We start from the raw sequence: 69883 nt of genomic DNA, 5'->3' as shown, positions 1-69883 counted from the left end.
GCCTTTCCTGTGGAGAGCGCCTCCTCTTGAGATGCGACGGGAACGCCGGGAATTCTTTCCCTACGAAACAGGGAAAGGATCCCTCATCTCGAGGTAGGAGGCGGAAACGGGGCTCCCCTGGATGTGTGTGGGACCCCACGTGCTTCCTCTCGAGTGGAGACGGGTATGTTGGGGAACTTCTTGAGTTGCAGCAATGGTGTGAAGGACCCTTTGGAAGTTCCAGTGGTTAGATGTGATTGGCCTCGAGAAGCCTCAGCGGAAATGGGCCTCATCTCGCCTGGAGGGCAAAACCTCCTGGATTTTCTCGAGTTGCGGCACGTGCTCTCGACTTACGATGGGGACCTCAGGGACCCGCTCTGGTGGCCTCAGGAAAGGCCAGTCCCCATGCGAGTTCCTCGGGGGCCTCTCGGGATTCCTCTCCCGTCGATGCCGGGGCCTAAGACCTTGTGTGGAGTCGGGGCCGGAACCTGAGGATTCCTCTCCAGTGCTGACATGGATCTTGGGGTACTTCTGGAGTCTCCCCAGGGGAGTCAGTCCTCGTCTCGAATGCGGGCATGCACTTGCGCTTTCCTCCAGAGCGGTAGCAGCAGTGTCACGCAGTCCGCCGCGTGGATCAAAGGAACTATGGTTTTCCCTCGAGGCTTTCCCACGAGGCTTTCCCACAGGGCTGTCCCACGTGCACACGTGGTGGGAGTCGATCCTCGGCTTGAACGTCAAGGCAGTGCAGGGAAAACAGGTTCCTCTGGAATGGACTGGCACATCTGGGGGACTCTTGGAATGGTGTCACGACCCTGGAGTTCCTCTCGCCTTTCCTGTGGAGAGCGCCTCCTCTTGAGATGCGACAGGGCGCCGGGAATTCTTTCCCTACGAAACAGGGAAAGAATCCCTCATCTCGAGCTAGGAGGCGGAAACGGGGCTCCCCTGGATGTGTGCGGGACCCCACGTGCTTCCTCTCGAGTGGAGACGGGTATGTCGGGGAACTTCTTGAGTTGCAGAAATGGTGTGAAGGACCCTTTGGAAGTTCCAGTGGTTAGATGTGATTGGCCTCGAGAAGCCTCAGCGGAAATGGGCCTCATCTCGCCTGGAGGGCAAAACCTCCTGGATTTTCTCGAGTTGCGGCAGGTGCTCTTGACTTACGACGGGAACCTCAGGGACCCGCTCTGGAGGCCTCAGGAAAGGCCAGTCCCCATGCGAGTTCCTCGGGGGCCTCTCGGGATTCCTCTCCCATCGATGCCGGGGCCTAAGACCTTGTGTGGAGTCGGGGCCGGAACCTGAGGATTCCTCTCCAGTGCTGACATGGATCTTGGGGTACTTCTGGAGTCTCCCCAGGGGAGTCAGGCCTCGTCTCGAATGCGGGCATGCACTTGCGCTTTCCCCCAGAGCGGTGGCAGCAGTGTCAGGCATTCCGCCGCGTGGATCAAAGGATCTATGGTTTTCCCTCGAGTCTTTCCCACGAGGCTTTCCCACGAGGCTTTCCCACTGGGCTGTCCCACGTGCACACGTGGTGGGACTCGATCCTCGGCTTGAACGTCAAGGCAGTGCAGGGAAAACAGGTTCCTCTGGAATGGACTGACACATCTGGGGGACTCTTGGAATGGTGGCACTACCCTGGACTTCCTCTCGCCTTTGCTGTGGAGAGCTCCTCCTCTTGAGATGCGACGGGAACGCCGGGAATTCTTTCCCTACGAAACAGGGAAAGGATCCCTCATCTCGAGCTAGGAGGCGGAATCGGGGCTCCCCTGTATGTGTGCGGGACTCCACGTGCTTCCTCTCGAGTGGAGACGGGTATGTCGGGGAACTTCTTGAGTTGCAGCAATGGTGTGAAGGACCCTTTGGAAGTTGCAGTGGTTAGCTATGATTGGCCTCGAGAAGCCTCAGAGGAAATGGGCCTCATCTCTCCTGGAGGGCAAAACCTCCTGGATTTTCTCGAGTTGCGGCAGGTGCTCTCGACTTACGACGGGGACCTCAGGGAACCGCTCTGGTGGCCTCAGGAAAGGCCAGTCCCCATGCGAGTTCCTCGGGGGCCTCTCGGGATTCCTCTCCCGTCGATGCCGGGGCCTAAGACCTTGTGTGGAGTCTGGGCCGGAACCTGAGGATTCCTCTCCAGTGCTGACATGGATCTTGGGGTACTTCTGGAGTCTCCCCAGGGGAGTCAGTCCTCGTCTCGAATGCGGGCATGCACTTGCGCTTTCCTCCAGAGCGGTAGCAGCAGTGTCACGCAGTCTGCCACGTGGATCAAAGGATCTATGGTTTTCCCTCGAGTCTTTCCCACGAGGCTTTCCCACGAGGCTTTCCCACAGGGCTGTCCCACGTGCACACGTGGTGGGAGTCGATCCTCGGCTTGAACGTCAAGGCAGTGCAGGGAAAACAGGTTCCTCTGGAATGGACTGACACATCTGGGGGACTCTTGGAATGGTGGCACGACCCTGGAGTTCCTCTCGCCTTTCCTCTGGAGAGCGCCTCCTCTTGAGAAGCGAAGGGAACGCCAGGAATTCTTTCCCTACGAAACAGGGAAAGGATCCCTCATCTCGAGCTAGGAGGCGGAAACAGGGCTCCCCTGGATGTGTGCGGGACCCCACGTGCTTCCTCTCGAGTGGAGACGGGTATGTCGGGGAACTTCTTGAGTTGCAGCAAGGGTGTGAAGGACCCTTTGGAAGTTCCAGTAGTTAGATGTGATTGGCCTCGAGAAGCCTCAGCGGAAATGGGCCTCATCTCGCCTGGAGGGCAAAACCTCCTGGATTTTCTCGAGTTGCGGCAGGTGCTCTCGACTTACGACGGGGACCACAGGGACCGCTCTGGTGGCCTCAGGAAAGGCCAGTCCCCATGCGAGTTCCTCGGGGGCGTCTCGGGATTCCTCTCCCGTCGATGCCGGGGCCTAAGACCTTGTGTGGAGTCGGGGCCGGAACCTGAGTATTCCTCTCCAGTGCTGACATGGATCTTGGGGTACTTCTGGAGTCTCCCCAGTGGAGTCAGTCCTCGTCTCGAATGCGGGCAGGCACTTGCGCTTTCCTCCAGAGCAGTAGCAGCAGTGTCACGCAGTCCGCCGCGTGGATCAAAGGATCTATGTTTTTCCCTCGAGTCTTTCCCACGAGTCTTTCCCACGAGGCTTTCCCACAGGGCTGTCCCACGTGCACACGTGGTGGGAGTCGATCCTCGGCTTGAACGTCATGGCAGTGCAGGGAAAACAGGTTCCTCTGGAATGGACTGACACATCTGGGGGACTCTTGGAATGGTGGCACGACCCTGGAGTTCCTCTCGCCTTTCCTGTGGAGACCGCCTCCTCTTGAGATGCGACGGGAACGCCGGGAAATCTTTCCCTACGAAACAGGGAAAGGATCCCTCATCTCGAGCTAGGAGGCGGAAACGGGGCTCCCCTGGATGTGTGCGGGACCCCACGTGCTTCCTCTCGAGTGGAGACGGGTATATCGGGGAACTTCTTGAGTTGCAGAAATGGTGTGAAGGACCCTTTGGAAGTTCCAGTGGTTAGATGTGATTGGCCTCGAGAAGCCTCAGCGGAAATGGGCCTCATCTCGCCTGGAGGGCAAAACCTCCTGGATTTTCTCGAGTTGCGGCAGGTGCTCTCGACTTACGACGGGGACCTGAGGGACCCTCTCTGGTGGCCTCAGGAAAGGCCAATCCCCATGCGAGTTCTTCGGGGGCCTCTCGGGATTCCTCTCCCGTCGATGCCGGGGCCTAAGACCTTGTGTGGAGTCGGGGCCGGAACCTGAGGATTCCTCTCCAGTGCTGACATGGATCTTGCGGTATTCTGGAGTCTCCCCAAGAGAGTCAGTCCTCGCCTCGAATGCGGGCATGCACTTGCGCTTTCCTCCAGAGCGGTAGCAGCAGTGTCACGCAGTCCGCCACGTGGGTCAAAGGATCTATGTTTTTCCCTCGAGTCTTTCCAAGAGGCTTTCCCACGAGGCTTTCCCACAGGGCTGTCCCACGTCCACACGTGGTGGGAGTCGATCCTCGGCTTGAACGTCAAGGCAGTGCAGGAAAACAGGTTCCTCTGGAATGGACTGACACATCTGAGGGACTCTTGGAATGGTGGCCCGACCCTGGAGTGCCTCTCGCCTTTCCTGTAGAGAGCGCTTCCTCTTGAGATGCGACGGGAACGCCGGGAATTCTTTCCCTACGAAACAGGGAAAGGATCCCTCATCTCGAGCTAGGAGGCGGAAACAGGGCTCCCCTGGATGTGTACGGGACACCACGTGCTTCCTCTCGAGTGGAGACGGGTATGTCGGGGAACTTCTTGAGTTGCAGCAAGGGTGTGAAGGACCCTTTGGAAGTTCCAGTTGTTAGATGTGATTGGCCTCGAGAAGCCTCAGCGGAAATGGGCCTCATCTCTCCTGGAGGGCAAAACCTCCTGGATTTTCTCGAGTTGCGGCAGGTGCTCTCGACTTACGACGGGGACCTCAGGGAACCGCTCTGGTGGCCTCAGGAAAGGCCAGTCCCCATGCGAGTTCCTCGGGGGCCTCTCGGGATTCCTCTCCCGTCGATGCCGGGGCCTAAGACCTTGTGTGGAGTCTGGGCCGGAACCTGAGGATTCCTCTCCAGTGCTGACATGGATCTTGGGGTACTTCTGGAGTCTCCCCAGGGGAGTCAGTCCTCGTCTCGAATGCGGGCATGCACTTGCGCTTTCCTCCAGAGCGGTAGCAGCAGTGTCACGCAGTCTGCCAAGTGGATCGAAGGATCTATGGTTTTCCCTCGAGTCTTTCCCACGAGGCTTTCCCACGAGGCTTTCCCACAGGGCTGTCCCACATGCACACGTGGTGGGAGTCGATCCTCGGCTTGAAAGTCAAGGCAGTGCAGGGAAAACAGGTTCCTCTGGAATGGACTGACACATCTGGGGGACTCTTGGAATGGTGGCACGACCCTGGAGTTCCTCTCGCCTTTCCTGTGGAGAGCGCCTCCTCTTGAGAAGCGAAGGGAACGCCAGGAATTCTTTCCCTACGAAACAGGTAAAGGATCCCTCATCTCGAGCTAGGAGGCGGAAACAGGGCTCCCCTGGATGTGTGCATGACACCACGTGCTTCCTCTCGAGTGGAGACGGGTATGTCGGGGAACTTCTTGAGTTGCAGCAAGGGTGTGAAGGACCCTTTGGAAGTTCCAGTAGTTAGATGTGATTGGCCTCGAGAAGCCTCAGCGAAAATGGGCCTCATCTCGCCAGGAGGGCAAAACCTCCTGGATTTTCTCGAGTTGCGGCAGGTGCTCTCGACTTACGACGGGGACCTCAGGGACCGCTCTGGTGGCCTCAGGAAAGGCCAGTCCCCATGCGAGTTCCTCGGGGGCCTCTCGGGATTCCTCTCCCGTCGATGCCGGGGCCTAAGACCTTGTGTGGAGTCGGGGCCGGAACCTGAGTATTCCTCTCCAGTGCTGACATGGATCTTGGGGTACTTCTGGAGTCTCCCCAGTGGAGTCAGTCCTCGTCTCGAATGCGGGCATGCACTTGCGCTTTCCTCCAGAGCAGTAGCAGCAGTGTCACGCAGTCCGCCGCGTGGATCAAAGGATCTATGTTTTTCCCTCGAGTCTTTCCCACGATTCTTTCCCACGAGGCTTTCCCACAGGGCTGTCCCACGTGCACACGTGGTGGGAGTCGATCCTCGGCTTGAACGTCATGGCAGTGCAGGGAAAACAGGTTCCTCTGGAATGGACTGACACATCTGGGGGACTCTTGGAATGCTGGCACGACCCTGGAGTTCCTCTCGCCTTTCCTGTGGAGACCGCCTCCTCTTGAGATGCGACGGGAACGCCGGGAATTCTTTCCCTACGAAACAGGGAAAGGATCCCTCATCTCGAGCTAGGAGGCGGAAACGGGGCTCCCCTGGATGTGTGCGGGACCCCACGTGCTTCCTCTCGAGTGGAGACGGGTATGTCGGGGAACTTCTTGAGTTGCAGAAATGGTGTGAAGGACCCTTTGGAAGTTCCAGTGGTTAGATGTGATTGGCCTCGAGAAGCCTCAGCGGAAATGGGCCTCATCTCGCCTGGAGGGCAAAACCTCCTGGATTTTCTCGAGTTGCGGCAGGTGCTCTCGACTTACGACGGGGACCTCAGGGACCCGCTCTGGTGGCCTCAGGAAAGGCCAGTCCCCATGCGAGTTCCTCGGGGGCCTCTCGGGATTCCTCTCCCGTCGATGCCGGGGTCTAAGACCTTCTGTGGAGGCGGGGCCGGAACCTGAGGATTCCTCTCCAGTGCTGACATGGATCTTGTGGTATTATGGAGTCTCCCCAGGAGAGTCAGTCCTCGCCTCCAATGCGGGCATTCACTTGCGCTTTCCTCCAGAGCGGTAGCAGCAATTTCACGCAGTCTGCCACGTGGGTCAAAGGATCTATGTTTTTCCCTCGAGTCTTTCCAAGAGGCTTTCCCACGAGGCTTTCCCACAGGGCTGTCCCACGTCCACACGTGGTGGGAGTCGATCCTCGGCTTGAACGTCAAGGCAGTGCAGGGAAAAAAGGTTCCTCTGGAATGGACTGACACATCTGAGGTACTCTTGGAATGGTGGCACGACCCTGGAGTGCCTCTCGCCTTTCCTGTGGAGAGCGCTTTCTCTTGAGATGCGACGGGAACGACGGGAATTCTTTCCCTACGAAACAGGGAAAGGATCCCTCATCTCGAGCTAGGAGGCGGAAACGGGGCTCCCCTGGATGTGTGCGGTACCCTCGTGCTTCCTCTCGAGTGGAGACGGGTATGTCGGGGAACTTCTTGAGTTGCAGCAAGGTGTGAAGGACCCTTTGGAAGTTCCAGTGGTTAGATGTGATTAGCCTCGAGAAGCCTCAGCGGAAATGGGCCTCATCTCGCCTGGAGGGCAAAACCTCCTGGATTTTCTCGAGTTGCGGCAGGTGCTCTCGACTTACGACGGGGACCTGAGGGACCCTCTCTGGTGGCCTCAGGAAAGGCCAATCCCCATGCGAGTTCTTCGGGGGCCTCTCGGGATTCCTCTCCCGTCGATGCCGGGGCCTAAGACCTTGTGTGGAGTCGGGGCCGGAACCTGAGGATTCCTCTCCAGTGCTGACATGGATCTTGCGGTATTCTGGAGTCTCCCCAAGAGAGTCAGTCCTCGCCTCGAATGCGGGCATGCACTTGCGCTTTCCTCCAGAGCGGTAGCAGCAGTGTCACGCAGTCTGCCACGTGGGTCAAAGGATCTATGTTTTTCCCTCGAGTCTTTCCCACGAGGCTTTCCCACGAGGCTTTCCCACAGGGCTGTCCCACGTCCACACGTGGTGGGAGTCGATCCTCGGCTTGAACGTCAAGGCAGTGCAGGAAAACAGGTTCCTCTGGAATGGACTGACACATCTGAGGGACTCTTGGAATGGTGGCCCGACCCTGGAGTGCCTCTCGCCTTTCCTGTGGAGAGCGCTTCCTCTCGAGATGCGACGGGAACGCCGGGAATTCTTTCCCTACGAAACAGGGAAAGGATCCCTCATCTCGAGCTAGGAGGCGGAAACGGGGCTCCCCTGGATGTGTGCGGGACCCGCGTGCTTACTCTCGAGTGGAGACGGGTATGTCGGGGAACTTCTTGAGTTGCAGCAGGGGTGTGAAGGACCCTTTGGAAGTTCCAGTGGTTAGATGTGATTAGCCTGGAGAAGCCTCAGCGGAAATGGGCCTCATCTCGCCTGGAGGGCAAAACCTCCTGGATTTTCTCGAGTTGCGGCAGGTGCTCTCGACTTATGACGGGGACCTCAGGGACCCGCTCTGGTGGCCTCAGGAAAGGCCCGTCCCCATGCGAGTTCCCCGGGGGCCACTCGGGATTCCTCTCCCGTCGATGCCGGGGCCTAAGACCTTGTGTGGAGTCGGGGCCGGAACCTGAGGATTCCTCTCCAGTGCTTACACGGATCGTGGGGTACTTCTGGAGTCTCCCCAGGGGAGTCAGTCCTCGTCTCGAATGTGGGCATGCACTTGCGCTTTCCTCCATGGCGGTAGTAGCAGTGTCACGCAGTCCGCCGCGTGGATCAAAGGATCTTCGGTTTTCCTTCGAGTCTTTCCTGCGAGGCTTTCCCAAGAGGCTTTCCCACAGGGCTGTCCCACGTGCACACGTGGTGGGAGTCGATCCTCGGCTTGAACGTCAAGGCAGTGCAGGGAAAACAGGTTCCTCTGGAATGGACTGACACATCTGGGGGACTCTTGGAATGGTGGCCCGACCCTGGAGTGCCTCTCGCCTTTCCTGTGGAGAGCGCTTCCTCTTGAGATGTGACGGGAACGCCGGGAATTCTTTCCCTACGAAACAGGGAAAGGATCCCTCATCTCGAGCTAGGAGGCGGAAACGGGGCTCCCCTGGATGTGTGCGGGACACCACGTGCTTCCTCTCGAGTGGAGACTGGTATGTCGGGGAACTTCTTGAGTTGCAGCAATGGTGTGAAGGACCCTTTGGAAGTTGCAGTGGTTAGATGTGATTGGCCTCGAGAAGCCTCAGCGGAAATGGGCCTCATCTCGCCTGAGAGGGCAAAACCTCCTGGATTTTCTCGAGTTGCTGCAGGTGCTCTCGACTTAAGACGGGGACCTCAGGGACCCGCTCTGGTGGCCTCAGGAAAGCCCAGTCCCCATGCGAGTTCCTCGGGGGCCTCTCGGGATTCCTCTCCCGTCGATGCCGGGGCCTAAGACCTTGTGTGGAGTCGGGGCCGGAACCTGAGGATTCCTCTCCAGTGCTGACATGGATCTTGTGGTATTCTGGAGTCTCCCCAGGAGAGTCAGTCCTCGCCTCGAATGCGGGCATGCACTTGCGCTTTCCTCCAGAGCGGTAGCAGCAATGTCACGCAGTCTGCCACGTGGGTCAAAGGATCTATGTTTTTCCCTCGAGTCTTTCCAAGAGGCTTTCCCACGAGGCTTTCCCACAGGGCTGTCCCACGTCCACACGTGGTGGGAGTCGATCCTCGGCTTGAACGTCAAGGCAGTGCAGGGAAAACAGGTTCCTCTGGAATGGACTGACACATCTGAGGGACTCTTGGAATGGTGGCCCGACCCTGGAGTGCCTCTCGCCTTTCCTGTGGAGAGCGCTTCCTCTTGAGATGCGACGGGAACGCCGGGAATTCTTTCCCTACGAAACAGGGAAAGGATCCCTCATCTCGAGCTAGGAGGCGGAAACGGGGCTCCCCTGGATGTGTGCGGGACCCTCGTGCTTCCTCTCGAGTGGAGACGGGTATGTCGGGGAACGTCTTGAGTTGCAGCAAGGGTGTGAAGGACCCTTTGGAAGTTCCAGTGGTTAGACGTGATTGGCCTCGAGAAGCCTCATTGGAATTGGCCTCATCTCGCCTGGAGGGCAAAACCTCCTGGATTTTCTCGAGTTGCGGCAGGTGCTCTCGACTTACGACGGGGACCTCAGGGACCCGCTCTGGTGGCCTCAGGAAAGGCCAGTCCCCATGCGAGTTCCTCGTGGGCTTCTCGGGATTCCGCTCCCGTCGATGCCGGGGCCTAAGACCTTGTGTGGAGTCGGGGCCGGAACTTGAGGATTCCTCTCCAGTGCTGACATGGATCTTGGGGTACTTCTGAAGTCTCCCCAGGGGAGTCAGTCCTCGTCTCGAATGCGGGCATGCACTTGCGCTTTCCTCCAGAGCGGTAGCAGCAGTGTCACGCAGTCCGCCGCGTGGATCAAAGGATCTATGGATTTCCCTCGAGTCTTTCCCACGAGGCTTTCCCACGAGGCTTTCCCACAGGGCTGTCCCACGTGCACAGGTGGTGGGAGTCGATCCTCGGCTTGAACGTCAAGGCAGTGCAGGGAAAACAGGTTCCTCTGGAATGGACTGACACATCTGGGGGACTCTTGGAATGGTGGCATGACCCTGGAGTTTTTCTCGCCTTTCCTGTGGAGAGCGCCACCTCTTGAGATGCGACGGGAACGCCGGGAATTCTTTCCCTACGAAACAGGGAAAGGATCCCTCATCTCGAGCTAGGAGGCGGAAACGGGGCTCCCCTGGATGTGTGCGGGACACCACGTGCTTCCTCTCGAGTGCAGACGGGTATGTCGGGGAACTTCTTGAGTTGCAGCAAGGGTGTGAAGGACCCATTGGAAGGTCCAGTGGTTAGATGTGATTGGCCTCGAGAAGCCTCAGGGGAAATGGGCCTCATCTCGCCTGGAGGGCAAAACCTCCTGGATTTTCTCGAGTTGCGACAGGTGCTCTCGACTTACGACGGGGACCTCAGGGACCCGCTCTGGTGGCCTCAGGAAAGGCCAGTCCCCATGCGATTTCCTCGGGGGCCTCTCGGGATTCCTCTCCCGTCGATGCCGTGGCCTAAGACCTTGTGTGGATCGGGGCCGGAACCTGAGGATTCCTCTCCAGTGCTGACATGGATCTTGGGGTACTTCTGGAGTCTCCCCAGGGGAGTCAGTCCTCGTCTCGAATGCGGGCATGCACTTGCGCTTTCCTCCAGAGCGGTAGCAGCAGTGTCACGCAGTCCGCCGCGTGGATCAAAGGATCTATGGTTTTCCCTCGAGTCTTTCCCACGAGGCTTTCCCACGAGGCTTTCCCACAGAGCTGTCCCACGTGCACACGTGGTGGGAGTCGATCCTCGGCTTGAACGTCAAGGCAGTGCAGGGAAAACAGGTTCCTCTGGAATGGACTGACACATCTGGGGGACTCTTGGAATGGTGTCACGACCCTGGAGTTCCTCTCGCCTTTCCTGTGGAGAGCGCCTCCTCTTGAGATGCGACGGGAACGCCGGTAATTCTTTCCCTACGAAACAGGGAAAGGATCCCTCATCTCGAGCTAGGAGGCGGAAACGGGGCTTCCCTGGATGTGTGCGGGACACCACGTGCTTCCTCTCGAGTGCAGACGGGTATGTCGGGGAACTTCTTGAGTTGCAGCAAGGGTGTGAAGGACCCTTTGGAAGTTCCAGTGGTTAGATGTGATTGGCCTCGAGAAGCCTCAGCGGAAATGGGCCTCATCTCGCCTGGAGGGCAAAACCTCCTGGATTTTCTCGAGTTGCGGCAGGTGCTCTCGACTTACGACGGGGATCTCAGGGACCCGCTCTGGTGGCCTCAGGAAAGGCCAGTCCCCATGCGAGTTCCTCGGGGGCCTCTCGGGATTCCTCTCCCGTCGATGCCGGGGCCTAAGACCTTGTGTGGAGTCGGGGCCGGAACCTGAGGATTCCTCTCCAGTGCTGACATGGATCTTGGGGTACTTCTGGAGTCTCCCCAGGGGAGTCAGTCCTCGTCTCGAATGCGGGCATGCACTTGCCCTTTCCTCCAGAGCGGTAGCAGCAGTGTCACGCAGTCCGCCGCGTGGATCAAAGGATCTATGGTTTTCCCTCGAGTCTTTCCCACGAGGCTTTCCCACGAGGCTTTCCCACAGGGCTGTCCCACGTGCACACGTGGTGGGAGTCGATCCTCGGCTTGAACTTCAAGGCAGTGCAGGGAAAACAGGTTCCTCTGGAATGGACTGACACATCTGGGGTCTCTTGGAATGGTGGCATGACCCTGGAGTTCCTCTCGCCTTTCCTGTGGAGAGCGCCTCCTCTTGAGATGCGACGGGAACGCCGGGAATTCTTTCCCTACGAAACAGGGAAAGGATCCCTCATCTCGAGCTAGGAGGCGGAAACGGGGCACCCCTGGATGTGTGCGGGACCCCACGTGCTTCCTCTCGAGTGGAGACGGGTATGTCGGGGAACGTCTTGAGTTGCAGCAATGGTGTGAAGGACCCTTTGGAAGTTCCAGTGGTTAGATGTGATTGGCCTCGAGAAGCCTCAGCGGAAATGGGCCTCATCTCGCCTGGAGGGCAAAACCTCCTGGATTTTCTCGAGTTGCGGCAGGTGCTCTCGACTTACGACGGGGACCTCAGGGACCCGCTCTGGTGGCCTCAGGAAAGGCCAGTCCCCATGCGAGTTCCTCGGGGGCCTCTCGGGATTCCTCTCCCGTCGATGCCGTGGCCTAACACCTTGTGTGGAGTCGGGGCCGGAACCTGAGGATTCCTCTCCAGTGCTGACATGGATCTTGGGGTACTTCTGGAGTCTCCCCAGGGGAGTCAGTCCTCGTCTCGAATGGGGGCATGCACTTGCGCTTTCCTCCAGAGCGGTAGCAGCAGTGTCACGCAGTCCGCCGCGTGGATCAAAGGATCTATGGTTTTCCCTCGAGTCTTTCCCACGAGGCTTTCCCACAGGGCTGTCCCACGTGCACACGTGGTGGGAGTCGATCCTCGGCTTGAACGTCAAGGCAGTGCAGGGAAAACAGGGTCCTCTGGAATGGACTGACACATCTGGGGGACTCTTGGAATGGTGGCACGACCCTGGAGTTCCTCTCGCCTTTCCTGTGGAGAGCGCCTCCTCTTGAGATGCGACGGGAACGCCGGGAATTCTTTCGCTACCAAACAGGGAAAGGATCCCTCATCTCGAGCTAGGAGGCGGAAACAGGGCTCCCCTGGATGTGTGCGGGACCCCACGTGCTTCCTCTCGAGTGGAGACGGGTATGTCGGGGAACTTCTTGAGTTGCAGCAAGGGTGTGAAGGACCCTTTGGAAGTTCCAGTGGTTAGACGTGATTGGCCTCGAGAAGCCTCAGCGGAAATGGGCCTCATCTCGCCTGGAGGGCAAAACCTCCTGGATTTTCTCGAGTTGCGGCAGGTGCTCTCGACTTACGACGGGGACCTCAGGGACCCGCTCTGGTGGCCTCAGGAAAGGCCAGTCCCCATGCGAGTTCCTCGGGGGCCTCTCGGGATTCCTCTCCCGTCGATGCCGGGGCCTAAGACCTTGTGTGGAGTCGGGGCCGGAACCTGAGGATTCCTCTCCAGTGCTGACATGGATCTTGGGGTATTTCTGGAGTCTCCCCAGGGGAGTCAGTCCTCGTCTCGAATGCGGGCATGCACTTGCGCTTTCCTCCAGAGCGGTAGAAGCAGTGTCACGCAGTCCGCCGCGTGGATCAAAAGATCTATGGTTTTCCCTCGAGTCTTTCCCAGGAGGCTTTCCCACGAGGCTTTCCCACAGGGCTCTCCCACGTGCACACGTATTGGGAGTCGATCCTCGGCTTGAACGTCAAGGCAGTGCAGGGAAAACAGGTTCCTCTGAAATGGACTGACACATCTGGGGGACTCTTGGAATGGTGGCACGACCCTGGAGTTCCTCTCGCCTTTCCTGTGGAGAGCGGCTCCTCTTGAGATGCGACGGGAACGCCGGGAATTCTTTCCCTACGAAACAGGGAAAGGATCCCTCATCTCGAGCTAGGAGGCGGAAACGGGGCTCCCCTGGATGTGTGCGGGACCCCACGTGCTTCCTCTCGAGTGGAGACGGGTATGTCGGGGAACTTCTTGAGTTGCAGCAATGGTGTGAAGGACCCTTTGGAAGTTCCAGTGGTTAGATGTGATTGGCCTCGAGAAGCCTCAGCGGAAATGGCCTCATCTCGCCTGGAGGGCAAAACCTCCTGGATTTTCTCGAGTTGCGGCAGGTGCTCTCGACTTACGACGGGGACCTCAGGGACCCGCTCTGGTGGCCTCAGGAAAGGCCAGTCCCCATGCGATTTCAGCGGGGGCCTCTCGGGATTCCTCTACCTTCGATGCCGGGGCCTAAGACCTTGTGTGGAGTCGGGGCCGGAACCTGAGGATTCCTCTCCAGTGCTGACATGGATCTTGGGGTACTTCTGGAGTCTCCCCAGGGGAGTCAGTCCTCGTCTCGAATGCGGGCATGCACTTGCGCTTTCCTCCAGAGCGGTAGCAGCAGTGTCACGCAGTCCGCCGCGTGGATCAAAGGATCTATGGTTTTCCCTCGAGTCTTTCCCACGAGGCTTTCCCACGAGGCTTTCCCACAGGGCTGTCCCACGTGCACACGTGGTGGGAGTCGATCCTCGGCTTGAACGTCAAGGCAGTGCAGGGAAAACAGGTTCCTCTGGAATGGACTGACACATCTGGAGGACGCTTGGAATGGTGGCACGACCCTGGAGTTCCTCTCGCCTTTCCTGTGGAGAGCGCCTCCTCTTGAGATGCGACGGGAACGCCGGTAATTCTTTCCCTACGAAACAGGGAAAGGATCCCTCATCTCGAGCTAGGAGGCGGAAACGGGGCTTCCCTGGATGTGTGCGGGACACCACGTGCTTCCTCTCGAGTGCAGACGGGTATGTCGGGGAACTTCTTGAGTTGCAGCAAGGGTGTGAAGGACCCTTTGGAAGTTCCAGTGGTTAGATGTGATTGGCCTCGAGAAGCCTCAGCGGAAATGGGCCTCATCTCGCCTGGAGGGCAAAACCTCCTGGATTTTCTCGAGTTGCGGCAGGTGCTCTCGACTTACGACGGGGACCTCAGGGACCCGCTCTGGTGGCCTCAGGAAAGGCCAGTCCCCATGCGAGTTCCTCGGGGGCCTCTCGGCATTCCTCTCCCGTCGATGCCGGGGCCTAAGACCTTGTGTGGAGTCGGGGCCGGAACCTGAGGATTCCTCTCCAGTGCTGACATGGATCTTGGGGTACTTCTGGAGTCTCCCCAGGGGAGTCAGTCCTCGTCTCGAATGCGGGCATGCACTTGCCCTTTCCTCCAGAGCGGTAGCAGCAGTGTCACGCAGTCCGCCGCGTGGATCAAAGGATCTATGGTTTTCCCTCGAGTCTTTCCCACGAGGCTTTCCCACGAGGCTTTCCCACAGGGCTGTCCCACGTGCACACGTGGTGGGAGTCGATCCTCGGCTTGAACTTCAAGGCCGTGCAGGGAAAACAGGTTCCTCTGGAATGGACTGACACATCTGGGGGACTCTTGGAACGGTGGCATGACCCTGGAGTTCCTCTCGCCTTTCCTGTGGAGAGCGCCTCCTCTTGAGATGCGACGGGAACGCCGGGAATTCTTTCCCTACGAAACAGGGAAAGGATCCCTCATCTCGAGCTAGGAGGCGGAAACGGGGCACCCCTGGATGTGTGCGGGACCCCACGTGCTTCCTCTCGAGTGGAGACGGGTATGTCGGGGAACGTCTTGAGTTGCAGCAATGGTGTGAAGGGCCCTTTGGAAGTTCCAGTGGTTAGATGTGATTGGCCTCGAGAAGCCTCAGCGGAAATGGGCCTCATCTCGCCTGGAGGGCAAAACCTCCTGGATTTTCTCGAGTTGCGGCAGGTGCTCTCGACTTACGACGGGGACCTCAGGGACCCGCTCTGGTGGCCTCAGGAAAGGCCAGTCCCCATGCGATTTCCTCGGGGGCCTCTCGGGATTCCTCTCCCGTCGATGCCGTGGCCTAACACCTTGTGTGGAGTCGGGGCCGGAACCTGAGGATTCCTCTCCAGTGCTGACATGGATCTTGGGGTACTTCTGGAGTCTCCCCAGGGGAGTCAGTCCTCGTCTCGAATGGGGGCATGCACTTGCGCTTTCCTCCAGAGCGGTAGCAGCAGTGTCACGCAGTCCGCCGCGTGGATCAAAGGATCTATGGTTTTCCCTCGAGTCTTTCCCACGAGGCTTTCCCACAGGGCTGTCCCACGTGCACACGTGGTGGGAGTCGATCCTCGGCTTGAACGTCAAGGCAGTGCAGGGAAAACAGGTTCCTCTGGAATGGACTGACACATCTGGGGGACTCTTGGAATGGTGTCACGACCCTGGAGTTCCTCTCGCCTTTCCTGTGGAGAGCGCCTCCTCTTGAGAAGCGTCGGGAACGCCGGGAATTCTTTCCCTACGAAACAGGGAAAGGATCCCTCATCTCGAGCTAGGAGGCGGAAACGGGGCTCCCCTGGATGTGTGCGGACCCACGTGCTTCCTCTCGAGTGGAGACGGGTATGTCGGGGAACTTCTTGAGTTGCAGCAAGGGTGTGAAGGACCCTTTGGAAGTTCCAGTGGTTAGACGTGATTAGCCTCGAGAAGCCTCAGCGGAATGGGCCTCATCTCGCCTGGAGGGCAAAACCTCCTGGATTTTCTCGAGTTGCGGCAGGTGCTCTCGACTTACGACGGGGACCTCAGGGACCCGCTCTGGTGGCCTCAGGAAAGGCCAGTCCCCATGCGAGTTCCTCGGGGGCCTCTCGGGATTCCTCTCCCGTCGATGCCGGGGCCTAAGACCTTGTGTGGAGTCGGGGCCGGAACCTGAGGATTCCTCTCCAGTGCTGACATGGATCTTGGGGTACTTCTGGAGTCTCCCCAGGGGAGTCAGTCCTCTTCTCGAATGCGGGCATGCACTTGCCCTTTCCTCCAGAGCGGTAGCAGCAGTGTCACGCAGTCCGCCGCGTGGATCAAAGGATGTATGGTTTTCCCTCGAGTCTTTCCCACGAGGCTTTCCCACGAGGCTTTCCCACAGGGCTGTTCCACGTGCACACGTGGTGGGAGTCGATCCTCGGCTTGAACGTCAAGGCAGTGCAGGGAAAAAAGGTTCCTCTGGAATGGACTGACACATCTGGGGTCTCTTGGAATGGTGGCACGACCCTGGAGTTCCTCTCGCCTTTCCTGTGGAGAGCGCCTCCTCTTGAGATGCGACGGGAACGCCGGGAATTCTTTCCCTACGAAACAGGGAAAGGATCCCTCATCTCGAGCTAGGAGGCGGAAACGGGGCTCCCCTGGATGTGTGCGGGACACCACGTGCTTCCTCTCGAGTGCAGACGGGTATGTCGGGGAACTTCTTGAGGTGCAGTAAGGGTGTGAAGGACCCTTTGGAAGTTCCAGTGGTTAGATGTGATTGGCCTCGAGAAGCCTCAGGGGAAATGGGCCTCATCTCGCCTGGAGGGCAAAACCTCCTGGATTTTCTCGAGTTGCGGCAGGTGCTCTCGACTTACGACGGGGACCTCAGGGACCCGCTCTGGTGGCCTCAGTAAAGGCCAGTCCCCATGCGAGTTCCTCGGGGGCCTCTTGGGATTCCTCTCCCGTCGATGCCGGGGCCTAAGACCTTGTGTGGAGTCGGGGCCGGAACCTGAGGATTCCTCTCCAGTGCTGACATGGATCTTGGGGTACTTCTGGAGTCTCCCCAGGGGAGTCAGTCCTCGTCTCGAATGCGGGCATGCACTTGCGCTTTCCTCCAGAGCGGTAGCAGCAGTGTCACGCAGTCCGCCGCGTGGATCAAAGGATGTATGGTTTTCCCTCGAGTCTTTCCCACGAGGCTTTCCCATGAGGCTTTCCCACAGGGCTGTCCCACGTGCACACGTGGTGGGAGTCGATCCTCGGTTTGAACGTCAAGGCAGTGCAGGGAAAACAGGTTCCTCTGGAATGGACTGACACATCTGGGGGACTCTTGGAATGGTGACATGACCCTGGAGTTCCTCTCGCCTTTCCTGTGGAGAGCGCCTCCTCTTGAGATGCGACGGGAATGCCGGGAATTCTTTCCCTACGAAACAGGGAAAGGATCCCTCATCTCGAGCTAGGACGCGGAAACGGGGCTCCCCTGGATGTGTGCGGGACACCACGTGCTTCCTCTCGAGTGCAGACGCGTATGTCGGGGAACTTCTTGAGTTGCAGCAAGGGTGTGAAGGACCCTTTGGAAGGTCCAGTGGTTAGATGTGATTGGCCTCGAGAAGCCTCAGCGGAAATGGGCCTCATCTCGCCTGGAGGGCAAAACCTCCTGGATTTTCTCGAGTTGCGGCAGGTGCTCTCGACTTATGATGGGGACATCAGGGACCCGCTCTGGTGGCCTCAGGAAAGGCCAGTCCCCATGCGATTTCATCGGGGGCCTCTCGGGATTCCTCTCCCGTCGATGCCGTGGCCTAAGACCTTGTGTGGAGTCGGGGCCGGAACCTGAGGATTCCTCTCCAGTGCTGACATGGATCTTGGGGTACTTCTGGAGTCTCCCCAGGGGAGTCAGTCCTCGTCTCGAATGCGGGCATGCACTTGCGCTTTCCTCCAGAGCGGTAGCAGCAGTGTCACGCAGTCCGCCGCGTGGATCAAAGGATCTATGGTTTTCCCTCGAGTCTTTCCCACGAGGCTTTCCCACGAGGCTTTCCCACAGGGCTGTCCCACGTGCACACGTATTGGGAGTCGATCCTCGGCTTGAACGTCAAGGCAGTGCAGGGAAAACAGGTTCCTCTGGAATGGACTGACACATCTGGGGGACTCTTGGAATGGTGGCACGACCCTGGAGTACCTCTCGCCTTTCCTGTGGAGAGCGCCTCCTCTTGAGATGCGACGGGAACGCCGGGAATTCTTTCCCTACGAAACAGGAAAAGGATCCCTCATCTCGAGCTAGGAGGCGGAAACGGGGCTCCCCTGGATGTGTGCGGGACGCACGTGCTTCCTCTCGAGTGGAGACGGGTATGTCGGGGAACTTCTTGAGTTGCAGCAAGGGTGTGAAGGACCCTTTGGAAGTTTCAGTGTTTAGACGTGATTAGCCTCGAGAAGCCTCAGCGGAAATGGGCCTCATCTCGCCTGGAGGGCAAAACCTCCTGGATTTTCTCGAGTTGCGTCAGGTGCTCTCGACTTACGACGGGGACCTCAGGGACCCGCTCTGGTGGCCTCAGCAAAGGCCAGTCCCCATGCGAGTTCCTCGTGGGCCTCTCGGGATTCCTCTCCCGTCGATGCCGGGGCCTAAGACCTTGTGTGGAGCGGGGCCGGAACCTGAGGATTCCTCTCCAGTGCTGACATGGATCTTGGGGTACTTCTGGAGTCTCCCCAGGGGAGTCAGTCCTCGTCTCGAATGCGGGCATGCACTTGCGCTTTCCTACAGAGCGGTAGCAGCAGTGTCACGCAGTCCGCCGCGTGGATCAAAGGATCTATGGTTTTCCCTCGAGTCTTTCCCACGAGGCTTTCCCACGAGGCTTTCCCACAGGGCTGTCCCACGTGCACACGTGGTGGGAGTCGATCCTCGGCTTGAACGTCAAGGCAGTGCAGGGAAAACAGGTTCCTCTGGAATGGACTGACACATCTGGGGGACTCTTGGAATGGTGGCATGACCCTGGAGTTCCTCTCGCCTGTCCTGTGGAGAGCGCCTCCTCTTGAGATGCGACGGGAACGCCGGGAATTCTTTCGCTACAAAACAGGGAAAGGATCCCTCATCTCGAGCTAGGAGGTGGAAACAGGACTCCCCTGGATGTGTGCGGGACCCCACGTGCTTCCTCTCGAGTGGAGACGGGTATGTCGGGGAACCTCTTGAGTTGCAGCAAGGGTGTGAAGGACCCTTTGGAAGTTCCAGTGGTTAGACGTGATTGGCCTCGAGAAGCCTCAGCGGAAATGGGCCTCATCTCGCCTGGAGGGCAAAACCTCCTGGATTTTCTCGAGTTGCGGCAGGTGCTCTCGACTTACGACGGGGACCTCAGGGACCCGCTCTGGTGGCCTCAAGAAAGCCCAGTCCCCATGCGAGTTCCTCGGGGGCCTCTCGGGATTCCTCTCCCGTCGATGCCGGGGCCTAAGACCTTGTGTGGAGTCGGGGCCGGAACCTGAGGATTCCTCTCCAGTGCTGACATGGATCTTGGGGTACTTCTGGAGTCTCCCCAGGGGAGTCAGTCCTCGTCTCGAATGCGGGCATGCACTTGCGCTTTCCTCCAGAGCGGTAGCAGCAGTGTCAGGCAGTCCGCCGCGTGGATCAAAGGATCTATGGTTTTCCCTCGAGTCTTTCCCACGAGGCTTTCCCACGAGGCTTTCCCACAGGGCTGTCCCACGTGCACACGTGGTGGGAGTCGATCCTCGGCTTGAACGTCAAGGCAGTGCAGGGAAAACAGGTTCCTCTGGAATGGACTGACACATCTGGGGGACTCTTAGAATGGTGGCACGATCCTGGAGTTACTCTCGCCTTTGCTGTGGAGAGCGCCTCCTCTTGAGATGCGACGGGAACGCCGGGGATTCTTTCCCTACGAAACAGGGAAAGGATCCCTCATCTCGAGCTAGGAGGCGGAAACAGGACTCCCCTGGATGTGTGCGGGACCCCACGTGCTTCCTCTCGAGTGGAGACGGGTATGTCGGGGAACCTCTTGAGTTGCAGCAAGGGTGTGAAGGACCCTTTGGAAGTTCCAGTGGTTAGACGTGATTGGCCTCGAGAAGCCTCAGCGGAAATGGGCCTCATCTCGCCTGGAGGGCAAAACCTCCTGGATTTTCTCGAGTTGCGGCAGGTGCTCTCGACTTACGACGGGGACCTCAGGGACCCGCTCTGGGGGCCTCAAGAAAGGCCAGTCCCCATGCGAGTTCCTCGGGGGCCTCTCGGGATTCCTCTCCCGTCGATGCCGGGGCCTAAGACCTTGTGTGGAGTCGGGGCTGGAACCTGAGGATTCCTCTCCAGTGCTGACATAGATCTTGGGATACTTCTGGAGTCTCCCCAGGGGAGTCAGTCCTCGTCTCGAATGCGGGCGTGCACTTGCGCTTTCCTCCAGAGCGGTAGCAGCAGTGTCACGCAGTCCGCCGTGTGGATCAAAGGATCTATGGTTTTCCCTCGAGTCTTTCCCACGAGGCTTTCCCACGAGGCTTTCCCACAGGGCTATCCCACGTGCACACGTGGTGGGAGTCGATCCTCGGCTTGAACGTCAAGGCAGTGCAGGGAAAACAGGTTCCTCTGGAATGGACTGACACATCTGGGGGACTCTTGGAATGGTGGCATGACCCTGGAGTTCCTCTCGCCTTTCCTGTGGAGAGCGCCTCCTCTTGAGATGCGACGGGAACGCCGGGAATTCTTTTGCTACGAAACAGGGAAAGGATCCCTCATCTCGAGCTAGGAGGTGGAAACGGGGCTCCCCTGGATGTGTGCGGGACCCCACGTGCTTCCTCTCGAGTGGAGACGGGTATGTCGGGGAACTTCTTGAGTTGCAGCAAGGGTGTGAAGGACCCTTTGGAAGTTCCAGTGGTTAGATGTGATTGGCCTCGAGAAGCCTCAGCGGAAATGGGCCTCATCTCGCCTGGAGGGCAAAACCTCCTTGATTTTCTCGAGTTGCGGCAGGTGCTCTCGACTTACGACGGGGACCTCAGGGACCCGCTCTGGTGGCCTCAGGAAAGGCCAGTCCCCATGCGAGTTCCTCGTGGGCCTCTCGGGATTCCTCTCCCGTCGATGCCGGGGCCTAAGACCTGGTGTGGAGTCGGGGCCGGAACCTGAGGATTCCTCTCCAGTGCTGACATGGATGTTGGGGTACTTCTGGACTCTCCCCAGGGGAGTCAGTCCTCGTCTCGAATGCGGGCATGCACTTGCGCTTTCCTCCAGAGCGGTAGCAGCAGTGTCACGCAGTCCGCCGCGTGGATCAAAGGATCTATGGATTTCCCTCGAGTCTTTCCCACGAGGCTTTCCCACGAGGCTTTCCCACAGGGCTGTCCCACGTGCACACGTGGTGGGAGTCGATCCTCGGCTTGAACGTCAAGGCAGTGCAGGGAAAACAGGTTCCTCTGGAATGGACTGACACATCTGGGGGACTCTTGGAATGGTGGCACGACCCTGGAGTTCCTCTCGCCTTTCCTGTGGAGAGCGCCTCCTCTTGAGATGCGACGGGAACGCCGGGAATTCTTTCCCTACGAAACAGGGAAAGGATCCCTCATCTCGAGCAAGGAGGCGGAAACGGGGCTCCCCTGGATGTGTGCGGGACACCACGTGCTTCCTCTCGAGTGCAGACGGGTATGTCGGGGAACTTCTTGAGTTGCAGCAAGGGTGTGAAGGACCCTTTGGAAGGTCCAGTGGTTAGATGTGATTGGCTTGAGAAGCCTCAGCGGAAATGGGCCTCATCTCGCCTGGAGGGCAAAACCTCCTGGATTTTCTCGAGTTGCGACAGGTGCTCTCGACTTACGACGGGGACCTCAGGGACCCGCTCTGGTGGCCTCAGGAAAGGCCAGTCCCCATGCGATTTCCTCGGGGGCCTCTCGGGATTACTCTCCCGTCGATGCCGTGGCCTAAGACCTTGTGTGGAGTCGGGGCCGGAACCTGAGGATTCCTCTCCAGTGCTGACATGGATCTTGGGGTACATCTGGAGTCTCCCCAGGGGAGTCAGTCCTCCTCTCGAATGCGGGCTTGCACTTGCGCTTTCCTCCAGAGCGGTAGCAGCAGTGTCACGCAGTCCGCCGCGTGGATCAAAGGATCTATGGTTTTCCCTCGAGTCTTTCCCACGAGGCTTTCCCACGAGGCTTTCCCACAGGGCTGTCCCACGTGCACACGTGGTGGGAGTCGATCCTCGGCTTGAACGTCAAGGCAGTGCAGGGAAAACAGGTTCCTCTGGAATGGACTGACACATCTGGGGGACTCTTGGAATGGTGGCACGACCCTGGAGTTCCTCTCGCCTTTCCTGTGGAGAGCGCCACCTCTTGTGATGCGACGGGAACACCGGGAATTCTTTCCCTACGAAACAGGGAAAGGATCCCTCATCTCGAGCTAGGAGGCGGAAACGGGACTCCCCTGGATGTGTGCGGGACCCACGTGCTTCCTCTCGAGTGGAGACGGGTATGTCGGGGAACTTCTTGAGTTGCAGCAATGGTGTCAAGGACCCTTTGGAAGTTCCAGTGGTTAGACGAGATTAGCCTCGAGATGCCTCATCGGAAATGGGCCTCATCTCGCCTGGAGGTGAAAACCTCCTGGATTTTCTCGTGTTGCGGCAGGTGCTCTCGACTTACGACGGGGACCTCAGGGACCCGCTCTGGTGGCCTCAGGAAAGGCCAGTCCCCATGCGAGTTCCTCGGGGGCCTCTCGGGATTCCTCTCCCGTCGATGCCGGGGCCTAAGACCTTGTGTGGAGTCGGGGCGGGAACCTGAGGATTCCTCTCCAGTGCTGACATGGATCTTGGGGTACTTCTGAAGTCTCCCCAGGGGAGTCAGTCCTCGTCTCGAATGCGGGCATGCACTTGCGCTTTCCTCCAGAGCGGTAGCAGCAGTGTCACGCAGTCCGCCGCGTGGATCAAAGGATCTATGGATTTCCCTCGAGTCTTTCCCACGAGGCTTTCCCACGAGGCTTTCCCACAGGGCTGTCCCACGTGCACACGTGGTGGGAGTCGATCCTCGGCTTGAACGTCAAGGCAGTGCAGGGAAAACAGGATCCTCTGGAATGGACTGACACATCTGGGGGACTCTTGGAATGGTGTCACGACCCTGGAGTTCCTCTCGCCTTTCCAGTGGAGAGCGCCTCCTCTTGAGATGCGACGGGAACGCCGGGAATTCTTTCCCTACGAAACAGGGAAAGGATCCCTCATCTCGAGCTAGGAGGCGGAAACGGGGCTCCCCTGGATGTGTGCGGGACACCACGTGCTTCCTCTCGAGTCGAGATGGGTATGTCGGGGAACTTCTTGAGTTGCAGCAATGGTGTGAAGGACCCTTTGGAAGTTCCAGTGGTTAGATGTGATTGGCCTCGAGAAGCCTCAGCGGAAATGGGCCTCATCTCGCCTGGAGGGCAAAACCTCCTGGATTTTCTCGAGTTGCGGCAGGTGCTCTCGACTTACAACGGGGACCTCAGGGACCCGCTCTGGTGGCCTCAGGAAAGGCCAGTCCCCATGCGAGTTCCTCGGGGGCCTCTCGGGATTCCTCTCCCGTCGATGCCGGGGCCTAAGACCTTGTGTGGAGTCTGGGCCGGAACCTGAGGATTCCTCTCCAGTGCTGACATGGATCTTGGGGTACTTCTGGAGTCTCCCCAGGGGAGTCAGTCCTCGTCTCGAATGCGGGCATGCACTTGCGCTTTCCTCCAGAGCGGTAGCAGCAGTGTCACGCAGTCCGCAGCGTGGATCAAAGGATGTATGGTTTTCCCTGGAGTCTTTCCCACGAGGCTTTCCCACGAGGCTTTCCCACAGGGCTGTCCCATGTGCACACGTGGTGGGAGTCGATCCTCGGCTTGAACGTCAAGGCAGTGCAGGGAAAACAGGTTCTTCTGGAATGGACTGACACATCTGGGGGACTCTTGGAATGGTGGCATGACCCTGGAGTTCCTCTCGCCTTTCCTGTGGAGAGCGCCTCCTCTTGAGATGCGACGGGAACGCCGGGAATTCTTTCGCTACAAAACAGGGAAAGGATCCCTCATCTCGAGCTAGGAGGTGGAAACGGGGCTCCCCTGGATGTGTGCGGGACCCCACGTGCTTCCTCTCGAGTGGAGACGGGTATGTCGGGGAACTTCTTGAGTTGCAGCAAGGGTGTGAAGGACCCTTTGGAAGTTCCAGTGGTTAGATGTGATTGGCCTCGAGAAGCCTCAGCGGAAATGGGCCTCATCTCGCCTGGAGGGCAAAACCTCCTGGATTTTCTCGAGTTGCAGCAGGTGCTCTCGACTTACGACGAGGACCTCAGGGACCCGCTCTGGTGGCCTCAGGAAAGGCCAATCCCCATGCGAGTTCCTCTGGGGATTCCTCTCCCGTCGATGCCGGGGCCTAAGACCTTGTGTGGAGTCGGGGCCGGAACCTGAGGATTCCTCTCCAGTGCTGACATGGATCTTGGGGTACTTCTGGAGTCTCCCCAGGGGAGTCAGTCCTCGTCTCGAATGCGGGCATGCATTGCGCTTTCCTCCAGAACGGTAGCAGCAGTGTCACGCAGTCCGCCGCGTGGATCAAAGGATCTATGGTTTTCCCTCGAGTCTTTCCCACGAGGCTTTCCCACAAGGCTTTCCCACAGGGCTGTCCCACGTGCACACGTGGTGGGAGTCGATCCTCGGCTTGAAGGTCAAGGCAGTGCAGGGAAAACAGGTTCCTCTGGAATGGACTGACACATCTGGGGGACTCTTGGAATGGTGGCAGGACCCTGGAGTTCCTCTCGCCTTTCCTGTGGAGAGCGCCTCCTCTTGAGATGCGACGGGAACGCCGGGAATGCTTTCCCTACGAAACAGGGTAAGGATCCCTCATCTCGAGCTAGGAGGCGGAAACGGGGCTCCCCTGGATGTGTGCGGTACCCACGTGCTTCCTCTCGACTGGAGACGGGTATGTCGGGGAACTTCTTGAGTTGCAGCAAGGGTGTGAAGGACACTTTGGAAGTTCCAGTGGTTAGACGTGATTAGCCTCGAGAAGCCTCAGCGGAAATGGGCCTCATCTCGCCTGGAGGGCAAAACCTCCTGGATTTTCTCGAGTTGCAGCAGGTGCTCTCGACTTACGACGAGGACCTCAGGGACCCGCTCTGGTGGCCTCAGGAAAGGCCAATCCCCATGCGAGTTCCTCTGGGGATTCCTCTCCCGTCGATGCCGGGGCCTAAGACCTTGTGTGGAGTCGGGGCCGGAACCTGAGGATTCCTCTCCAGTGCTGACATGGATCTTGGGGTACTTCTGGAGTCTCCCCAGGGGAGTCAGTCCACGTCTCGAATGCGGGCATGCACTTGCGCTTTCCTACAGAGCGGTAGCAGCAGTGTCACGCAGTCCGCCTCGTGGATCAAAGGATCTATGGTTTTCCCTCGAGTCTTTCCCACGAGGCTTTCCCACGAGGCTTTCCCACAGGGCTGTCCCACGTGCACACGTGGTGGGAGTCGATCCTCGGCTTGAACGTCAAGGCAGTGCAGGGAAAATAGGTTCCTCTGGAATGGACTGACACATCTGGGGGACTCTTGAAATGGTGGCACGACCCTGGAGTTCCTCTCGCCTTTCCTGTGGAGAGCGCCTCCTCTTGAGATGCGACGGGAACGCCGGGAATTCTTTCCCTACGAAACAGTGAAAGGATCCCACATCTCGAGCTAGGAGGCGGAAACGGGGCTCCCCTGGATGTGTGCGGGACCCCACGTGCTTCCTCTCGAGTGGAGACGGGTATGTCGGGGAACTTCTTGAGTTGCAGCAAGGGTGTGAAGGACCCTTTGGAAGTTCCAGTGGTTAGATGTGATTGGCCTCGAGAAGCCTCAGCGGAAATGGGCCTCATCTCGCCTGGAGGGCAAAACCTCCTGGATTTTCTCGAGTTGCGGCAGGTGCTCTCGACTTACGACGGGGACCTCAGGGAACCGCTCTGGTGGCCTCAGGAAAAGCCAGTCCCCATGCGAGTTCCTCGGCGGCGTCTCGGGATTCCTCTCCCGTCGATGCCGGGGCCTAAGACCTTGTGTGGAGTCGGGGCCGGAACCTGAGGATTCCTCTCCAGTGCTGACATGGATCTTGGGGTACTTCTGGAGTCTCCCCAGGGGAGTCAGTCCTCATCTCGAATGCGGGCATGCACTTGCGCTTTCCTCCAGAGCGGTAGCAGCAGTGTCACGCAGTCCGCCGCGTGGATCAAAGGATCTATGGTTTTCCCTCGAGTCTTTCCCACGAGGCTTTCCCACGAGGCTTTCCCACAGGGCTGTCCCACGTGCACACGTGGTGGGAGTCGATCCTCGGCTTGAACGTCAAGGCAGTGCAGGGAAAACAGGTTCCTCTGGAATGGACTGACACATCTGGGGGACTCTTGGAATGGTGGCACGACCCTGGAGTTCCTCTCGCCTTTCCTGTGGAGAGCGCCACCTCTTGAGATGCGACGGGAACACCGGGAATTCTTTCCCTACGAAACAGGGAAAGGATCCCTCATCTCGAGCTAGGAGGCGGAAACGGGACTCCCCTGGATGTGTGCGGGACCCACGTGCTTCCTCTCGAGTGGAGACGGGTATGTCGGGGAACTTCTTGAGTTGCAGCAATGGTGTCAAGGACCCTTTGGAAGTTCCAGTGGTTAGACGAGATTAGCCTCGAGATGCCTCATCGGAAATGGGCCTCATCTCGCCTGGAGGTGAAAACCTCCTGGATTTTCTCGAGTTGCGGCAGGTGCTCTCGACTTACGACGGGGACCTCAGGGACCCGCTTTGGTGGCCTCAGGAAAGGCCAGTCCCCATGCGAGTTCCTCGGGGGCCTCTCGGGATTCCTCTCCCGTCGATGCCGGGGCCTAAGACTTTGTGTGGAGTCGGGGCGGGAACCTGAGGATTCCTCTCCAGTGCTGACATGGATCTTGGGGTACTTCTGAAGTCTCCCCAGGGGAGTCAGTCCTCGTCTCGAATGCGGGCATGCACTTGCGCTTTCCTCCAGAGCGGTAGCAGCAGTGTCACGCAGTCCGCCGCGTGGATCAAAGGATCTATGGATTTCCCTCGAGTCTTTCCCACGAGGCTTTCCCACGAGGCTTTCCCACAGGGCTGTCCCACGTGCACACGTGGTGGGAGTCGATCCTCGGCTTGAACGTCAAGGCAGTGCAGGGAAAACAGGATCCTCTGGAATGGACTGACACATCTGGGGGACTCTTGGAATGGTGTCACGACCCTGGAGTTCCTCTCGCCTTTCCAGTGGAGAGCGCCTCCTCTTGAGATGCGACGGGAACGCCGGGAATTCTTTCCCTACGAAACAGGGAAAGGATCCCTCATCTCGAGCTAGGAGGCGGAAACGGGGCTCCCCTGGATGTGTGCGGGACACCACGTGCTTCCTCTCGAGTCGAGATGGGTATGTCGGGGAACTTCTTGAGTTGCAGCAATGGTGTGAAGGACCCTTTGGAAGTTCCAGTGGTTAGATGTGATTGGCCTCGAGAAGCCTCAGCGGAAATGGGCCTCATCTCGCCTGGAGGGCAAAACCTCCTGGATTTTCTCGAGTTGCGGCAGGTGCTCTCGACTTACAACGGGGACCTCAGGGACCCGCTCTGGTGGCCTCAGGAAAGGCCAGTCCCCATGCGAGTTCCTCGGGGGCCTCTCGGGATTCCTCTCCCGTCGATGCCGGGGCCTAAGACCTTGTGTGGAGTCTGGGCCGGAACCTGAGGATTCCTCTCCAGTGCTGACATGGATCTTGGGGTACTTCTGGAGTCTCCCCAGGGGAGTCAGTCCTCGTCTCGAATGCGGGCATGCACTTGCGCTTTCCTCCAGAGCGGTAGCAGCAGTGTCACGCAGTCCGCAGCGTGGATCAAAGGATGTATGGTTTTCCCTGGAGTCTTTCCCACGAGGCTTTCCCACGAGGCTTTCCCACAGGGCTGTCCCACGTGCACACGTGGTGGGAGTCGATCCTCGGCTTGAACGTCAAGGCAGTGCAGGGAAAACATGTTCTTCTGGAATGGACTGACACATCTGGGGGACTCTTGGAATGGTGGCATGACCCTGGAGTTCCTCTCGCCTTTCCTGTGGAGAGCGCCTCCTCTTGAGATGCGACGGGAACGCCGGGAATTCTTTCGCTACAAAACAGGGAAAGGATCCCTCATCTCGAGCTAGGAGGTGGAAACGGGGCTCCCCTGGATGTGTGCGGGACCCCACGTGCTTCCTCTCGAGTGGAGACGGGTATGTCGGGGAACTTCTTGAGTTGCAGCAAGGGTGTGAAGGACCCTTTGGAAGTTCCAGTGGTTAGATGTGATTGGCCTCGAGAAGCCTCAGCGGAAATGGGCCTCATCTCGCCTGGAGGGCAAAACCTCCTGGATTTTCTCGAGTTGCGGCAGGTGTTCTCGACTTACGACGGGGACCTCCGGGACCCGCTCTGGTGGCCTCAGGAAAGGCCAGTCCCCATGAGATTTCCTCGGGGGCCTCTCGGGATTCCTCTCCCGTCGATGCCGTGGCCTAAGACCTTGTGTGGAGTTGGGGCCGGAACCCGAGGATTCCTCTCCAGTGCTGACATGGATCTTGGGGTAATTCTGGAGTCTCCCCAGGGGAGTCAGTCCTCGTCTCGAATGGGGGCATGCACTTGCGCTTTCCTCCAGAGCGGTAGCAACAGTGTCACGCAGTCCGCCGCGTGGATCAAAGGATCTATGGTTCTCCCTCGAGTCTTTCCCACGAGGCTTTCCCACAGGTCTGTCCCACGTGCACACGTGGTGGGAGTCGATCCTCGCCTTGAACCTCAAGGCAGTGCAGGGAAAACAGGTTCCTCTGGAATGGACTGACACATCTGGGGGACTCTTGGAATGGTGGCACGATCCTGGAGTTCCTCTCGCCTTTGCTGTGGAGAGCGCCTCCTCTTGAGATTCGACGGTAACGCCGGGAATTCTTTCCCTACGAAACAGGGAAAGGATCCCTCATCTCGAGCTAGGAGGCGGAAACAGGACTCCCCTGGATGTGTGCGGGACCCCACGTGCTTCCTCTCGAGTGGAGACGGGTATGTCGGGGAACCTCTTGAGTTGCAGCAAGGGTGTGAAGGACCCTTTGGAAGTTCCAGTGGTTAGACGTGATTGGCCTCGAGAAGCCTCAGCGGAAATGGGCCTCATCTCGCCTGGAGGGCAAAACCTCCTGGATTTTCTCGAGTTGCGGCAGGTGCTCTCGACTTACGACGGGGACCTCAGGGACCCGCTCTGGTGGCCTCAAGAAAGCCCAGTCCCCATGCGAGTTCCTCGGGGGCCTCTCGGGATTCCTCTCCCGTCGATGCCGGGGCCTAAGACCTTGTGTGGAGTCGGGGCCGGAACCTGAGGATTCCTCTCCAGTGCTGACATGGATCTTGGGGTACTTCTGGAGTCTCCCCAGGGGAGTCAGTCCTCGTCTCGAATGTGGGCATGCACTTGCGCTTTCCTCCAGAGCGGTAGCAGCAGTGTCACGCAGTCCGCCGCGTGGATCAAAGGATCTATGGTTTTCCCTCGAGTCTTTCCCACGAGGCTTTCCCACGAGGCTTTCCCACAGGGCTGTCCCACGTGCACACGTGGTGGGAGTCGATCCTCGGCTTGAACGTCAAGGCAGTGCAGGGAAAACAGGTTCCTCTGGAATGGACTGACACATCTGGGGGACTCTTGGAATGGTGGCACGATCCTGGAGTTCCTCTCGCCTTTGCTGTGGAGAGGGCCTCCTCTTGAGATGCGACGGTAACGCCGGGGATTCTTTCCCTACGAAACAGGGAAAGGATCCCTCATCTCGAGCTAGGAGGCGGAAACAGGACTCCCCTGGATGTGTGCGGGACCCCACGTGCTTCCTCTCGAGTGGAGACGGGTATGTCGGGGAACCTCTTGAGTTGCAGCAAGGGTGTGAAGGACCCTTTGGAAGTTCCAGTGGTTAGACGTGATTGGCCTCGAGAAGCCTCAGCGGAAATGGGCCTCATCTCGCCTGGAGGGCAAAACCTCCTGGATTTTCTCGAGTTGCGGCAGGTGCTCTCGACTTACGACGGGGACCTCAGGGACCCGCTCTGGGGGCCTCAAGAAAGGCCAGTCCCCATGCGAGTTCCTCGGGGGCCTCTCGGGATTCCTCTCCCATCGATGCCGGGGCCTAAGACCTTGTGTGGAGTCGGGGCCGGAACCTGAGGATTCCTCTCCAGTGCTGACATGGATCTTGGGATACTTCTGGAGTCTCCCCAGGGGAGTCAGTCCTCGTCTCGAATGCGGGCGTGCACTTGCGCTTTCCTCCAGAGCGGTAGCAGCAGTGTCACGCAGTCCGCCGCGTGGATCAAAGGATCTATGGTTTTCCCTCGAGTCTTTCCCACGAGGCTTTCCCACGAGGCTTTCCCACAGGGCTGTCCCACGTGCACACGTGGTGGGAGTCGATCCTCGGCTTGAACGTCAAGGCAGTGCAGGGAAAACAGGTTCCTCTGGAATGGACTGACACATCTGGGGGACTCTTGGAATGGTGGCATGACCCTGGAGTTCCTCTCGCCTTTCCTGTGGAGAGCGCCTCCTCTTGAGATGCGACGGGAACGCCGGGAATTCTTTCCCTACGAAACAGGGAAAGGATCCCTCATCTCGAGCTAGGAGGTGGAAACGGGGCTCCCCTGGATGTGTGCGGGACCCCACGTGCTTCCTCTCGAGTGGAGACGGGTATGTCGGGGAACTTCTTGAGTTGCAGCAAGGGTGTGAAGGACCCTTTGGAAGTTCCAGTGGTTAGATGTGATTGGCCTCGAGAAGCCTCAGCGGAAATGGGCCTCATCTCGCCTGGAGGGCAAAACCTCCTGGATTTTCTCGAGTTGTGGCAGGTGCTCTCGACTTACGACGGGGACCTCAGGGACCCACTCTGGTGGCCTCAGGAAAGGCCAGTCCCCATGCGAGTTCCTCGTGGGCCTCTCGGGATTCCTCTCCCGTCGATGCCGGGGCCTAAGACCTGGTGTGGAGTCGGGGCCGGAACCTGAGGATTCCTCTCCAGTGCTGACATGGATCTTGGGGTACTTCTGGACTCTCCCCAGGGGAGTCAGTCCTCGTCTCGAATGCGGGCATGCACTTGCGCTTTCCTCCAGAGCGGTAGCAGCAGTGTCACGCAGTCCGCCGCGTGGATCAAAGGATCTATGGATTTCCCTCGAGTCTTTCCCACGAGGCTTTCCCACGAGGCTTTCCCACAGGGCTGTCCCACGTGCACACGAGGTGGGAGTCGATCCTCGGCTTGAACGTCAAGGCAGTGCAGGGAAAACAGGTTCCTCTGGAATGGACTGACACATCTGGGGGACTCTTGGAATGGTGGCATGACCCTGGAGTTTCTCTCGCCTTTCCTGTGGAGAGCGCCTCCTCTTGAGATGCGACGGGAACGCCGGGAATTCTTTCCCTACGAAACAGGGAAAGGATCCCTCATCTCGAGCTAGGAGGCGGAAACGGGGCTCCCCTGGATGTGTGCGGGACACCACGTGCTTCCTCTCGAGTGCAGACGGGTATGTCGGGGAACTTCTTGAGTTGCAGCAAGGGTGTGAAGGACCCTTTGGAAGGTCCAGTGGTTAGATGTGATTGGCCTCGAGAAGCCTCAGCGGAAATGGGCCTCATCTCGCCTGGAGGGCAAAACCTCCTGGATTTTCTCGAGTTGCGACAGGTGCTCTCGACTTACGACGGGGACCTCAGGGACCCGCTCTGGTGGCCTCAGGAAAGGCCAGTCCCCATGCGATTTCCTCGGGGGCCTCTCGGGATTCCTCTCCCGTCGATGCCGTGGCCTAAGACCTTGTGTGGAGTCGGGGCCGGAACCTGAGGATTCCTCTCCAGTGCTGACATGGATCTTGGGGTACATCTGGAGTCTCCCCAGGGGAGTCAGTCCTCCTCTCGAATGCGGGCTTGCACTTGCGCTTTCCTCCAGAGCGGTAGCAGCAGTGTCACGCAGTCCGCCGCGTGGATCAAAGGATCTATGGTTTTCCCTCGAGTCTTTCCCACGAGGCTTTCCCACGAGGCTTTCCCACAGGGCTGTCCCACGTGCACACGTGGTGGGAGTCGATCCTCGGCTTGAACGTCAAGGCAGTGCAGGGAAAACAGGTTCCTCTGGAATGGACTGACACATCTGGGGGACTCTTGGAATGGTGGCACGACCCTGGAGTTCCTCTCGCCTTTCCTGTGGAGAGCGCCACCTCTTGAGATGCGACGGGAACACCGGGAATTCTTTCCCTACGAAACAGGGAAAGGATCCCTCATCTCGAGCTAGGAGGCGGAAACGGGACTCCCCTGGATGTGTGCGGGACCCACGTGCTTCCTCTCGAGTGGAGACGGGTATGTCGGGGAACTTCTTGAGTTGCAGCAATGGTGTCAAGGACCCTTTGGAAGTTCCAGTGGTTAGACGAGATTAGCCTCGAGATGCCTCATCGGAAATGGGCCTCATCTCGCCTGGAGGGCAAAACCTCCTGGATTTTCTCGCGTTGCGACAGGTGCTCTCGACTTACGACGGGGACCTCAGGGACCCGCTCTGGTGGCCTCAGGAAAGGCCAGTCCCCTTGCGAGTTCCTCGGGGGCCTCTCGGGATTCCTCTCCCGTCGATGCCGGGGCCTAAGACCTTGTGTGGAGTCGGGGCCGGAACCTGAGGATTCCTCTCCAGTGCTGACATGGATCTTGGGGTACTTCTGGAGTCTTCCCTGGGGAGTCAGTCCTCATCTCGAATGCGGGCATGCACTTGCGCTTTCCTCCAGAGCGGTAGCAGCTGTGTCACGCAGTCCACCGCGTGGATCAAAGGATCTATGTTTTTCCCTCGAGTCTTTCCCACGAGGCTTTCCCACGAGGGCTGTCCCACAGGGCTGTCCCACGTGCACACGTGGTGGGAGTCGATCCTCGGCTTGAACGTCAAGGCAGTGCAGGGAAAACAGGTTCCTCTGGAATGGACTGACACATCTGGGGGACTCTTGGAATGGTGGCAGGACCCTGGAGTTCCTCTCGCCTTTCCTGTGGAGAGCGCCTCCTCTTGAGATGCGACGGGAACGCCGGGAATTCTTTCCCTACGAAACAGGGAAAGGATCCCTCATCTCGAGCTAGGAGGCGGAAACGGGGCTCCCCTGGATGTGTGCGGGACCCCACGTGCTTCCTCTCGAGTGGAGACGGGTATGTCGGGGAACTTCTTAAGTTGCAGCAATGGTGTGAAGGACCCTTTGGAAGTTCCAGTGGTTAGATGTGATTGGCCTCGAGAAGCCTCAGCGGAAATGGGCCTCATCTCGCCTGGAGGGCAAAACCTCCTGGATTTTCTCGAGTTGCGGCAGGTGCTCTCGTCTTACGACGGGGACATCAGGGAACCGCTCTGGTGGCCTCAGGAAAGGCCAGACCCCATGCGAGTTCCTCGGGGGCCTCTCGGGATTACTCTCCCGTCGATGCCGGGGCCTAAGACCTTGTGTGGAGTCGGGGCCGGAACCTGAGGATTCCTCTCCAGTACTGACATGGATCTTGGGGTACTTCTGGAGTCTCCCCAGGGGAGTCAGTCCTCGTCTCGAATGCGGGCATGCACTTGCGCTATCCTCCAGAGCGGTAGCAGCAGTGTCACGCAGTCCCCCGCGTGGATCAAAGGATTTATGATTTTCCCTCGAGTCTTTCCCACGAGACTTTCCCACGACTCTTTCCCACAGGGCTGTCCCACGTGCACACGTGGTGGGAGTCGATCCTCGGCTTGAACGTCAAGGCAGTGCAGGGAAAACAGGTTCCTCTGGAATGGACTGACACATCTGGGGGACTCTTTGAATGGTGTCACGACCCTGGAGTTCCTCTCGCCTTTCCTGTGGAGAGCGCCTCCTCTTGAGAAGCGTCGGGAACGCCGGGAATTCTTTCCCTACGAAACAGGGAAAGGATCCCTCATCTCGAGCTAGGAGGCGGAAACGGGGCACCTCTGGATGTGTGCGGGACACCACGTGCTTCCTCTCGAGTGGAGACGGGTATGTCGGGGAACTTCTTGAGTTGCAGCAAGGGTGTGAAGGACCCTTTGGAAGTTCCAGTGGTTAGACGTGATTAGCCTCGAGAAGCCTCAGCGGAAATGGGCCTCATCTCGCCTGGTGGGCAAAACCTCCAGGATTTTCTCGAGTTGCGGCAGGTGCTCTCGACTTACGACGGGGACCTCAGGGACCCGCTCTGGTGGCCTCAGGAAAGGCCAGTCCCCATGCGAGTTCCTCGGGGGCCTCTCGGGATTCCTCTCCCGTCGATGCCGGGGCCTAAGACCTTGTGTGGAGTCGGGGCCGGAACCTGAGGATTCCTCTCAGTGCTGACATGGATCTTGGGGTACTTCTGGAGTCTCCCCAGGGGAGTCAGTCCTCGTCTCGAATGCAGGCATGCACTTGCGCTTTCCTCCAGAGCGGTAGCAGCAGTGTCACGAAGTCCGCCGCGTGGATCAAAGGATCTATGGTTTTCCCTCGAGTCTTTCCCACGAGGCTTTCCCACGAGGCTTTCCCACAGGGCTGTCCCACGTGCACACGTGGTGGGAGTCGATCCTCGGCTTGAACGTCAAGGCAGTGCAGGGAAAACAGGTTCCTCTGGAATGGACTGACACATCTGGGGGACTCTTGGAATGGTGGCATGACCCTGGAGTTCCTCTCGCCTTTCCTGTGGAGAGCGCCTCCTCTTGAGATGCGACGGGAACGACTGGAATTCTTTCCCTACGAAACAGGGAAAGGATCCCTCATCTCGAGCTAGGAGGCGGAAACGGGGCTCCCCTGGATGTGTGCGGGACCCACGTGCTTCCTCTCGAGTGGAGACGTGTATGTCGGGGAACTTCTTGAGTTGCAGCAATTGTGTGAAGGACCCTTTGGATCTTCAAGTGGTTAGATGTGATTGGCCTCGAGAAGCCTCAGCGGAAATGGGCGTCATCTCGCCTGGAGGGCAAAACCTCCTGGATTTTCTCGAGTTGCGGCAGGTGCTCTCGACTTACGACGGGGACATCAGGGACCCGCTCTGGTGGCCTCAGGAAAGGCCAGTCCCCATGCGAGTTCCTCGGGGGCCTCTCGGGATTCCTCTCCCGTCGATGCCGGGGCCTAAGACCTTGTGTGGAGTCGGGGCCGGAACCTGAGGATTCCTCTCCAGTGCTGACATGGATCTTGGGGTACTTCTGGAGTCTCCCCAGGGGAGTCAGTCCTCGTCTCGGATGCGGGCATGCACTTGCGCTTTCCTCCAGAGCGGTAGCAGCAGTGTCACGCAGTCCGCCGCGTGGACCAAAGGATCTATGGTTTTCCCTCGAGTCTTTCCCACGAGGCTTTCCCACGAGGCTTTCCCACAGGGCTGTCCCACGTGCACACGTGGTGGGAATCGATCCTCGGCTTGAACGTCAAGGCAGTGCAGGGAAAACAGGTTCCTCTGGAATGGACTGACACATCTGGGTGACTCTTGGAATGGTGGCATGACCCTGGAGTTCCTCTCGCCTTTCCTGTGGAGAGCGCCTCCTCTTGAGATGCGACGGGAACGCCGGGAATTCTTTCCCTACGAAACAGGGAAAGGATCCCTCATCTCGAGGTAGGAGGCGGAAACGGGGCTCCCCTGGATGTGTGTGGGACCCCACGTGCTTCCTCTCGAGTGGAGACGGGTATGTTGGGGAACTTCTTGAGTTGCAGCAATGGTGTGAAGGACCCTTTGGAAGTTCCAGTGGTTAGATGTGATTGGCCTCGAGAAGCCTCAGCGGAAATGGGCCTCATCTCGCCTGGAGGGCAAAACCTCCTGGATTTTCTCGAGTTGCGGCACGTGCTCTCGACTTACGATGGGGACCTCAGGGACCCGCTCTGGTGGCCTCAGGAAAGGCCAGTCCCCATGCGAGTTCCTCGGGGGCCTCTCGGGATTCCTCTCCCGTCGATGCCGGGGCCTAAGACCTTGTGTGGAGTCGGGGCCGGAACCTGAGGATTCCTCTCCAGTGCTGACATGGATCTTGGGGTACTTCTGGAGTCTCCCCAGGGGAGTCAGTCCTCGTCTCGAATGCGGGCATGCACTTGCGCTTTCCTCCAGAGCGGTAGCAGCAGTGTCACGCAGTCCGCCGCGTGGATCAAAGGAACTATGGTTTTCCCTCGAGGCTTTCCCACGAGGCTTTCCCACGAGGCTTTCCCACAGGGCTGTCCCACGTGCACACGAGGTGGGAGTCGATCCTCGGCTTGAACGTCAAGGCAGTGCAGGGAAAACAGGTTCCTCTGGAATGGACTGACACATCTGGGGGACTCTTGGAATGGTGGCATGACCCTGGAGTTTCTCTCGCCTTTCCTGTGGAGAGCGCCTCCTCTTGAGATGCGACGGGAACGCCGGGAATTCTTTCCCTACGAAACAGGGAAAGGATCCCTCATCTCGAGCTAGGAGGCGGAAACGGGGCTCCCCTGGATGTGTGCGGGACACCACGTGCTTCCTCTCGAGTGCAGACGGGTATGTCGGGGAACTTCTTGAGTTGCAGCAAGGGTGTGAAGGACCCTTTGGAAGGTCCAGTGGTTAGATGTGATTGGCCTCGAGAAGCCTCAGCGGAAATGGGCCTCATCTCGCCTGGAGGGCAAAACCTCCTGGATTTTCTCGAGTTGCGACAGGTGCTCTCGACTTACGACGGGGACCTCAGGGACCCGCTCTGGTGGCCTCAGGAAAGGCCAGTCCCCATGCGATTTCCTCGGGGGCCTCTCGGGATTCCTCTCCCGTCGATGCCGTGGCCTAAGACCTTGTGTGGAGTCGGGGCCGGAACCTGAGGATTCCTCTCCAGTGCTGACATGGATCTTGGGGTACATCTGGAGTCTCCCCAGGGGAGTCAGTCCTCCTCTCGAATGCGGGCTTGCACTTGCGCTTTCCTCCAGAGCGGTAGCAGCAGTGTCACGCAGTCCGCCGCGTGGATCAAAGGATCTATGGTTTTCCCTCGAGTCTTTCCCACGAGGCTTTCCCACGAGGCTTTCCCACAGGGCTGTCCCACGTGCACACGTGGTGGGAGTCGATCCTCGGCTTGAACGTCAAGGCAGTGCAGGGAAAACAGGTTCCTCTGGAATGGACTGACACATCTGGGTGACTCTTGGAATGGTGGCACGACCCTGGAGTTCCTCTCGCCTTTCCTGTGGAGAGCGCCACCTCTTGAGATGCGACGGGAACACCGGGAATTCTTTCCCTACGAAACAGGGAAAGGATCCCTCATCTCGAGCTAGGAGGCGGAAACGGGACTCCCCTGGATGTGTGCGGGACCCACGTGCTTCCTCTCGAGTGGAGACGGGTATGTCGGGGAACTTCTTGAGTTGCAGCAATGGTGTCAAAGACCCTTTGGAAGTTCCAGTGGTTAGACGAGATTAGCCTCGAGATGCCTCATCGGAAATGGGCCTCATCTCGCCTGGAGGGCAAAACCTCCTGGATTTTCTCGCGTTGCGACAGGTGCTCTCGACTTACGACGGGGACCTCAGGGACCCGCTCTGGTGGCCTCAGGAAAGGCCAGTCCCCTTGCGAGTTCCTCGGGGGCCTCTCGGGATTCCTCTCCCGTCGATGCCGGGGCCTAAGACCTTGTGTGGAGTCGGGGCCGGAACCTGAGGATTCCTCTCCAGTGCTGACATGGATCTTGGGGTACTTCTGGAGTCTTCCCTGGGGAGTCAGTCCTCATCTCGAATGCGGGCATGCACTTGCGCTTTCCTCCAGAGCGGTAGCAGCTGTGTCACGCAGTCCACCGCGTGGATCAAAGGATCTATGTTTTTCCCTCGAGTCTTTCCCACGAGGCTTTCCCACGAGGCTTTCCCACAGGGCTGTCCCACGTGCACACGTGGTGGGAGTCGATCCTCGGCTTGAACGTCAAGGCAGTGCAGGGAAAACAGGTTCCTCTGGAATGGACTGACACATCTGGGGGACTCTTGGAATGGTGGCAGGACCCTGGAGTTCCTCTCGCCTTTCCTGTGGAGAGCGCCTCCTCTTGAGATGCGACGGGAACGCCGGGAATTCTTTCCCTACGAAACAGGGAAAGGATCCCTCATCTCGAGCTAGGAGGCGGAAACGGGGCTCCCCTGGATGTGTGCGGGACCCCACGTGCTTCCTCTCGAGTGGAGACGGGTATGTCGGGGAACTTCTTAAGTTGCAGCAATGGTGTGAAGGACCCTTTGGAAGTTCCAGTGGTTAGATGTGATTGGCCTCGAGAAGCCTCAGCGGAAATGGGCCTCATCTCGCCTGGAGGGCAAAACCTCCTGGATTTTCTCGAGTTGCGGCAGGTGCTCTCGTCTTACGACGGGGACATCAGGGAACCGCTCTGGTGGCCTCAGGAAAGGCCAGACCCCATGCGAGTTCCTCGGGGGCCTCTCGGGATTACTCTCCCGTCGATGCCGGGGCCTAAGACCTTGTGTGGAGTCGGGGCCGGAACCTGAGGATTCCTCTCCAGTACTGACATGGATCTTGGGGTACTTCTGGAGTCTCCCCAGGGGAGTCAGTCCTCGTCTCGAATGCGGGCATGCACTTGCGCTATCCTCCAGAGCGGTAGCAGCAGTGTCACGCAGTCCCCCGCGTGGATCAAAGGATTTATGATTTTCCCTCGAGTCTTTCCCACGAGACTTTCCCACGACTCTTTCCCACAGGGCTGTCCCACGTGCACACGTGGTGGGAGTCGATCCTCGGCTTGAACGTCAAGGCAGTGCAGGGAAAACAGGTTCCTCTGGAATGGACTGACACATCTGGGGGACTCTTTGAATGGTGTCACGACCCTGGAGTTCCTCTCGCCTTTCCTGTGGAGAGCGCCTCCTCTTGAGAAGCGTCGGGAACGCCGGGAATTCTTTCCCTACGAAACAGGGAAAGGATCCCTCATCTCGAGCTAGGAGGCGGAAACGGGGCACCTCTGGATGTGTGCGGGACACCACGTGCTTCCTCTCGAGTGGAGACGGGTATGTCGGGGAACTTCTTGAGTTGCAGCAAGGGTGTGAAGGACCCTTTGGAAGTTCCAGTGGTTAGACGTGATTAGCCTCGAGAAGCCTCAGCGGAAATGGGCCTCATCTCGCCTGGTGGGCAAAACCTCCTGGATTTTCTCGAGTTGCGGCAGGTGCTCTCGACTTACGACGGGGACCTCAGGGACCCGCTCTGGTGGCCTCAGGAAAGGCCAGTCCCCATGCGAGTTCCTCGGGGGCCTCTCGGGATTCCTCTCCCGTCGATGCCGGGGCCTAAGACCTTGTGTGGAGTCGGGGCCGGAACCTGAGGATTCCTCTCAGTGCTGACATGGATCTTGGGGTACTTCTGGAGTCTCCCCAGGGGAGTCAGTCCTCGTCTCGAATGCAGGCATGCACTTGCGCTTTCCTCCAGAGCGGTAGCAGCAGTGTCACGAAGTCCGCCGCGTGGATCAAAGGATCTATGGTTTTCCCTCGAGTCTTTCCCACGAGGCTTTCCCACGAGGCTTTCCCACAGGGCTGTCCCACGTGCACACGTGGTGGGAGTCGATCCTCGGCTTGAACGTCAAGGCAGTGCAGGGAAAACAGGTTCCTCTGGAATGGACTGACACATCTGGGGGACTCTTGGAATGGTGGCATGACCCTGGAGTTCCTCTCGCCTTTCCTGTGGAGAGCGCCTCCTCTTGAGATGCGACGGGAACGACTGGAATTCTTTCCCTACGAAACAGGGAAAGGATCCCTCATCTCGAGCTAGGAGGCGGAAACGGGGCTCCCCTGGATGTGTGCGGGACCCACGTGCTTCCTCTCGAGTGGAGATGTGTATGTCGGGGAACTTCTTGAGTTGCAGCAATTGTGTGAAGGACCCTTTGGATCTTCAAGTGGTTAGATGTGATTGGCCTCGAGAAGCCTCAGCGGAAATGGGCGTCATCTCGCCTGGAGGGCAAAACCTCCTGGATTTTCTCGAGTTGCGGCAGGTGCTCTCGACTTACGACGGGGACCTCAGGGACCCGCTCTGGTGGCCTCAGGAAAGGCCAGTCCCCATGCGAGTTCCTCGGGGGCCTCTCGGGATTCCTCTCCCGTCGATGCCGGGGCCTAAGACCTTGTGTGGAGTCGGGGCCGGAACCTGAGGATTCCTCTCCAGTGCTGACATGGATCTTGGGGTACTTCTGGAGTCTCCCCAGGGGAGTCAGTCCTCGTCTCGGATGCGGGCATGCACTTGCGCTTTCCTCCAGAGCGGTAGCAGCAGTGTCACGCAGTCCGCCGCGTGGACCAAAGGATCTATGGTTTTCCCTCGAGTCTTTCCCACGAGGCTTTCCCACGAGGCTTTCCCACAGGGCTGTCCCACGTGCACACGTGGTGGGAATCGATCCTCGGCTTGAACGTCAAGGCAGTGCAGGGAAAACAGGTTCCTCTGGAATGGACTGACACATCTGGGTGACTCTTGGAATGGTGGCATGACCCTGGAGTTCCTCTCGCCTTTCCTGTGGAGAGCGCCTCCTCTTGAGATGCGACGGGAACGCCGGGAATTCTTTCCCTACGAAACAGGGAAAGGATCCCTCATCTCGAGGTAGGAGGCGGAAACGGGGCTCCCCTGGATGTGTGTGGGACCCCACGTGCTTCCTCTCGAGTGGAGACGGGTATGTTGGGGAACTTCTTGAGTTGCAGCAATGGTGTGAAGGACCCTTTGGAAGTTCCAGTGGTTAGATGTGATTGGCCTCGAGAAGCCTCAGCGGAAATGGGCCTCATCTCGCCTGGAGGGCAAAACCTCCTGGATTTTCTCGAGTTGCGGCACGTGCTCTCGACTTACGATGGGGACCTCAGGGACCCGATCTGGTGGCCTCAGGAAAGGCCAGTCCCCATGCGAGTTCCTCGGGGGCCTCTCGGGATTCCTCTCCCGTCGATGCCGGGGCCTAAGACCTTGTGTGGAGTCGGGGCCGGAACCTGAGGATTCCTCTCCAGTGCTGACATGGATCTTGGGGTACTTCTGGAGTCTCCCCAGGGGAGTCAGTCCTCGTCTCGAATGCGGGCATGCACTTGCGCTTTCCTCCAGAGCGGTAGCAGCAGTGTCACGCAGTCCGCCGCGTGGATCAAAGGAACTATGGTTTTCCCTCGAGGCTTTCCCACGAGGCTTTCCCACAGGGCTGTCCCACGTGCACACGTGGTGGGAGTCGATCCTCGGCTTGAACGTCAAGGCAGTGCAGGGAAAACAGGGTCCTCTGGAATGGACTGGCACATCTGGGGGACTCTTGGAATGGTGTCACGACCCTGGAGTTCCTCTCGCCTTTCCTGTGGAGAGCGCCTCCTCTTGAGATGCGACAGGGCGCCGGGAATTCTTTCCCTACGAAACAGGGAAAGAATCCCTCATCTCGAGCTAGGAGGCGGAAACGGGGCTCCCCTGGATGTGTGCGGGACCCCACGTGCTTCCTCTCGAGTGGAGACGGGTATGTCGGGGAACTTCTTGAGTTGCAGAAATGGTGTGAAGGACCCTTTGGAAGTTCCAGTGGTTAGATGTGATTGGCCTCGAGAAGCCTCAGCGGAAATGGGCCTCATCTCGCCTGGAGGGCAAAACCTCCTGGATTTTCTCGAGTTGCGGCAGGTGCTCTTGACTTACGACGGGAACCTCAGGGACCCGCTCTGGAGGCCTCAGGAAAGGCCAGTCCCCATGCGAGTTCCTCGGGGGCCTCTCGGGATTCCTCTCCCATCGATGCCGGGGCCTAAGACCTTGTGTGGAGTCGGGGCCGGAACCTGAGGATTCCTCTCCAGTGCTGACATGGATCTTGGGGTACTTCTGGAGTCTCCCCAGGGGAGTCAGGCCTCGTCTCGAATGCGGGCATGCACTTGCGCTTTCCCCCAGAGCGGTGGCAGCAGTGTCAGGCATTCCGCCGCGTGGATCAAAGGATCTATGGTTTTCCCTCGAGTCTTTCCCACGAGGCTTTCCCACGAGGCTTTCCCACTGGGCTGTCCCACGTGCACACGTGGTGGGACTCGATCCTCGGCTTGAACGTCAAGGCAGTGCAGGGAAAACAGGTTCCTCTGGAATGGACTGACACATCTGGGGGACTCTTGGAATGGTGGCACTACCCTGGACTTCCTCTCGCCTTTGCTGTGGAGAGCGCCTCCTCTTGAGATGCGACGGGAACGCCGGGAATTCTTTCCCTACGAAACAGGGAAAGGATCCCTCATCTCGAGCTAGGAGGCGGAATCGGGGCTCCCCTGTATGTGTGCGGGACTCCACGTGCTTCCTCTCGAGTGGAGACGGGTATGTCGGGGAACTTCTTGAGTTGCAGCAATGGTGTGAAGGACCCTTTGGAAGTTGCAGTGGTTAGCTATGATTGGCCTCGAGAAGCCTCAGAGGAAATGGGCCTCATCTCTCCTGGAGGGCAAAACCTCCTGGATTTTCTCGAGTTGCGGCAGGTGCTCTCGACTTACGACGGGGACCTCAGGGAACCGCTCTGGTGGCCTCAGGAAAGGCCAGTCCCCATGCGAGTTCCTCGGGGGCCTCTCGGGATTCCTCTCCCGTCGATGCCGGGGCCTAAGACCTTGTGTGGAGTCTGGGCCGGAACCTGAGGATTCCTCTCCAGTGCTGACATGGATCTTGGGGTACTTCTGGAGTCTCCCCAGGGGAGTCAGTCCTCGTCTCGAATGCGGGCATGCACTTGCGCTTTCCTCCAGAGCGGTAGCAGCAGTGTCACGCAGTCTGCCACGTGGATCAAAGGATCTATGGTTTTCCCTCGAGTCTTTCCCACGAGGCTTTCCCACGAGGCTTTCCCACAGGGCTGTCCCACGTGCACACGTGGTGGGAGTCGATCCTCGGCTTGAACGTCAAGGCAGTGCAGGGAAAACAGGTTCCTCTGGAATGGACTGACACATCTGGGGGACTCTTGGAATGGTGGCACGACCCTGGAGTTCCTCTCGCCTTTCCTCTGGAGAGCGCCTCCTCTTGAGAAGCGAAGGGAACGCCAGGAATTCTTTCCCTACGAAACAGGGAAAGGATCCCTCATCTCGAGCTAGGAGGCGGAAACAGGGCTCCCCTGGATGTGTGCGGGACCCCACGTGCTTCCTCTCGAGTGGAGACGGGTATGTCGGGGAACTTCTTGAGTTGCAGCAAGGGTGTGAAGGACCCTTTGGAAGTTCCAGTAGTTAGATGTGATTGGCCTCGAGAAGCCTCAGCGGAAATGGGCCTCATCTCGCCTGGAGGGCAAAACCTCCTGGATTTTCTCGAGTTGCGGCAGGTGCTCTCGACTTACGACGGGGACCACAGGGACCGCTCTGGTGGCCTCAGGAAAGGCCAGTCCCCATGCGAGTTCCTCGGGGGCGTCTCGGGATTCCTCTCCCGTCGATGCCGGGGCCTAAGACCTTGTGTGGAGTCGGGGCCGGAACCTGAGTATTCCTCTCCAGTGCTGACATGGATCTTGGGGTACTTCTGGAGTCTCCCCAGTGGAGTCAGTCCTCGTCTCGAATGCGGGCAGGCACTTGCGCTTTCCTCCAGAGCAGTAGCAGCAGTGTCACGCAGTCCGCCGCGTGGATCAAAGGATCTATGTTTTTCCCTCGAGTCTTTCCCACGAGTCTTTCCCACGAGGCTTTCCCACAGGGCTGTCCCACGTGCACACGTGGTGGGAGTCGATCCTCGGCTTGAACGTCATGGCAGTGCAGGGAAAACAGGTTCCTCTGGAATGGACTGACACATCTGGGGGACTCTTGGAATGGTGGCACGACCCTGGAGTTCCTCTCGCCTTTCCTGTGGAGACCGCCTCCTCTTGAGATGCGACGGGAACGCCGGGAAATCTTTCCCTACGAAACAGGGAAAGGATCCCTCATCTCGAGCTAGGAGGCGGAAACGGGGCTCCCCTGGATGTGTGCGGGACCCCACGTGCTTCCTCTCGAGTGGAGACGGGTATATCGGGGAACTTCTTGAGTTGCAGAAATGGTGTGAAGGACCCTTTGGAAGTTCCAGTGGTTAGATGTGATTGGCCTCGAGAAGCCTCAGCGGAAATGGGCCTCATCTCGCCTGGAGGGCAAAACCTCCTGGATTTTCTCGAGTTGCGGCAGGTGCTCTCGACTTACGACGGGGACCTGAGGGACCCTCTCTGGTGGCCTCAGGAAAGGCCAATCCCCATGCGAGTTCTTCGGGGGCCTCTCGGGATTCCTCTCCCGTCGATGCCGGGGCCTAAGACCTTGTGTGGAGTCGGGGCCGGAACCTGAGGATTCCTCTCCAGTGCTGACATGGATCTTGCGGTATTCTGGAGTCTCCCCAAGAGAGTCAGTCCTCGCCTCGAATGCGGGCATGCACTTGCGCTTTCCTCCAGAGCGGTAGCAGCAGTGTCACGCAGTCCGCCACGTGGGTCAAAGGATCTATGTTTTTCCCTCGAGTCTTTCCAAGAGGCTTTCCCACGAGGCTTTCCCACAGGGCTGTCCCACGTCCACACGTGGTGGGAGTCGATCCTCGGCTTGAACGTCAAGGCAGTGCAGGAAAACAGGTTCCTCTGGAATGGACTGACACATCTGAGGGACTCTTGGAATGGTGGCCCGACCCTGGAGTGCCTCTCGCCTTTCCTGTAGAGAGCGCTTCCTCTTGAGATGCGACGGGAACGCCGGGAATTCTTTCCCTACGAAACAGGGAAAGGATCCCTCATCTCGAGCTAGGAGGCGGAAACAGGGCTCCCCTGGATGTGTACGGGACACCACGTGCTTCCTCTCGAGTGGAGACGGGTATGTCGGGGAACTTCTTGAGTTGCAGCAAGGGTGTGAAGGACCCTTTGGAAGTTCCAGTTGTTAGATGTGATTGGCCTCGAGAAGCCTCAGCGGAAATGGGCCTCATCTCTCCTGGAGGGCAAAACCTCCTGGATTTTCTCGAGTTGCGGCAGGTGCTCTCGACTTACGACGGGGACCTCAGGGAACCGCTCTGGTGGCCTCAGGAAAGGCCAGTCCCCATGCGAGTTCCTCGGGGGCCTCTCGGGATTCCTCTCCCGTCGATGCCGGGGCCTAAGACCTTGTGTGGAGTCTGGGCCGGAACCTGAGGATTCCTCTCCAGTGCTGACATGGATCTTGGGGTACTTCTGGAGTCTCCCCAGGGGAGTCAGTCCTCGTCTCGAATGCGGGCATGCACTTGCGCTTTCCTCCAGAGCGGTAGCAGCAGTGTCACGCAGTCTGCCAAGTGGATCGAAGGATCTATGGTTTTCCCTCGAGTCTTTCCCACGAGGCTTTCCCACGAGGCTTTCCCACAGGGCTGTCCCACATGCACACGTGGTGGGAGTCGATCCTCGGCTTGAAAGTCAAGGCAGTGCAGGGAAAACAGGTTCCTCTGGAATGGACTGACACATCTGGGGGACTCTTGGAATGGTGGCACGACCCTGGAGTTCCTCTCGCCTTTCCTGTGGAGAGCGCCTCCTCTTGAGAAGCGAAGGGAACGCCAGGAATTCTTTCCCTACGAAACAGGTAAAGGATCCCTCATCTCGAGCTAGGAGGCGGAAACAGGGCTCCCCTGGATGTGTGCATGACACCACGTGCTTCCTCTCGAGTGGAGACGGGTATGTCGGGGAACTTCTTGAGTTGCAGCAAGGGTGTGAAGGACCCTTTGGAAGTTCCAGTAGTTAGATGTGATTGGCCTCGAGAAGCCTCAGCGAAAATGGGCCTCATCTCGCCAGGAGGGCAAAACCTCCTGGATTTTCTCGAGTTGCGGCAGGTGCTCTCGACTTACGACGGGGACCTCAGGGACCGCTCTGGTGGCCTCAGGAAAGGCCAGTCCCCATGCGAGTTCCTCGGGGGCCTCTCGGGATTCCTCTCCCGTCGATGCCGGGGCCTAAGACCTTGTGTGGAGTCGGGGCCGGAACCTGAGTATTCCTCTCCAGTGCTGACATGGATCTTGGGGTACTTCTGGAGTCTCCCCAGTGGAGTCAGTCCTCGTCTCGAATGCGGGCATGCACTTGCGCTTTCCTCCAGAGCAGTAGCAGCAGTGTCACGCAGTCCGCCGCGTGGATCAAAGGATCTATGTTTTTCCCTCGAGTCTTTCCCACGATTCTTTCCCACGAGGCTTTCCCACAGGGCTGTCCCACGTGCACACGTGGTGGGAGTCGATCCTCGGCTTGAACGTCATGGCAGTGCAGGGAAAACAGGTTCCTCTGGAATGGACTGACACATCTGGGGGACTCTTGGAATGCTGGCACGACCCTGGAGTTCCTCTCGCCTTTCCTGTGGAGACCGCCTCCTCTTGAGATGCGACGGGAACGCCGGGAATTCTTTCCCTACGAAACAGGGAAAGGATCCCTCATCTCGAGCTAGGAGGCGGAAACGGGGCTCCCCTGGATGTGTGCGGGACCCCACGTGCTTCCTCTCGAGTGGAGACGGGTATGTCGGGGAACTTCTTGAGTTGCAGAAATGGTGTGAAGGACCCTTTGGAAGTTCCAGTGGTTAGATGTGATTGGCCTCGAGAAGCCTCAGCGGAAATGGGCCTCATCTCGCCTGGAGGGCAAAACCTCCTGGATTTTCTCGAGTTGCGGCAGGTGCTCTCGACTTACGACGGGGACCTCAGGGACCCGCTCTGGTGGCCTCAGGAAAGGCCAGTCCCCATGCGAGTTCTTCGGGGGCCTCTCGGGATTCCTCTCCCGTCGATGCCGGGGTCTAAGACCTTCTGTGGAGGCGGGGCCGGAACCTGAGGATTCCTCTCCAGTGCTGACATGGATCTTGTGGTATTATGGATTCTCCCCAGGAGAGTCAGTCCTCGCCTCCAATGCGGGCATTCACTTGCGCTTTCCTCCAGAGCGGTAGCAGCAATTTCACGCAGTCTGCCACGTGGGTCAAAGGATCTATGTTTTTCCCTCGAGTCTTTCCAAGAGGCTTTCCCACGAGGCTTTCCCACAGGGCTGTCCCACGTCCACACGTGGTGGGAGTCGATCCTCGGCTTGAACGTCAAGGCAGTGCAGGGAAAAAAGGTTCCTCTGGAATGGACTGACACATCTGAGGTACTCTTGGAATGGTGGCACGACCCTGGAGTGCCTCTCGCCTTTCCTGTGGAGAGCGCTTTCTCTTGAGATGCGACGGGAACGACGGGAATTCTTTCCCTACGAAACAGGGAAAGGATCCCTCATCTCGAGCTAGGAGGCGGAAACGGGGCTCCCCTGGATGTGTGCGGTACCCTCGTGCTTCCTCTCGAGTGGAGACGGGTATGTCGGGGAACTTCTTGAGTTGCAGCAAGGTGTGAAGGACCCTTTGGAAGTTCCAGTGGTTAGATGTGATTAGCCTCGAGAAGCCTCAGCGGAAATGGGCCTCATCTCGCCTGGAGGGCAAAACCTCCTGGATTTTCTCGAGTTGCGGCAGGTGCTCTCGACTTACGACGGGGACCTGAGGGACCCTCTCTGGTGGCCTCAGGAAAGGCCAATCCCCATGCGAGTTCTTCGGGGGCCTCTCGGGATTCCTCTCCCGTCGATGCCGGGGCCTAAGACCTTGTGTGGAGTCGGGGCCGGAACCTGAGGATTCCTCTCCAGTGCTGACATGGATCTTGCGGTATTCTGGAGTCTCCCCAAGAGAGTCAGTCCTCGCCTCGAATGCGGGCATGCACTTGCGCTTTCCTCCAGAGCGGTAGCAGCAGTGTCACGCAGTCTGCCACGTGGGTCAAAGGATCTATGTTTTTCCCTCGAGTCTTTCCCACGAGGCTTTCCCACGAGGCTTTCCCACAGGGCTGTCCCACGTCCACACGTGGTGGGAGTCGATCCTCGGCTTGAACGTCAAGGCAGTGCAGGAAAACAGGTTCCTCTGGAATGGACTGACACATCTGAGGGACTCTTGGAATGGTGGCCCGACCCTGGAGTGCCTCTCGCCTTTCCTGTGGAGAGCGCTTCCTCTCGAGATGCGACGGGAACGCCGGGAATTCTTTCCCTACGAAACAGGGAAAGGATCCCTCATCTCGAGCTAGGAGGCGGAAACGGGGCTCCCCTGGATGTGTGCGGGACCCGCGTGCTTACTCTCGAGTGGAGACGGGTATGTCGGGGAACTTCTTGAGTTGCAGCAGGGGTGTGAAGGACCCTTTGGAAGTTCCAGTGGTTAGATGTGATTAGCCTGGAGAAGCCTCAGCGGAAATGGGCCTCATCTCGCCTGGAGGGCAAAACCTCCTGGATTTTCTCGAGTTGCGGCAGGTGCTCTCGACTTATGACGGGGACCTCAGGGACCCGCTCTGGTGGCCTCAGGAAAGGCCCGTCCCCATGCGAGTTCCCCGGGGGCCACTCGGGATTCCTCTCCCGTCGATGCCGGGGCCTAAGACCTTGTGTGGAGTCGGGGCCGGAACCTGAGGATTCCTCTCCAGTGCTTACACGGATCGTGGGGTACTTCTGGAGTCTCCCCAGGGGAGTCAGTCCTCGTCTCGAATGTGGGCATGCACTTGCGCTTTCCTCCATGGCGGTAGTAGCAGTGTCACGCAGTCCGCCGCGTGGATCAAAGGATCTTCGGTTTTCCTTCGAGTCTTTCCTGCGAGGCTTTCCCAAGAGGCTTTCCCACAGGGCTGTCCCACGTGCACACGTGGTGGGAGTCGATCCTCGGCTTGAACGTCAAGGCAGTGCAGGGAAAACAGGTTCCTCTGGAATGGACTGACACATCTGGGGGACTCTTGGAATGGTGGCCCGACCCTGGAGTGCCTCTCGCCTTTCCTGTGGAGAGCGCTTCCTCTTGAGATGTGACGGGAACGCCGGGAATTCTTTCCCTACGAAACAGGGAAAGGATCCCTCATCTCGAGCTAGGAGGCGGAAACGGGGCTCCCCTGGATGTGTGCGGGACACCACGTGCTTCCTCTCGAGTGGAGACTGGTATGTCGGGGAACTTCTTGAGTTGCAGCAATGGTGTGAAGGACCCTTTGGAAGTTGCAGTGGTTAGATGTGATTGGCCTCGAGAAGCCTCAGCGGAAATGGGCCTCATCTCGCCTGAGAGGGCAAAACCTCCTGGATTTTCTCGAGTTGCTGCAGGTGCTCTCGACTTAAGACGGGGACCTCAGGGACCCGCTCTGGTGGCCTCAGGAAAGCCCAGTCCCCATGCGAGTTCCTCGGGGGCCTCTCGGGATTCCTCTCCCGTCGATGCCGGGGCCTAAGACCTTGTGTGGAGTCGGGGCCGGAACCTGAGGATTCCTCTCCAGTGCTGACATGGATCTTGTGGTATTCTGGAGTCTCCCCAGGAGAGTCAGTCCTCGCCTCGAATGCGGGCATGCACTTGCGCTTTCCTCCAGAGCGGTAGCAGCAATGTCACGCAGTCTGCCACGTGGGTCAAAGGATCTATGTTTTTCCCTCGAGTCTTTCCAAGAGGCTTTCCCACGAGGCTTTCCCACAGGGCTGTCCCACGTCCACACGTGGTGGGAGTCGATCCTCGGCTTGAACGTCAAGGCAGTGCAGGGAAAACAGGTTCCTCTGGAATGGACTGACACATCTGAGGGACTCTTGGAATGGTGGCCCGACCCTGGAGTGCCTCTCGCCTTTCCTGTGGAGAGCGCTTCCTCTTGAGATGCGACGGGAACGCCGGGAATTCTTTCCCTACGAAACAGGGAAAGGATCCCTCATCTCGAGCTAGGAGGCGGAAACGGGGCTCCCCTGGATGTGTGCGGGACCCTCGTGCTTCCTCTCGAGTGGAGACGGGTATGTCGGGGAACTTCTTGAGTTGCAGCAGGGGTGTGAAGGACCCTTTGGAAGTTCCAGTGGTTAGATGTGATTAGCCTGGAGAAGCCTCAGCGGAAATGGGCCTCATCTCGCCTGGAGGGCAAAACCTCCTGGATTTTCTCGAGTTGCGGCAGGTGCTCTCGACTTATGACGGGGACCTCAGGGACCCGCTCTGGTGGCCTCAAGAAAGGCCCGTCCCCATGCGAGTTCCTCGGGGGCCACTCGGGATTCCTCTCCCGTCGATGCCGGGGCCTAAGACCTTGTGTGGAGTCGGGGCTGGAACCTGAGGATTCCTCTCCAGTACTGACACGGATCTTGGGGTACTTCTGGGGTCTCCCCAGGGGAGTCAGTCCTCGTCTCGAATGCGGGCATGCACTTGCGCTTTCCTCCAGAGCGGTAGCAGCAGTGTCACGCAGTCCGCCGCGTGGATCAAAGGATCTATGGTTTTCCCTCGAGTCTTTCCCACGAGACTTTCCCACGAGGCTGTCCCACAGGGCTGTCCCATGTGCACACGTGGTGGGAGTCGATCCTCGGCTTGAACGTCAAGGCAGTGCAGGGAAAACAGGTTCCTCTGGAATGGACTGACAAATCTGGGGGACTCTCGGAATGGTGGCACGACACTGGAGTGCCTCTCGCCTTTCCTGTGGAGAGCGCTTCCTCTTGAGATGCGACGGGAACGCCGGGAATTCTTTCCCTACGAAACAGGGAAAGGATCCCTCATCTCGAGCTCGGAGGCGGAAACGGGGCTCCCTGGATGTGTGCGGGACCCTCGTGCTTCCTCTCGAGTGGAGACGGGTATGTCGGGGAACTTCTTGAGTTTCAGCAAGGGTGTGAAGGACCCTTTGGAAGTTCCAGTGGTTAGATGTGATTAGCCTCGAGAAGCCTCAGCGGAAATGGGCCTCATCTCGCCTGGAGGGCAAAACCTCCTGGATTTTCTCGAGTTGCGGCAGGTGCTCTCGACTTACGACGGGGACCTCAGGGACCCGCTCTGGTGGCCTCAGGAAAGGATAGTCCCATGCGAGTTCCTCGGGGGCCTCTCGGGATTCCTCTCCCATCGATGCCGGGGCCTAAGACCTTGTGTGGAGTCGGGGCCGGAACCTGAGGATTCCTCTCCAGTGCTGACATGGATCTTGGGGTACTTCTGGAGTCTCCCCAGTGGAGTCAGTCCTCGTCTCGAATGCGGGCATGCACTTGCGCTTTCCTCCAGAGCAGTAGCAGCAGTGTCACGCAGTCCGCCGCGTGGATCAAAGGATCTATGTTTTTCCCTCGAGTCTTTCCCACGATTCTTTCCCACGAGGCTTTCCCACAGGGCTGTCCCACGTGCACACGTGGTGGGAGTCGATCCTCGGCTTGAACGTCATGGCAGTGCAGGGAAAACAGGTTCCTCTGGAATGGACTGACACATCTGGGGGACTCTTGGAATGGTGGCACGACCCTGGAGTTCCTCTCGCCTTTCCTGTGGAGACCGCCTCCTCTTGAGATGCGACGGGAACGCCGGGAATTCTTTCCCTACGAAACAGGGAAAGGATCCCTCATCTCGAGCTAGGAGGCGGAAACGGGGCTCCCCTGGATGTGTGCGGGACCCCACGTGCTTCCTCTCGAGTGGAGACGGGTATGTCGGGGAACTTCTTGAGTTGCAGAAATGGTGTGAAGGACCCTTTGGAAGTTCCAGTGGTTAGATGTGATTGGCCTCGAGAAGCCTCAGCGGAAATGGGCCTCATCTCGCCTGGAGGGCAAAACCTCCTGGATTTTCTCGAGTTGCGGCAGGTGCTCTCGACTTACGACGGGGACCTCAGGGACCCGCTCTGGTGGCCTCAGGAAAGGCCAGTCCCCATGCGAGTTCCTCGGGGGCCTCTCGGGATTCCTCTCCCGTCGATGCCGGGGTCTAAGACCTTCTGTGGAGGCGGGGCCGGAACCTGAGGATTCCTCTCCAGTGCTGACATGGATCTTGTGGTATTATGGAGTCTCCCCAGGAGAGTCAGTCCTCGCCTCCAATGCGGGCATTCACTTGCGCTTTCCTCCAGAGCGGTAGCAGCAATTTCACGCAGTCTGCCACGTGGGTCAAAGGATCTATGTTTTTCCCTCGAGTCTTTCCAAGAGGCTTTCCCACGAGGCTTTCCCACAGGGCTGTCCCACGTCCACACGTGGTGGGAGTCGATCCTCGGCTTGAACGTCAAGGCAGTGCAGGGAAAAAAGGTTCCTCTGGAATGGACTGACACATCTGAGGTACTCTTGGAATGGTGGCACGACCCTGGAGTGCCTCTCGCCTTTCCTGTGGAGAGCGCTTTCTCTTGAGATGCGACGGGAACGACGGGAATTCTTTCCCTACGAAACAGGGAAAGGATCCCTCATCTCGAGCTAGGAGGCGGAAACGGGGCTCCCCTGGATGTGTGCGGGACCCTCGTGCTTCCTCTCGAGTGGAGACGGGTATGTCGGGGAACTTCTTGAGTTGCAGCAAGGTGTGAAGGACCCTTTGGAAGTTCCAGTGGTTAGATGTGATTAGCCTCGAGAAGCCTCAGCGGAAATGGGCCTCATCTCGCCTGGAGGGCAAAACCTCCTGGATTTTCTCGAGTTGCGGCAGGTGCTCTCGACTTACGACGGGGACCTGAGGGACCCTCTCTGGTGGCCTCAGGAAAGGCCAATCCCCATGCGAGTTCTTCGGGGGCCTCTCGGGATTCCTCTCCCGTCGATGCCGGGGCCTAAGACCTTGTGTGGAGTCGGGGCCGGAACCTGAGGATTCCTCTCCAGTGCTGACATGGATCTTGCGGTATTCTGGAGTCTCCCCAAGAGAGTCAGTCCTCGCCTCGAATGCGGGCATGCACTTGCGCTTTCCTCCAGAGCGGTAGCAGCAGTGTCACGCAGTCCGCCACGTGGGTCAAAGGATCTATGTTTTTCCCTCGAGTCTTTCCAAGAGGCTTTCCCACGAGGCTTTCCCACAGGGCTGTCCCACGTCCACACGTGGTGGGAGTCGATCCTCGGCTTGAACGTCAAGGCAGTGCAGGAAAACAGGTTCCTCTGGAATGGACTGACACATCTGAGGGACTCTTGGAATGGTGGCCCGACCCTGGAGTGCCTCTCGCCTTTCCTGTGGAGAGCGCTTCCTCTTGAGATGCGACGGGAACGCCGGGAATTCTTTCCCTACGAAACAGGGAAAGGATCCCTCATCTCGAGCTAGGAGGCGGAAACGGGGCTCCCCTGGATGTGTGCGGGACCCGCGTGCTTCCTCTCGAGTGGAGACGGGTATGTCGGGGAACTTCTTGAGTTGCAGCAGGGGTGTGAAGGACCCTTTGGAAGTTCCAGTGGTTAGATGTGATTAGCCTGGAGAAGCCTTAGCGGAAATGGGCCTCATCTCGCCTGGAGGGCAAAACCTCCTGGATTTTCTCGAGTTGCGGCAGGTGCTCTCGACTTATGACGGGGACCTCAGGGACCCGCTCTGGTGGCCTCAGGAAAGGCCCGTCCCCATGCGAGTTCCTCGGGGGCCACTCGGGATTCCTCTCCCGTCGATGCCGGGGCCTAAGACCTTGTGTGGAGTCGGGGCCGGAACCTGAGGATTCCTCTCCAGTGCTTACACGGATCGTGGGGTACTTCTGGAGTCTCCCCAGGGGAGTCAGTCCTCGTCTCGAATGTGGGCATGCACTTGCGCTTTCCTCCATGGCGGTAGTAGCAGTGTCACGCAGTCCGCCGCGTGGATCAAAGGATCTTCGGTTTTCCTTCGAGTCTTTCCTGCGAGGCTTTCCCAAGAGGCTTTCCCACAGGGCTGTCCCACGTGCACACGTGGTGGGAGTCGATCCTCGGCTTGAACGTCAAGGCAGTGCAGGGAAAACAGGTTCCTCTGGAATGGACTGACACATCTGGGGGACTCTTGGAATGGTGGCCCGACCCTGGAGTGCCTCTCGCCTTTCCTGTGGAGAGCGCTTCCTCTTGAGATGCGACGGGAACGCCGGGAATTCTTTCCCTACGAAACAGGGAAAGGATCCCTCATCTCGAGCTAGGAGGCGGAAACGGGGCTCCCCTGGATGTGTGCGGGACCCTCGTGCTTCCTCTCGAGTGGAGACGGGTATGTCGGGGAACTTCTTGAGTTGCAGCAAGGTGTGAAGGACCCTTTGGAAGTTCCAGTGGTTAGATGTGATTGGCCTCGAGAAGCCTCAGCGGAAATGGGCCTCATCTCGCCTGGAGGGCAAAACCTCCTGGATTTTCTCGAGTTGCGGCAGGTGCTCTCGACTTACGACGGGGACCTCAGGGACCCGCTCTGGTGGCCTCAGGAAAGGCCAGTCCCCATGCGAGTTCCTCGGGGGCCTCTCGGGATTCCTCTCCCGTCGATGCCGGGGTCTAAGACCTTGTGTGGAGGCGGGGCCGGAACCTGAGGATTCCTCTCCAGTGCTGACATGGATCTTGGGGTACTTCTGGAGTCTCCCCATTGGAGTCAGTCCTCGTCTCGAATGCGGGCATGCACTTGAGCTTTCCTCCAGAGCGGTAGCAGCAGTGTCACACAGTCCGCCGCGTGGATCAAAGGATGTATGGTTTTCCCTTGAGTCTTTCCCACGAGGCTTTCCCACGAGGCTTTCCCACATGGCTGTCCCACGTGCACACGTGGTGGGAGTCTATCCTCGGCTTGAACGTCAAGGCAGTGCAGGGAAAACAGGTTCCTCTGGAATGGACTGACACATCTGGGGGACTCTTGGAATGGTGGCACGACCCTGGAGTTCCTCTCGCCTTTCCTGTGGAGAGCGCCTCCTCTTGAGATGCGACGGGAACGCCGGGAATTCTTTCCCTACGAAACAGGGAAAGGATCCCTCATCTCGAGCTAGGAGGCGGAAACGGGGCTCCCCTGGATGTGTGCGGGACACCACGTGCTTCCTCTCGAGTGGAGACTGGTATGTCGGGGAACTTCTTGAGTTGCAGCAATGGTGTGAAGGACCCTTTGGAAGTTGCAGTGGTTAGATGTGATTGGCCTCGAGAAGCCTCAGCGGAAATGGGCCTCATCTCGCCTGGAGGGCAAAACCTCCTGGATTTTCTCGAGTTGCGGCAGGTGCTCTCGACTTACGACGGGGACCTCAGGGACCCGCTCTGGTGGCCTCAGGAAAGCCCAGTCCCCATGCGAGTTCCTCGGGGGCCTCTCGGGATTCCTCTCCCGTCGATGCCGGGGCCTAAGACCTTGTGTGGAGTCGGGGCCGGAACCTGAGGATTCCTCTCCAGTGCTGACATGGATCTTGTGGTATTCTGGAGTCTCCCCAGGAGAGTCAGTCCTCGCCTCGAATGCGGGCATGCACTTGCGCTTTCCTCCAGAGCGGTAGCAGCAATGTCACGCAGTCTGCCACGTGGGTCAAAGGATCTATGTTTTTCCCTCGAGTCTTTCCAAGAGGCTTTCCCACGAGGCTTTCCCACAGGGCTGTCCCACGTCCACACGTGGTGGGAGTCGATCCTCGGCTTGAACGTCAAGGCAGTGCAGGGAAAACAGGTTCCTCTGGAATGGACTGACACATCTGAGGGACTCTTGGAATGGTGGCCCGACCCTGGAGTGCCTCTCGCCTTTCCTGTGGAGAGCGCTTCCTCTTGAGATGCGACGGGAACGCCGGGAATTCTTTCCCTACGAAACAGGGAAAGGATCCCTCATCTCGAGCTAGGAGGCGGAAACGGGGCTCCCCTGGATGTGTGCGGGACCCTCGTGCTTCCTCTCGAGTGGAGACGGGTATGTCGGGGAACTTCTTGAGTTGCAGCAGGGGTGTGAAGGACCCTTTGGAAGTTCCAGTGGTTAGATGTGATTAGCCTGGAGAAGCTTCAGCGGAAATGGGCCTCATCTCGCCTGGAGGGCAAATCCTCCTGGATTTTCTCGAGTTGCGGCAGGTGCTCTCGACTTATGACGGGGACCTCAGGGACCCGCTCTGGTGGCCTCAAGAAAGGCCCGTCCCCATTCGAGTTCCTCGGGGGCCACTCGGGATTCCTCTCCCGTCGATGCCGGGGCCTAAGACCTTGTGTGGAGTCGGGGCTGGAACCTGAGGATTCCTCTCCAGTACTGACACGGATCTTGGGGTACTTCTGGGGTCTCCCCAGGGGAGTCAGTCCTCGTCTCGAATGCGGGCATGCACTTGCGCTTTCCTCCAGAGCGGTAGCAGCAGTGTCACGCAGTCCGCCGCGTGGATCAAAGGATCTATGGTTTTCCCTCGAGTCTTTCCCACGAGACTTTCCCACGAGGCTGTCCCACAGGGCTGTCCCATGTGCACACGTGGTGGGAGTCGATCCTCGGCTTGAACGTCAAGGCAGTGCAGGGAAAACAGGTTCCTCTGGAATGGACTGACAAATCTGGGGGACTCTCGGAATGGTGGCACGACACTGGAGTGCCTCTCGCCTTTCCTGTGGAGAGCGCTTCCTCTTGAGATGCGACGGGAACGCCGGGAATTCTTTCCCTACGAAACAGGGAAAGGATCCCTCATCTCGAGCTCGGAGGCGGAAACGGGGCTCCCTGGATGTGTGCGGGACCCTCGTGCTTCCTCTCGAGTGGAGACGGGTATGTCGGGGAACTTCTTGAGTTTCAGCAAGGGTGTGAAGGACCCTTTGGAAGTTCCAGTGGTTAGATGTGATTAGCCTCGAGAAGCCTCAGCGGAAATGGGCCTCATCTCGCCTGGAGGGCAAAACCTCCTGGATTTTCTCGAGTTGCGGCAGGTGCTCTCGACTTACGACGGGTACCTCAGGGACCCGCTCTGGTGGCCTCAGGAAAGGATAGTCCCATGCGAGTTCCTCGGGGGCCTCTCGGGATTCCTCTCCCGTCGATGCCGGGGCCTAAGACCTTGTGTGGAGTCGGGGCCGGAACCTGAGGATTCCTCTCCAGTGCTGACATGGATCTTGCGGTATTCTGGAGTCTCCCCAGGAGAGTCAGTCCTCGCCTCGAATGCGGGCATGCACTTGCGCTTTCCTCCAGAGCGGTAGCAGCAGTGTCACGCAGTCCGCCACGTGGGTCAAAGGATCTATGTTTTTCCCTCGAGTCTTTCCAAGAGGCTTTCCCACGAGGCTTGCCCACAGGGCTGTCCCACGTCCACACGTGGTGGGAGTCGATCCTCGGCTTGAACGTCAAGGCAGTGCAGGGAAAACAGGTTCCTCTGGAATGGACTGACACATCTGAGGGACTCTTGGAATGGTTGCACGACCCTGGAGTTCCTCTCGCCTTTCCTGTGGAGAGCGCCTCCTCTTGAGATGCGACGGGAACGCCGGGAATTCTTTCCCTACGAAACAGGGAAAGGATCCCTCAGCTCGAGCTAGGAGGAGGAAACGGGGCTCCCCTGGATGTGTGCGGGACCCACGTGCTTCCTCTCGAGTGGAGACGGGTATGTCGGGGAACTTCTGGAGTTGCAGCAAGGGTGTGAAGGACCCTTTGGAAGTTCCAGTGGTTAGATGTGATTAGCCTCGAAAAGCCTCAGCGGAAATGGGCCTCATCTCGCCTGGAGGGCAAAACCTCCTGGATTTTCTCGAGTTGCGGCAGGTGCTCTCGACTTACGACGGGGCCCTCACGGACCCGCTCTGGTGGCCTCAGGAAAGGCCAGTCCCCATGCGAGTTCCTAAGGGGCCTCTCGGGATTCCTCTCCCGTCGATGCCGGGGCCTAAGACCTTGTGTGGAGTCGGGGCCGGAACCTGAGGATTCCTCTCCAGTGTGGACATGGATCTTGGGGTATTTCTGGAGTCTCCCCAGGGGAGTCAGTCCTCGTCTCGAATGCGGGCATGAACTTCCGCTTTCCACCAGAGCGGTAGCAACAGTGTCACGCAGTCCGCCGCGTGGATCAAAGGATCTATGGTTTTCCCTCGAGTCTTTCCCACGAGGCTTTCCCACGAGGCTTTCCCACAGGGCTGTCCCACGTGCACACGTGGTGGGAGTCGATCCTCGGCTTGAACGTCAAGGCAGTGCAGGGAAAACAGGTTCCTCTGGAATGGACTGACATATCTGGGGGACTCTTGGAATGGTGGCAGGACCCTGGAGTTCCTCTCGCCTTTCCTGTGGAGAGCGCCTCGTCTTGAAATGCGACGGGAACGCCGGGAATTCTTTCCCTAAGAAACAGGGAAAGGATCCCTCATCTCGAGCTAGGAGACGGAAACGGGGCTCCCTGGATGTGTGCGGGACCCTCGTGCTTCCTCTCGAGTGGAGACTGGTATGTCGGGGAACTTCTTGAGTTGCAGCAAGGGTGTGAAGGACCCTTTGGAAGTTCCAGTGGTTAGATGTGATTAGCCTCGAGAAGCCTCAGCGGAAATGGGCCTCATCTCGCCTGGAGGGCAAAACCTCCTGGATTTTCTCGAGTTGCGGCAGGTGCTCTCGACTTACGATGGGGACCTGAGGGACCCGCTCTGGTGGCCTCAGGAAAGCCCAGTCCCCATGCGAGTTCTTCGGGGGCCTCTCGGGATTCCTCTCCCGTCGATGCCGGGGCCTAAGACCTTGTGTGGAGTCGGGGCCGGAACCTGAGGATTCCTCTCCAGTGCTGACATGGATCTTGCGGTATTCTGGAGTCTCCCCAGGAGAGTCAGTCCTCGCCTCGAATGCGGGCATGCACTTGCGCTTTCCTCCAGAGCGGTAGCAGCAGTGTCACGCAGTCCGCCACGTGGGTCAAAGGATCTATGTTTTTCCCTCGAGTCTTTCCAAGAGGCTTTCCAACGAGGCTTTCCCACAGGGCTGTCCCACGTGCACACGTGGTGGGAGTCGATCCTCGGCTTGAACGTCAAGGCAGTGCAGGGAAAACAGGTTCCTCTGGAATGGACTGACACATCTGGGGGACTCTTGGAATGGTGGCACGACCCTGGAGTTCCTCTCGCCTTTCCTGTGGAGAGCGCCTCCTCTTGAGATGCGACGGGAACGCCGGGAATTCTTTCCCTACGAAACAGGGAAAGGATCCCTCATCTCGAGCTAGGAGGCGGAAACGGGGCTCCCCTGGATGTGTGCGGGACACCACGTGCTTCCTCTCGAGTGGAGACTGGTATGTCGGGGAACTTCTTGAGTTGCAGCAATGGTGTGAAGGACCCTTTGGAAGTTGCAGTGGTTAGATGTGATTGGCCTCGAGAAGCCTCAGTGGAAATGGGCCTCATCTCGCCTGGAGGGCAAAACCTCCTGGATTTTCTCGAGTTGCGGCAGGTGCTCTCGACTTACGACGGGGACCTCAGGGACCCGCTCTGGTGGCCTCAGGAAAGCCCAGTCCCCATGCGAGTTCCTCGGGGGCCTCTCGGGATTCCTCTCCCGTCGATGCCGGGGCCTAAGACCTTGTGTGGAGTCGGGGCCGGAACCTGAGGATTCCTCTCCAGTGCTGACATGGATCTTGTGGTATTCTGGAGTCTCCCCAGGAGAGTCAGTCCTCGCCTCGAATGCGGGCATGCACTTTCGCTTTCCTCCAGAGCGGTAGCAGCAATGTCACGCAGTCTGCCACGTGGGTCAAAGGATCTATGTTTTTCCCTCGAGTCTTTCCAAGAGGCTTTCCCACGAGGCTTTCCCACAGGGCTGTCCCACGTGCACACGTGGTGGGAGTCGATCCTCGGCTTGAACGTCAAGGCAGTGCAGGGAAAACAGGTTCCTCTGGAATGGACTGACACATCTGAGGGACTCTTGGAATGGTGGCACGACCCTGGAGTGCCTCTCGCCTTTCCTATGGAGAGCGCTTCCTCTTGAGATGCGACGGGAACGACGGGAATTCTTTCCCTACGAAACAGGGAAAGGATCCCTCATCTCGATCTAGGAGGCGGAAACGGGGCTCCCTGGATGTGTGCGGGACCCTCGTGCTTCCTCTCGAGTGGAGACGGGTATGTCGGGGAACTTCTTGAGTTGCAGCAAGGTGTGAAGGACCCTTTGGAAGTTCCAGTGGTTAGATGTGATTAGCCTCGAGAAGCCTCAGCGGAAATGGGCCTCATCTCGCCTGGAGGGCAAAACCTCCTGGATTTTCTCGAGTTGCGGCAGGTGCTCTCGACTTACGACGGGGACCTGAGGGACCCTCTCTGGTGGCCTCAGGAAAGGCCAATCCCCATGCGAGTTCTTCGGGGGCCTCTCGGGATTTCTCTCCCGTCGATGCCGGGGCCTAAGACCTTGTGTGGAGTCGGGGCCGGAACCTGAGGATTCCTCTCCAGTGCTGACATGGATCTTGCGGTATTCTGGAGTCTCCCCAAGAGAGTCAGTCCTCGCCTCGAATGCGGGCATGCACTTGCGCTTTCCTCCAGAGCGGTAGCAGCAGTGTCACGCAGTCCGCCACGTGGGTCAAAGGATCTATGTTTTTCCCTCGAGTCTTTCCAAGAGGCTTTCCCACGAGGCTTTCCCACAGGGCTGTCCCACGTCCACACGTGGTGGGAGTCGATCCTCGGCTTGAACGTCAAGGCAGTGCAGGAAAACAGGTTCCTCTGGAATGGACTGACACATCTGAGGGACTCTTGGAATGGTGGCCCGACCCTGGAGTGCCTCTCGCCTTTCCTGTGGAGAGCGCTTCCTCTTGAGATGCGACGGGAACGCCGGGAATTCTTTCCCTACGAAACAGGGAAAGGATCCCTCATCTCGAGCTAGGAGGCGGAAACGGGGCTCCCCTGGATGTGTGCGGGACCCTCGTGCTTCCTCTCGAGTGGAGACGGGTATTTCGGGGAACTTCTTGAGTTGCAGCAGGGGTGTGAAGGACCCTTTGGAAGTTCCAGTGGTTAGATGTGATTAGCCTGGAGAAGCCTCAGCGGAAATGGGCCTCATCTCGCCTGGAGGGCAAAACCTCCTGGATTTTCTCGAGTTGCGGCAGGTGCTCTCGACTTATGACGGGGACCTCAGGGACCCGCTCTGGTGGCCTCAAGAAAGGCCCGTCCCCATGCGAGTTCCTCGGGGGCCACTCGGGATTCCTCTCCCGTCGATGCCGGGGCCTAAGACCTTGTGTGGAGTCGGGGCTGGAACCTGAGGATTCCTCTCCAGTACTGACACGGATCTTGGGGTACTTCTGGGGTCTCCCCAGGGGAGTCAGTCCTCGTCTCGAATGCGGGCATGCACTTGCGCTTTCCTCCAGAGCGGTAGCAGCAGTGTCACGCAGTCCGCCGCGTGGATCAAAGGATCTATGGTTTTCCCTCGAGTCTTTCCCACGAGACTTTCCCACGAGGCTGTCCCACAGGGCTGTCCCATGTGCACACGTGGTGGGAGTCGATCCTCGGCTTGAACGTCAAGGCAGTGCAGGGAAAACAGGTTCCTCTGGAATGGACTGACAAATCTGGGGGACTCTCGGAATGGTGGCACGACCCTGGAGTGCCTCTCGCCTTTCCTGTGGAGAGCGCTTCCTCTTGAGATGCGACGGGAACGCCGGGAATTCTTTCCTACGAAACAGGGAAAGGATCCCTCATCTCGAGCTCGGAGGCGGAAACGGGGCTCCCTGGATGTGTGCGGGACCCTCGTGCTTCCTCTCGAGTGGAGACGGGTATGTCGGGGAACTTCTTGAGTTTCAGCAAGGGTGTGAAGGACCCTTTGGAAGTTCCAGTGGTTAGATGTGATTAGCCTCGAGAAGCCTCAGCGGAAATGGGCCTCATCTCGCCTGGAGGGCAAAACCTCCTGGATTTTCTCGAGTTGCGGCAGGTGCTCTCGACTTACGACGGGGACCTCAGGGACCCGCTCTGGTGGCCTCAGGAAAGGATAGTCCCATGCGAGTTCCTCGGGGGCCTCTCGGGATTCCTCTCCCATCGATGCCGGGGCCTAAGACCTTGTGTGGAGTCGGGGCCGGAACCTGAGGATTCCTCTCCAGTGCTGACATGGATCTTGGGGTACTTCTGGAGTCTCCCCAGGGGAGTCAGTCCTCGTCTCGAATGTGGGCATGCACTTGCGCTTTCCTCCATAGCGGTAGCAGCAGTGTCACGCAGTCCGCCGCATGGATCAAAGGATCTATGGTTTTCCTTCGAGTCTTTCCTACGAGGCTTTCCCAAGAGGCTTTCCCACAGGGCTGTCCCACGTGCACACGTGGTGGGAGTCGATCCTCGGCTTGAACGTCAAGGCAGTGCAGGGAAAACAGGTTCCTCTGGAATGGACTGACACATCTGGGGGACTCTTGGAATGGTGGCCCGACCCTGGAGTGCCTCTCGCCTTTCCTGTGGAGAGCGCTTCCTCTTGAGATGCGACGGGAACGCCGGGAATTCTTTCCCTACGAAACAGGGAAAGGATCCCTCATCTCGAGCTAGGAGGCGGAAACGGGGCTCCCCTGGATGTGTGCGGGACCCTCGTGCTTCCTCTCGAGTGGAGACGTGTATGTCGGGGAACTTCTTGAGTTGCAGCAAGGTGTGAAGGACCCTTTGGAAGTTCCAGTGGTTAGATGTGATTAGCCTCGAGAAGCCTCAGCGGAAATGGGCCTCATCTCGCCTGGAGGGCAAAACCTCCTGGATTTTCTCGAGTTGCGGCAGGTGCTCTCGACTTACGACGGGGACCTGAGGGACCCGCTCTGGTGGCCTCAGGAAAGCCCAGTCCCCATGCGAGTTCTTCGGGGGCCTCTCGGGATTCCTCTCCCTTCGATGCCGGGGCCTAAGACGTTGTGTGGAGTCGGGGCCGGAACCTGAGGATTCCTCTCCAGTGCTGACATGGATCTTGCGGTATTCTGGAGTCTCCCCAGGAGAGTCAGTCCTCGCCTCGAATGCGGGCATGCACTTGCGCTTTCCTCCAGAGCGGTAGCAGCAGTGTCACGCAGTCCGCCACGTGGGTCAAAGGATCTATGTTTTTCCCTCGAGTCTTTCCAAGAGGCTTTCCCACGAGGCTTGCCCACAGGGCTGTCCCACGTCCACACGTGGTGGGAGTCGATCCTCGGCTTGAACGTCAAGGCAGTGCAGGGAAAACAGGTTCCTCTGGAATGGACTGACACATCTGAGGGACTCTTGGAATGGTTGCACGACCCTGGAGTTCCTCTCGCCTTTCCTGTGGAGAGCGCCTCCTCTTGAGATGCGACGGGAACGCCGGGAATTCTTTCCCTACGAAACAGGGAAAGGATCCCTCATCTCGAGCTAGGAGGAGGAAACGGGGCTCCCCTGGATGTGTGCGGGACCCTCGTGCTTCCTCTCGAGTGGAGACGGGTATGTCGGGGAACTTCTGGAGTTGCAGCAAGGGTGTGAAGGACCCTTTGGAAGTTCCAGTGGTTAGATGTGATTAGCCTCGAAAAGCCTCAGCGGAAATGGGCCTCATCTCGCCTGGAGGGCAAAACCTCCTGGATTTTCTCGAGTTGCGGCAGGTGCTCTCGACTTACGACGGGGCCCTCACGGACCCGCTCTGGTGGCCTCAGGAAAGGCCAGTCCCCATGCGAGTTCCTAAGGGGCCTCTCGGGATTCCTCTCCCGTCGATGCCGGGGCCTAAGACCTTGTGTGGAGTCGGGGCCGGAACCTGAGGATTCCTCTCCAGTGTGGACATGGATCTTGGGGTATTTCTGGAGTCTCCCCAGGGGAGTCAGTCCTCGTCTCGAATGCGGGCATGAACTTCCGCTTTCCACCAGAGCGGTAGCAACAGTGTCACGCAGTCCGCCGCGTGGATCAAAGGATCTATGGTTTTCCCTCGAGTCTTTCCCACGAGGCTTTCCCACGAGGCTTTCCCACAGGGCTGTCCCACGTGCACACGTGGTGGGAGTCGATCCTCGGCTTGAACGTCAAGGCAGTGCAGGAAAAACAGGTTCCTCTGGAATGGACTGACACATCTGGCGGACTCTTGGAATGGTGGCAGGACCCTGGAGTTCCTCTCGCCTTTCCTGTGGAGAGCGCCTCGTCTTGAGATGCGACGGGAACGCCGGGAATTCTTTCCCTAAGAAACAGGGAAAGGATCCCTCATCTCGTGCTAGGAGACGGAAACGGGGCTCCCTGGATGTGTGCGGGACCCTCGTGCTTCCTCTGGAGTGGAGACTGGTATGTCGGGGAACTTCTTGAGTTGCAGCAAGGGTGTGAAGGACCCTTTGGAAGTTCCAGTGGTTAGATGTGATTATCCTCGAAAAGCCTCAGCGGAAATGGGCCTCATCTCGCCTGGAGGGCAAAACCTCCTGGATTTTCTCGAGTTGCGGCTGGTGCTCTCGACTTACGACGGGGCCCTCAGGGACACGCTCTAGTGGCCTAAGGAAAGGCCAGTCCCTATGCAAGTTCCTCGGGGGCCTCTCGGGATTCCTCTCCCGTCGATGTCGGAGCCTAAGACCTTGTGTGGAGTCGGGGCCGGAACCTGAGGATTCCTCTCCAGTGCTGACATGGATCTTGGGGTACTTCTGGAGTCTCCACAGGGGAGTAAGTCCTCGTCTCGAATGCGGGCATGCACTTGCGCTTTCCTCCAGAGCGGTAGCAGCAGTGTCACACATTCCGCCGCGTGGATCAAAGGATCTATGGTTTTCCCTCGAGTCTTTCCCACGAGGCTTTCCCACGAGGCTTTCCCACAGAGCTGTCCCACGTGCACACGTGGTGGGAGTCGATCCTCGGCTTGAACGTCAAGGCAGTGCAGGGAAAACAGGTTCCTCTGGAATGGACTGACACATCTGGGGGACTCTTGGAATGGTGGCAGGACCCTGGAGTTCCTCTCGCCTTTCCTGTGGAGAGCGCCTCGTCTTGAGATGCGACGGGAACGCCGGGAATTCTTTCCCTAAGAAACAGGGAAAGGATCCCTCATCTCGAGCTAGGAGACGGAAACGGGGCTCCCTGGATGTGTGCGGGACCCTCGTGCTTCCTCTGGAGAGGAAACTGGTATGTCGGGGAACTTCTTGAGTTGCAGCAAGGGTGTGAAGGACCCTTTGGAAGTTCCAGTGGTTAGATGTGATTAGCCTCGAGAAGCCTCAGCGGAAATGGGCCTCATCTCGCCTGGAGGGCAAAACCTCCTGGATTTTCTCGAGTTGCGGCAGGTGCTCTCGACTTACGACGGGGACCTGAGGGACCCGCTCTGGTGGCCTCAGGAAAGCCCAGTCCCCATGCGAGTTCTTCGGGGGCCTCTCGGGATTCCTCTCCCGTCGATGCCGGGGCCTAAGACCTTGTGTGGAGTCCGGGCCGGATCCTGAGGATTCCTCTCCAGTGCTGACATGGATCTTGCGGTATTCTGGAGTCTCCCCAGGAGAGTCAGTCCTCGCCTCGAATGCGGGCATGCACTTGCGCTTTCCTCCAGAGCGGTAGCAGCAGTGTCACGCAGTCTGCCACGTGGGTCAAAGGATCTATGTTTTTCCCTCGAGTCTTTCCAAGAGGCTTTCCCACGAGGCTTTCCCACAGGGATGTCCCACGTGCACACGTGGTGGGAGTCGATCCTCGGCTTGAACGTCAAGGCAGTGCAGGGAAAACAGGTTCCTCTGGAATGGACTGACACATCTGAGGGACTCTTGGAATGGTGGCACGACCCTGGAGTTCCTCTCGCCTTTCCTGTGGAGAGCGCCTCCTCTTGAGATGCGACGGGAACGCCGGGAATTCTTTCCCTACGAAACAGGGAAAGGATCCCTCATCTCGAGCTAGGAGGCGGAAACGGGGCTCCCCTGGATGTGTGCGGGACACCACGTGCTTCCTCTCGAGTGCAGACGGGTATGTCGGGAAACTTCTTGAGTTGCAGCAAGGGTGAGAAGGACCCTCTGGAAGTTCCAGTGGTTAGATGTGATTGGCCTCGAGAAGCCTCAGCGGAAATGGGCCTCATCTCGCCTGGAGGGCAAAACCTCCTGGATTTTCTCGAGTTGCGGCAGGTGCTCTCGACTTACGACGGGGACCTCAGGGACCCGCTCTGGTGGCCTCAGGAAAGGCCAGTCCCCATGCGAGTTCCTCGGGGGCCTCTCGGGATTCCTCTCCCGTCGATGCCGGGGCCTAAGACCTTGTGTGGAGTCGGGGCCAGAACCTGAGGATTCCTCTCCAGTGCTTACATGGATCTTGGGGTACTTCTGGAGTCTCCACAGGGGAGTCAGTCCTCGTCTCGAATGCGGGCATGCACTTGCGCTTTCCTCCAGAGCGGTAGCAGCAGTGTCACACATTCCCCCGCGTGGATCAAAGGATCTATGGTTTTCCCTCGAGTCTTTCCCACGAGGCTTTCCCACGAGGCTTTCCCACAGAGCTGTCCCACGTGCACACGTGGTGGGAGTCGATCCTCGGCTTGAACGTCAAGGCAGTGCAGGGAAAACAGGTTCCTCTGGAATGGACTGACACATCTGGGGGACTCTTGGAATTGTGGCAGGACCCTGGAGTTTCTCTCGCCTTTCCTGTGGAGAGCGCCTCGTCTTGAGATGCGACGGGAACGCCGGGAATTCTTTCCCTAAGAAACAGGGAAAGGATCCCTCATCTCGAGCTAGGAGACGGAAACGGGGCTCCCTGGATGTGTGCGGGACCCTCGTGCTTCCTCTGGAGTGGAGACTGGTATGTCGGGGAACTTCTTGAGTTGCAGCAAGGGTGTGAAGGACCCTTTGGAAGTTCCAGTGGTTAGATGTGATTAGCCTCGAGAAGCCTCAGCGGAAATGGGCCTCATCTCGCCTGGAGGGCAAAACCTCCTGGATTTTCTCGAGTTGCGGCAGGTGCTCTCGACTTACGACGGGGACCTGAGGGACCCGCTCTGGTGGCCTCAGGAAAGCCCAGTCCCCATGCGAGTTCTTCGGGGGCCTCTCGGGATTCCTCTCCCGTCGATGCCGTGGCCTAACACCTTGTGTGGAGTCGGGGCCGGAACCTGAGGATTCCTCTCCAGTGCTGACATGGATCTTGGGGTACTTCTGGAGTCTCCCCAGGGGAGTCAGTCCTCGTCTCGAATGCGGGCATGCACTTGCGATTTCCTCCAGAGGGGTAGCAGCAGTGTCACGCAGTCCGCCGCATGGATCAAAGGATCTATGGTTTTCCCTCGAGTCTTTCCCACGAGGCTTTCCCACGAGGCTTTCCCACAGGGCTGTCCCACGTGCACACGTGGTGGGAGTCGATCCTCGGCTTGAACGTCAAGGCAGTGCAGGGAAAACAGGTTACTCTGGAATGGACTGACACATCTGGGGGACTCTTGGAATTTTGGCACGACCCTGGAGCTCCTCTCGCCTTTCCTGTGGAGAGCGCCTCCTCGTGAGATGCGACGGGAACGCCGGGAATTCTTTCCCTACGAAACAGGGAAATAATCCCTCATCTCTAGCTAGGAGGAGGAAACGGGGCTCCCCTGGATGTGTGCGGGACCCTTGTGTTTCCTCTCGAGTGGAGACGGGTATGTCGGGGAACTTCTTGAGTTGCAGCAAGGGTGTGAAGAACCCTTTGGAAGTTCCAGTGATTAGATGTGATTAGCCTCGAGAAGCCTCAGCGGAAATGGGCCTCATCTCTCCTGGAGGGCAAAACCTCCTGGATTTTCTCGAGTTGCGGCTGGTGCTCTCGACTTACGACGGGGCCCTCAGGGACACGCTCTAGTGGCCTAAGGAAAGGCCAGTCCCTATGCAAGTTCCTCGGGGGCCTCTCGGGATTCCTCTCCCGTCGATGTCGGAGCCTAAGACCTTGTGTGGAGTCGGGGCTGGAACCTGAGGATTCCTCTCCAGTGCTGACATGGATCTTGGGGTACTTCTGGAGTCTCCACAGGGGAGTAAGTCCTCGTCTCGAATGCGGGCATGCACTTGCGCTTTCCTCCAGAGCGGTAGCAGCAGTGTCACACATTCCGCCGCGTGGATCAAAGGATCTATGGTTTTCCCTCGAGTCTTTCCCACGAGGCTTTCCCACGAGGCTTTCCCACAGAGCTGTCCCACGTGCACACGTGGTGGGAGTCGATCCTCGGCTTGAACGTCAAGGCAGTGCAGGGAAAACAGGTTCCTCTGGAATGGACTGACACATCTGGGGGACTCTTGGAATGGTGGCAGGACCCTGGAGTTCCTCTCGCCTTTCCTGTGGAGAGCGCCTCGTCTTGAGATGCGACGGGAACGCCGGGAATTCTTTCCCTAAGAAACAGGGAAAGGATCCCTCATCTCGAGCTAGGAGACGGAAACGGGGCTCCCTGGATGTGTGCGGGACCCTCGTGCTTCCTCTGGAGTGGAGACTGGTATGTCGGGGAACTTCTTGAGTTGCAGCAAGGGTGTGAAGGACCCTTTGGAAGTTCCAGTGGTTAGATGTGATTGGCCTCGAGAAGCCTCAGCGGAAATGGGCCTCATCTCGCCTGGAGGGCAAAACCTCCTGGATTTTCTCGAGTTGCGGCAGGTGCTCTCGACTTACGACGGGGACCTGAGGGACCCGCTCTGGTGGCCTCAGGAAAGCCCAGTCCCCATGCGAGTTCTTCGGGGGCCTCTCGGGATTCCTCTCCCGTCGATGCCGGGGCCTAAGACCTTGTGTGGAGTCCGGGCCGGAACCTGAGGATTCCTCTCCAGTGCTGACATGGATCTTGCGGTATTCTGGAGTCTCCCCAGGAGAGTCAGTCCTCGCCTCGAATGCGGGCATGCACTTGCGCTTTCCTCCAGAGCGGTAGCAGCAGTGTCACGCAGTCCGCCACGTGGTTCAAAGGATCTATGTTTTTCCCTCGAGTCTTTCCAAGAGGCTTTCCCACAAGGCTTTCCCACAGGGCTGTCCCACGTGCACACGTGGTGGGAGTCGATCCTCGGCTTGAACGTCAAGGCAGTGCAGGGAAAACAGGTTCCTCTGGAATGGACTGGCACATCTGGGGGACTCTTGGAATGGTGTCACGACCCTGGAGTTCCTCTCGCCTTTCCTGTGGAGAGCGCCTCCTCTTGAGATGCGACAGGAACGCCGGGAATTCTTTCCCTACGAAACAGGGAAAGAATCCCTCATCTCGAGCTAGAAGGCGGAAACGGGGCTCCCCTGGATGTGTGCGGGACCCCACGTGCTTCCTCTCGAGTGGAGACGGGTATGTCGGGGAACTTCTTGAGTTGCAGAAATGGTGTGAAGGACCCTTTGGAAGTTCCAGTGGTTAGATGTGATTGGCCTCCAGAAGCCTCAGCGGAAATGGGCCTCATCTCGCCTGGAGGGCAAAACCTCCTGGATTTTCTCGAGTTGTGGCAGGTGCTCTCGACTTACGACGGGAACCTCAGGGACCCGCTCTGGTGGCCTCAGGAAAGGCCAGTCCCCATGCGAGTTCCTCGGGGGCCTCTCGGGATTCCTCTCCCGTCGATGCCGGGGCCTAAGACCTTGTGTGGAGTCGGGGCCGGAACCTGAGGATTCCTCTCCAGTGCTGACATGGATCTTGGGGTACTTCTGGAGTCTCCCCAGGGGAGTCAGGCCTCCTCTCGAATGCGGGCATGCATTTGCGCTTTCCCCCAGAGCGGTGGCAGCAGTGTCACGCATTCCGCCGCGTGGTTCAAAGGATCTATGGTTTTCCCTCGAGTCTTTCCCACGAGGCTTTCCCACGAGGCTTTCCCACAGGGCTGTCCCACGTGCACACGTGGTGGGACTCGATCCTCGGCTTGAACGTCAAGGCAGTGCAGGGAAAACAGGTTCCTCTGGAATGGACTGACACATCTGGGGGACTCTTGGAATGGTGGCACGACCCTGGAGTTCCTCTCGCCTTTCCTGTGGAGAGCGCCTCCTCTTGAGATGCGACGGGAACGCCGGGAATTCTTTCCCTACGAAACAGGGAAAGGATCCCTCATCTCGAGCTAGGAGGCGGAAACGGGGCTCCCCTGGATGTGTGCGGGACACCACGTGCTTCCTCTCGAGTGGAGACGGGTATGTCGGGGAACTTCTTGAGTTGCAGCAAGGGTGTGAAGGACCCTTTGGAAGTTCCAGTGGTTAGATGTGATTGGCCTCGAGAAGCCTCAGCGGAAATGGGCCTCATCTCGCCTGGAGGGCAAAACCTCCTGGATTTTCTCGAGTTGCGGCAGGTGCTCTCGACTTACGACGGGGACCTCAGGGACCCGCTCTGGTGGCCTCAGGAAAGGCCAGTCCACATGCGAGTTCCTCGGGGGCCTCTCGGGATTCCTCTCCCATCGATCCCGGGGCCTAAGACCTTGTGTGGAGTCGGGGCCGGAACCTGAGGATTCCTCTCCAGTGCTGACATGGATCTTGGGGTACTTCTGGAGTCTCCCCAGGGGAGTCAGTCCTCGTCTCGAATGCGGGCATGCACTTGCGCTTTCCTCCAGAGCGGTAGCAGCAGTGTCACGCACTCCGCCGCGTGGATCAAAGGATCTATGGTTTTCCCTCGAGTCTTTCCCACGAGGCTTTCCCACGAGGCTTTCCCACAGGGCTGTCCCACGTGCACACGTGGTGGGAGTCGATCCTCGGCTTGAACGTCAAGGCAGTGCAGGGAAAACAGGTTCCTCTGGAATGGACTGACACATCTGGGGGACTCTTGGAATGGTGTCACGACCCTGGAGTTCCTCTCGCCTTTCCAGTGGAGAGCGCCTCCTCTTGAGATGCGACGGGAACGCCGGGAATTCTTTCCCTACGAAACAGGGAAAGGATCCCTCATCTCGAGCTAGGAGGCGGAAACGGGGCTCCCCTGGATGTGTGCGGGACCCCACGTGCTTCCTCTCGAGTGGAGACGGGTATGTCGGGGAACTTCTTGAGTTGCAGCAAGGGTGTGAAGGACCCTTTGGAAGTTCCAGTGGTTAGATGTGATTGGCCTCGAGAAGCCTCAGCGGAAATGGGCCTCATCTCGCCTGGAGGGCAAAACCTCCTGGATTTTCTCGAGTTGCGGCAGGTGCTCTCGACTTACGACGGGAACCTCAGGGACCCGCTCTGGTGGCCTCAGGAAAGGCCAGTCCCCATGCGAGTTCCTCGGGGGCGTCTCGGGATTCCTCTCCCGTCGATGCCGGGGCCTAAGACCTTGTGTGGAGTCGGGGCCGGAACCTGAGGATTCCTCTCCAGTGCTGACATGGATCTTGGGGTACTTCTGGAGTCTCCCCAGGGGAGTCAGTCCTCGTCT

This window comes from Ovis canadensis, chromosome 26, assembly GCF_042477335.2.
Source record: "Ovis canadensis isolate MfBH-ARS-UI-01 breed Bighorn chromosome 26, ARS-UI_OviCan_v2, whole genome shotgun sequence".
Lineage (NCBI taxonomy): Eukaryota > Metazoa > Chordata > Mammalia > Artiodactyla > Bovidae > Ovis > Ovis canadensis.
The sequence above is the reverse complement of the archived record's forward strand: the minus strand, read 5'-3'. Positions refer to the sequence as shown.